This window comes from Electrona antarctica, assembly GCF_951216825.1.
Source record: "Electrona antarctica genome assembly, chromosome: 24".
NCBI lineage: Eukaryota > Metazoa > Chordata > Actinopteri > Myctophiformes > Myctophidae > Electrona > Electrona antarctica.
Genome location: NC_136803.1, coordinates 31,384,597 through 31,456,685, shown reverse-complemented (window position 1 = coordinate 31,456,685; position 72,089 = coordinate 31,384,597). Strand labels below are relative to the sequence as shown.

The window sequence follows — 72,089 nt, the reverse complement described above, 5'->3', positions numbered from 1 at the left end:
AAAGGATGAGTGTGACTGTGAAGGAGAGAGAGAGAGAGAGATGAGGGGTAATATCTCAGCAGTGACGTGCCTGTACTGCGTTGAGAGGGTCAAGTGCTCGAACACAAAGCGGCTTGCGGTTTTTATCTCCCGTCGCTTGCGAGCCAGGGACGGAGATAATAAATGAGTTAATTTAACTCTGAGTTTATAGAGACTATACAGAGAAGGTCTTGCGGTAGGTCAGGTGTTTTTGCACAGCATTGAGGGTGCATTTGGTTCCCTACGGCTCAAGCACGTCACCTGAGTTTGCTGGCAGGTGAGCTGTGGTTTTTTTCCACTATTACCTCTCTCTGTGGTGTGTACAGAGAGGGGACGGAATGGATACTAGAGTTACAGACTCTAAGGGTCAACTTGGTTCCTATCAAATCATCTACTCTAGGGAGCCCTAACTGGAACGTCAAAGTGTGGAACCGCACTTTGAAAACCACTGCTTTAAAAAGGACAACGTGATCTCTCGATGCAAGACAAAGGCAGGAAATGCTCCAGTGGATGTGATTTAGCCTATGCATCTTCCTTCAGACCAACATGTAGGCTTAAAAGCCTGATTCATCTTTTAATGCTGCCACGTGCAGAAAGTTAGTCCTTTCCAGGTTGTTCCCTGCAAAAGTATCAAAATCAGACCCGTCTGAAGTGAGTGGTGCTGTGCTGTGCTGTGCTGTGCTGTGCTGTGCTGTGCTGTGCTGTGTTGTAAGACTAAAACTTCACTGGAGAAAACTAAATGGAAACTAAATGAAAAACTAAGCTATGATGACTAAAACTAAGACTAAATATATTGACAATTTCGTCAACAAATAAAAACTAGATTAAAATGTTAGAAAGTGGACTAGTGGACAAGACATCCAAGTCATTTTACACTTGGTTGCATGCTGAAAATAGCAGATCTACAAGCTCACAACGTGTCGCGCTGCGAGCTTGTCGATCGGCAAGTGTAAAATCAGCCATTACGACAGCATCAAGGCTCCCCCAAAATACATTTTAGTCGACTAAATCAACTGTAGATTTAGTCGACTAAAATCTTATGATATTTATTCGACTAAAAGTAGACTAACACTAAAACTTTCCATGTGACTAAAATGTGACTAGAAACTAAATGAACTATTCAAAGAGACTACGACTAAAAACTAAAAACTAAATTTGCTGCCAAAAACAACACTGCTGCATGGACACTGACAGCCACCCGGAGCGTTGCATCCGGCCGGCACCATACGGTTATGTAACGGCTTTACATAGCAGCAGCGTCGTTTAAAAGCCACCCCCCGGCCTTTGTTGTTGTTGTTGTTGCATGTCATTATGTCAATCAGCGCACGGGGGCCATTGCATAATGGCTCTTCAGCGGGGAGAGGAGGAGGATGATGATGATGATGGCTATGGAGCGATTCAACTCAAGAAGCTCTTTATGGGTTATACAGTAAATCATTCTTCCACTGCCAGGGGGATGAGCGCACGGTGCCAAGACATTGAAACTGGGAGTTGAATTGAAAGACACAAGTAAGTGGAGCAAGCTCACACGTGTAGAGGGTAGTAAATGTGGCTGGTGTTTGACATAGCCTACAACAACAACAGTGGTGGTGCAGCTGCAGAGTAAAACCTCGTAGTTGCGGTGCCGGTGCCGGTGTCGATTTCGGGGACTAAAAACTACGATGGAAAATGTTCGTTGACTACCATTTTTCACAGACGAAAACGATATAAAAACTAAATCAAAACTAGCTATGATTGATGACTAAAACTATAAGAACAGCGAGACGTGTTTCTTGTGAGCTTGTATATTATTTTCAGCATGCAACCAAGTGTAAAAACAGGCATTGTTTGCTGTCAAAATCAACACTGGTGCTCGGTCAATAGCAGATCTACAAGCTCGCAACGCGTCACAGACGTAACGCGTTGTGAGCTTGTATATCTGCGATTTACGGCAGGCAACACCAGTGGGCAACTTAATCGTTTACCCGCCAGGAACATAGGAATTTTAAAACGTAGAATCTTGTAGCCTGCCACAAACGGAAAAGCCGTTTTAACAGCGATGTATTCATTAATGCATGTTTTAATACGATCGTATCGAAATCTACCGTCAGTTAGCTTTGTTATGCTTCTGACACAATGGGCGCGGCCATTTTGAAAATGCGCGCGCATCCACTAACATTGTCGGCTCTGTTTTCAGACGGCTTTATCTCACAGAAGCGACATTGCAGAGGACGCTTTGTCCCAGACAAGCGTTTTCAACGGCCTGTAGCAGGCGCTGTGATACTCGCGGTCCACTTTTTCCACCACCGACCGAGAGAACGAGCACCAGCTTCGTCAACACACACGGAATGGTTTCATAGTAAAATGCGATTACGGATATTTGGCTCTTCAAAGTAAGTGTCACGCGTGATTAAACCATGGCAATACGCAATCGAGGGATTAATTAATGGCGGCAGGCTAAGAGTTAAGTATAAAGCAGGCTTGATGCTAACCGGAGTCTGTGAACATTATAGCATCTAAACACTAAACACTAAACGTCTACGTAGTCAGTCAGTCAGTCAGTAGGCCTGAATCATTGCTAATTTGTATTTTTTAAATGGTCTCCTATGCAGTGTTGATTTCGTCTAAAACTATGACGAAAAATGTCCGTCGACTACCTTTTTTCACTGACGAAAAACTAAATGGAAACTATATGAAAACTAAGCTACGATGACTAAAACTGATAGTAAATTTCGTCAACAAATAAAAACTAGACTAAAACGTTAGGGACTGATTTAACGTACAGTACAAATACCAAAACAATACGTAGGAGGTCTGTGTGAGACAGTGTGCACCGAAAGTGGCAATCCATTGAAAAGCATCCGATTACATCATGTACAGTGTAGGTTCTCTCTCTCTCTCTGTCTCTCTCAGCATATCAGTCATTCCATCAGGTCTCCTACAGTTGTGGGTTGGTCAGAGATGGGGGGGGGGGGGGGGGGGGGGGGGGGGTTGGTGGTGCGGTGTGCGGCGGATCGCATTTCACAGCAGATTTACCATCTGTCACACACACAGACACACACACACACGCACGCACGCCATTCAAGGTGGTGCGTGCGTGACTGCGTGGGGCACTGCAGCGGTGAAGGAAAACACACTCACAAATCCCAACGTGAGTCTCTAATCTCTGCACACAAACACGCTGCTTATTCTATTAGGCCACCGTTTCCCAACGTGGGGTCGGGGGAGCCACACGGGGTCCAAGGGGACTCTTAACCCGTTTTGGACTGAGGCCGATTCTACAAAATGTCTTCTTAATCCTGATAGTTTTCAGAAATACCTATGTTTCTATGTCAGTGGTTCTCAAACTATTTCATGTCAAGGACCCGAGAAATTCTATGTATTTAGATGTGCTCTGTAACTATTTTCTTCTTTTTTTCCAAGATAATTTTTGGGCTTTTTTGCCTTAATTGATAGATGTACAGTAGGTGGACACTAGACAGGAAACGGGGAGAGAGATGGGGGAGAAGACACACACAACAAAGTTCGTCGGGATCGGGACTCGAACCCGCGACCGCTGGATTTTGTGTGGAATTTTAAACAAATGTTATATTTGAGAGTGAGACATAATAAAATGTCTATTTGGACTTGAGCAAAAAAAGAAATGCTTGGGAACCACTGTGGTCTGACTCCAATCAGTGTCGTTTCCGTCGACTAATATAGTAATACTATGACAAAAATGTCCGTTTACTACTTTTTTTCACTGATGAAAACTACATAAAAACGAAATAAAAACTAAGCCATGGTGACTACAACTATGACTAAATAAACTAGACTAGTTAGGAAGGGACTAGTGGACAACAGATCCAGTAGAAGTAATTTTACAATTGGTTGCATGCTGAAAATAGCAGTTCTACAAGCTCGCAACGCGTTGTGAGCTTGTAGATCTATTTCAGCAAGTGTAAAAACAGCCATTACGACGCCGTGCATCAAGGCCCGCCAAAATACATTAGACTAAAATCTTATGATATTTAGTCGACGAAAACTAGACTAACACTAAAGCATTCCAGGTGACTAAAATGTGACTGAAACTAAATGAAAACTATTTAAGAGACTATGACTAAAACTAAAATTTGCTGCCAAAAACAACATATCAAACCACAGAACCAAACTATACCGTGAGCACTGAATCTACACTGTAAAATCTTAAACATTCAACTAAAAGTTGCAGCCAGGAACATTTGGCCTCCTCACACAAGTTTAGTAACACAAGTAGCCTACAACACACACACACACACACACACACACACACACACACACACACACACACACACACACACACACACACACACACACACACACACACACACACACACACACACACACACACACACACACACACACACACACACACACACACACACACACACACACACACACACACACACACACACACACACACGGCTTTGGTGTAAATAGGCCACATGGTGAGTTAATGACAGAAGACTGGCCAGCTGATAATAACATAAACACAAAAGGAAAAGTGGAGACAAAGACCATCCACTGAGCAGCTGTGTTGAACAAACCACTTATAGAAGCTGTTGGACCGCGGTGGTGGAAAAATGTACTCACACAACGTTGTACTACAGTAAAAGTATCAATACGCCAGCAATGTACAAGTAAAAGGTCTGCAATTCAAACTTTACTCGAGTAAAAGTACAAAAGTATTGGTGACAAAATGTTCTTAAAAAGTACCAAAAGTAAGAAAGTACTCATTATGCAGAATGTCCCGCTTCACAAGTAAGTTTTCACAGGGATAGAAATGATAGTAAGAATCTTCAGAAAATAGCAAAGCACATATTGTGTCGAACCGCGACGTATTGTGAGCTTGTAGGTCGGCTACTTTCTAATTGCCGAGAAATAGTAACTAAAAGTTTTCAAATAATTATAGGGATAAAAGGGGTAATTATTTAATTATATAACTTTAATTAATTATAGGGGTAAAAGTACGATATTTGCCTCTGAGATGTAGTGACCAATACCAAGTATGGTCACATTGGATTGAATTTTGAATACATTGAATATTGTAAATACTCCAGTTGTTCCAGTAGAGAAAACATTGTAACCCAAGTACAGTACTTGAGTTAATGCCATCTCTCACCAGGGCTTCTGGACGTTAATGTGAGCCGAGAGATGTCCTGAGTCCTGACAGCACCGCGGACGGACACACAAAGGACAATGTTAATAGAAGGAATGTGATATTTGTAATAATACAGTCTCTGTTACAGTCCGAGCAGCGTGAGAATACAGTGAGTTAGATTGGGTGTTTGGTTTACTGTTGTTTACTGCAGTGCTTCTCAACCTGTGGGTCGGGACCCTCATGGGGATCCCCACATGATTTTTTTTTGGGGGGGGGTCGCAAGTAAAGTGACAATTTAAAATGTAAAAATAAAATGAGACCATCTGCATCATTAAATTAATCAACAAACTACACTATAAAGACTGGTCAGAAAGAGGCAGTAATTGTGAAAATTCTACAAGCTCACAACGTGAAGCGTTGTTAACCTTGTAGATCGGCTATTGTAGATCGGCTATTTTCACAATATTTATCTGTGGAACCGTGTAAAGCCAACTCAAACTAAATGCAATGCCTCAGGGTCCCCGAATCTGCCATTTGTAGGGGTCACAGCCTAAAAGAGAACCACTGGTTTAACTCCTCTGAGAATGTAAAAAATTTACCAAATCGACTCATAAGGGTCCATTTGGTTCCATTTGTACAGTCTCTGAGTTACAGACCAGTTACAGCAGTGTCCATTTGGTTCCCAACTTAAACTATCAATCATTTAGCTGGCGAAGCATGAGGTCAGTCCACTGCCCCCCCAGGTTGGCAGAGGAAGTGTAGCGCCCAGGATTACATTAGATAATTGACACTGAGAAATGGGTTGCAAAATCATGGGAAAAAATTATAGTAAAAAAAAAAATCATTTAGCTGGCGACCGCCCCGCCAAGGACCCCTAGGGGTCCCCAGACACCCCGTTGAGAACCAGTGTTGACCTACAGCTTACTAGAACAACAGCAATGTCGCTAGAGGGTGCAGTAAAGCCTGGCTAGCTGCCAAGGTGGCTGGCATGGTACCAGCACTCAGCTGGTTGGCCAGGGATAATCTCCCACTAATGACAGTCCAGGCCAGTCCAGTCCAGTCCGGGGTCCAGCACTGCTAACACTCCAGTACCGGGTCTTACGCTTTCCCTTGACAGGACAAGTCCAGGTGCAAAAGCAAGCGGCAACAGGTTCACTTTTCACTGTTGGTGGTCTCGGCAAAGGGCTTGTGTGTGTGTGTGTGTGTGTGTGTGTGTAAGAGCACAGCATTGAAATGTACAGAGACAAAAGTAACAAGAGTCACATCGTCATTAGTCATTAAGAGTTTAGTCCACGGGGACACGACGAGTCATAAGAGAACCAGTCGTGTTGGTCATTCGACCGCTGACCGGGCGGGCAACCAGAACGATGGAGCTGTAGCACAAAAACAAACTGATTTACACCTGTAAGCCCAGACTGTGACAATTGTGATGTGACAATAAAGATTCTGATTCTGTTTAGTGGATGTTAGTGTCACTGTCTCACATGAAGGACTGACCCAGCCTGTCAGTCTTCCGTACAGGGAAGGATGAATCTGCGTTCACCGCTGGTACCGACTTGCCCTAGTGCAAGGGTAAACAGTACTAAACACCCACTTAAAATGCAGAGAGACCGTGTAGTGCCTCAATAAACCAGGAACCGAGCATCAGGCAATCACTCTCGAAATAGAAATCTGTACATTTGAAACTGTAGCATACCAGGTAAACGGTGAACCTACTGTATAGCATCTGTCTAAATAACCAAGCATTAGTCAACTCAATTACTGTCAAAATAATAATCAGCCATTTCAATTTTAACATTCATGTGGTCAAGAAATATCAAGCCTAATTAAGAAACAAAAGCATGAGAGCAAGGCTGTGTGGACGACGTTTTCAGTAGTCTTGCTTAGCCAGACAACTATTCCACACTCTCCGAATGCTATATAGTCTGGAACTACACCTCCCGAAATCCGAAAATCCGAAAGTATATTTAAAAATATCATTAGAGCTTATTATTTTATTTCCCTTTCTGCTAAGCAACAAGCTATATATGCTTAGATGATTTACATTTATATTAGGATAGATTTACACGACTGTAAAGACGAAACGGAAGTGGGGAGGAGTCTCCACTTCCGCTTTATATTTTACTCATGACAGCTCTTCTGTTGCAAATGGTAAATGGTAAATGGTGCATTTATATAGCGCCCTTATCCAAGGCGCTTTACATAGATTGTGCATTACATTCAACCATTCATACACCGATTGCAGCGGAAGCCATGCAAGGTACCAACCAGCACATCGGGAGCAATTTAGGGTTCAGTGTCTTGCCCAAGGACACTTCGACATGTAGACAGGAGGAGCCGGGATTCGAAACGCCGACCCATGGATCATTGGGCGACCTGCTCTACCTCCTGACACATCCGCCACAGCCGCCCCAGTTGCTCCAGACTGTATGATGAAAGCATTTGGAAATTGCGAGAGGCAACAGTCTGGTAACGCGAGACTAGGTTTTCAGCCACCACCTCCTACACACACACACACACACACACACACACACACACACACACACACACACACACAGAGAGTCCACACCATCCTGTTTTAGGTCCAATGACAGAGCCGGCCTTTTTTTTCGCTAGCTTGCTCAGCCTGTTACTGTCCCTCTTGTTGACGTAGCCCCGCAGCATGGAACTGCAGAGAGAGAGAAGAGGACACCGGCCACAGACCGGTAGAACATCTGTTCTGCACTGAGCATCCTGTTACGCACGCCAACGGACGGACCCCGAGCCTCCTCAGACAGGAAGAGAAATGTATATGTTGACTGAATCTTCCGCCGTAGTCTGAAAACCCACCTCTTCAGACTCCATCATGGCCCGTAGCACTTGCCCTAGCCCCGACGACCTTACAGGCATATGCAAAGGCTCAATTTATGTAACTTAGATAGCACTTTATGTAGACTTGGATAGCATTTTATGCAGACTTATAGTATTTTATGTAGACAGCACTAGAACAGCATTTTATGTAGACATAGCACTTTAAAGTATATATGTGTAGTTTCATTATATAGATATTCCACTGTTACGTTCTTAGCTTACGCATGTTTCATGATAACTACTTTTTATGTATGTGATGTATCACCATGCTTTTTGTTCTTGCTTAATGTAAATCGCTCTGGAGTAAGAGCGTCTGCTAAATGCCTAAATTGTAAATTGTATAAAACAAGATATTGATCATAATGGGTATTGACAAAATATCGATCAAAACATTGGTAATATGGTGGTCCTGGTTAGTGATGAGATAAAGTAGACCTTTAAAGCATGTACCATTACTTATAAGGGTGTGCCCACTAGCTGGGCTTATCAAGGTCACAGTGAGACAGAAAGATTTCGATAGTGAAAAAGTAAAGACGCGTCAGAGCTCTCCAGGACAGACGACACCTCTGGCCTGCACTTCTTCAAGGCCAGAGCCAGACCAACGGACTGATATGGAGCGAATAATAGATTTGCAATATAACAGGTCGTATCTGCTTTTATCCATATTGATTTGTTGTTCACATTCATATCACGTGGTCCCATTTTGTAATCATTAAATATGCCATTTCTTAAGGTCCTATTGAGTTTATGTCTACAGCCTTTAGATCATTTGCACCCCAGTACCGACGCATCATTAGGACTCCCCAAAGTCAGGATCAGACTCAAAAATCGCCATGGTTCGATCAAGACCTGTACTTGAATACAATTCAAATTGATATTGTACAACCAGTGCAGGTACTGTATGTGAACAAATGCATGACTGTGGAGGTCTCTTACTGCATGGCTACCAACCAACACCACAGAATGTCTGCATCTAACGCTGCACCTGGCCAGTAAAATGATAGCCTACTGATTTTTCTGATTTCCATGTGACACAAAAGCCAACGATGTGGCCCAATTATCTGTTGTAAAAGGGACTAAAAGGTGAGCCGGTTTCACTTGTCACTGCCAGCATTCCCAGGCCAGACATTGAGAAAGTGGGTCAGTGTCACATGGTTAGTAGGAAGCCATTCACTTCACAGTGACATTCATTATGTGTGCGCACACGCACGCACGCACACACACACACACACACACACACACACACACACACACACACACACACACACACACACACACACACACACACACACACACACACACACACACACACACACACACACACACACACACACACACACACACACACACACACACACACACACACACACACACACACACACACACACACACACACACACACACGTATTACTACGATACTTGTGGGGGCATTTACGACTGTGATTTTATTGAGTGAATAAAAAAATAAATTGCCATTTAACAGACAATAGCAGAGCTTGTAGATATGCTATTTTTGGTGCATGACACCAGTGCGGTAAGGTTCTTCTAGTCCAACCCGAACCCCTAAACCAAATTTCTAAAATGTCTAATCCTCCTAACCCCAACCTGAGGCTGAATAATTTCCTAATTGTAAGCTTAACTCCCCATTATCTTCTGGAACCATAAAACAAACAACCAGTTATCTTACGAGGACCAGGACCCACTGTCCTCACAATGTCTATGTTTAGACTTGTGGGGACATTTGGCTCTCACAAGTATAGTAATACAAGTACACACCACACACACACGTGTGTATGTTTATGTACACATGTACATAAACACACACACCCTGAATGAATGCAAATGAAACCTTCGCAAGCCGGGGGGGAATCAGTGACACTGTGTGATTCATGTTAGCCAGGCTTCATCTCACCTACATAACTAGAATCAAATCCACTTTATTTGCCAAAGCAAACGTTCCCTAACATCCCTCCAAGGACATGTTTTTTTTGGTGCGGAGTTGCAGAGGGCTCGGGCAAAATAACGCAACACACTGAAACGCAGGACCTCACACACACACACACACACACACACACACACACACACACACACACACACAGGGGCTGTGTCACAACCGTGAGATTTTAGTTGACGATTAATCAGCATGAAAATAATTGTGATTAATGATTAACAATTGTATTTTTGGCAGTGGAACAATGGAATTCTGTTTGCCTTTTAGACTTTGTGAAGAAGATTTGCACAGGGCAATATCAAATATACATAAACACATGGTGAGCTGGTTGATCAGATTTGCTATTTTTGAAAATGTTTTTTTTCCCAAAATGACCCAAAATAGCCTCCAGGTTGAAAGTGGTTAAAAGATGAAACATGACATTTCTGTAAATTTCATTAAACTGTTTTTTTAACAGATGAATGAAAAGGACTATGCAAAATAACTGGTGACAGGCCTGTCTACACGCCAATATACAACACAAATCAAAACATATACGAGTACAAGAACACATATTTGTCTATTTTGTCTCGATGATGACATTGAAGCAAGCGCACACAGTCAGACACAGCCCGTCCAGTCCTCCACCTGCAATGCATAATAATAAGCCCAGTACCTGCTGCCTCACGCGATACAGGCACTGCAGGACCTCACACTCACAGGCAACTCAAGGGCACGCAGGCCACAGTGCTGCTTGCATAACACACACAGTCTGAGGAGGGCTACAGTGCATCACAATCTGTGTACTGTGTGTGTGCCCGTGAAGCGCGAAGCCGCATTTTTCATGCCCGCCACTGCTGCTGCCGTTTTGGGCTATTTCCAGCCCTTAAAGTAGGTTATGAGTCACAGCATGACACTCAAACTCTGGGAAAATGGAAGGCGAGGGAGGGCAAAAACAGAGGAACAAGCGTGTCGACTGACTATTGTGTTACGTAGCTCCAACATCTGTGCCGCTGCGTGTGTGTTGTGTGCGTGCTCCTTTCTGAACCGCGGCACTATACTCTCTCTGCTGCTACTCCAAGAGTCCATGCTATACTACTGTGTGTAAGAGGCAAGCTTAAACTCGACAAAGATATGATCGTTTCTTTCTGTCTGTCTGTCTGTCTGTACAATGTACATACCGTGTTCTATTTTTAACTGGCCCTAGTCATATTTTGCAGCACCCATTTCCTTTTACGCGTTTTCTGTAAAGCAAGTAAAGCATCTTTGACTTTGAGTATGCAGAATAAACACTATATACAGTAAGTCTATAAGCTTAATGTATTGTTAGTCTTATTCATTATTATTATTATGCAACATAGAAATAATGGGTTTCACAGATTTGACTTTAGAACCTCTAACCAATGTTAATGTAAACAAACAGTAAAACAGCTAGGAATTCATAGATAAGGAAGGTGAGATACAATTGTATTATTCCACAAGGTAAATTTGTCAAGGAAATGTGAACATGTTGGGTAATAATGTAACACAATAACCTGGTTTATCCAGCTCAGGAAAAGCTGTGTGAAAGTGAACGTAAGCCTTCACCCGTTTGGACTAATATTTTCCCAAACTACCACTATGTCCAAGTGTGTTCACTAATTCATGCTGGCTTGTGGTGGATATTTTTGTAAAAATAATAATAGAAATAGCCACATACACACATACAAAATGGGCAGACAATAACATTACCAGATACTGTACACATGAAGAGCTAGCCCTGAATGACCATAACAGCTCTGTAACTCTGAGAATGTTCAAAATAAATGAAACCAAATGAACCCTACGGGTCCATTTGGTTCCATTTGTACACGCTCAGAGTTATGGGGGTCCTTGAAAATAAATCATTTGAGATCCACTGTACCAGTGGTAAATGGTAAATGGTGCATTTATATAGCGCCTTTATCCAAGGCGCTTTACATAGATTGTGCATTACATTCACCCATTCACACACACATTCATACACCAATGGCGGCAGAAACCATGCAAGGTACCAACCAGCACATCAGGAGCAATTTGGGGTTCAGTGTCTTGCTCAAGGACACTTCGACACTAACTCTGGGGGAGCCCGGGTTCGAACTGGCGACCTTGCGGTTACCATCCGGAAACTCTACCCCTGAGCCACTCTACCCCTGAGCCACCGCCGCCGCAGTGGTACATACGATGTGCCATATAGTGATAGTGTCATACATGTTCTGTAGCCGCAATTTGCAACTCTAGATTTTATTTATAATGGGATGAATCTAGAGTTGCAATACCCTCCATTGACTCCCCACTCATCCAAATTGCATTTGCGATCTGCTTGTATTAAAATACGTTAAACTCACCAACATTGCAGCTGTAGGGAAAGCTTGATTTGTCCTCTTTCAATCTGCAAAGCGTCTGTTTCATGAAAATCCACCGTAGACATGTTATGAGCTACTTTGTCAAGAAATTCTGTGCAGGCGATTCTTTTTCTAAGTGTTGGAGTTTGTAAGCACTCGTTTTTATTAACGGGTCGCGCTGCTGCCTCCTGCATTATGTGTACATTTCAAAAACAGGTGGTACACAGGGCCGTTCAGTGACTTCGACGAGTGCTTCCAAACTCCAACACAAAGAATCACCTGCACAGAATTTCTTGACAGAAGGTAGCTCATAACATGTCTACGGTGGATTTGTATGAAACTGAGGGTATTCAACTCTAGATTCATCCAATTATTTCAAAAACAAAATTAGTTGCAAAATCTCTCTGGTCTGCCGGCTACATGTTCTGAAGAAAACCTGGAGACTGATATTCAGTAATTGGGTCTTATGATCAAAAGAAGAAAATCAAACATTTCAAGGCCAAGTTAGACACATTTGTCCGTGTACGGACATATTGATGAAGCCTGCTTACACTGTACAGAAAGAGATATTAGCTAACTGAATACAATCCCCATTCCCCACACAGAGACAGACTTCTGTGTGTTATTGTTCTAAGGTCAAAGGAGTCAGGTGTGGTGGCTTGGAGCCAAGTGTGCATCACCATCGTGACATCGTATCATCGTAGCTCATTTTCATTATCCTTCCGTGTGCCTGTCATGAGGTTAAGATATTAACCGCACAATGGATTACATCACCCATTTTCAAATAAAAACATGCCACGCAATAAACTCTGAGAGTGTGCAAATGGTTGCATTTGGAACACTCTCGAGCAGAGTTATTATAACCAAAATGGTTAGAGGCTACACTTTTATGAGGATTGTGTTTATGCCGTGCCACGCCTACTACTAATACTAATAATAACAAGCAACCAAACACTAGATCAATGAAATTGTGAGATGCTCTCACCACAAAGACAGAATATAACGAGAATACAAAAGAACTATGAATCAACCTTAACAAAAAACGTTGTAGTAGCATTGTTATACGATGTCCTCCACCAAAAGATGCTCTAATTGAGAAGACCACCAGATGAATTCAATTAACCATCAGCTTTTTATGGACAACCAACAATGTGTGTGGATTCACTGGACCACCGAAGCAGACACACACACACACACACACACACACACACAGAGCAGCAGCAGCCAGCAGTCTAGCCTTGCCTTACCTTCAATGGCAATGACATGCTCCCTGATCTGGTTCTGCAGCAGGGGCTCCTCCACCCTCTCCAGCAGCTCGTAGATGGAGTAGATGTTCGGGTGGACCGACTCGAACCTCTGGATCTCGGCCCGGATGGCGGCCGAGTTGGCCAGATGCTGCTGGTAGTTCATGACTGAAGAAGAACCTTCTTTTTAGAACCGGGTCCGGAACCTCTGGTGTTGTTGATTGTAACGACCCCCAGCAATGGGAGGGGGGATGAATGGAAGACAAGACTGGATCAGCAGTAATTCAGCTTGGGGTCTGCACTGGGGGGTCCCACTGTCCCACATGAGGGGGTGGTGGTGGTGGGGTTTATTTAGATATTATATCGTTAAACCCCTTTGCGTCTGGATCTATTTAGCATTTGGTGTTATGTAGGTTTATTTATATTATATAATGTTGTGAAGGTTGTTCTCTTACTCCGACCTCTCCGGACCTCTCTCTGGCTCTCAGAGCGTCTGCTGGCGCAAACCTGGCGCATAAGAAGTGACAGATGTGCGGTCACACACCGTCTCCATGTCCCCCTCTCCCACCAATCCGTCCGGGGGAAAAACGGGAAAGAATCCAGTAATTTCACAGCCGATCCAGGACCTACACGCGCATGATATCACTGACACGGAATCCGGGGTGGGGGTTCTAGTTTAGATCCATTAAATTAAAAGAAAAAAGGCCCTTCTCGTCTCTCTCTCCCACCTTTTTAGGGTTAGTTAGCATTAGCCGCACGATGCTAACCAGTAGCTTCTTTGGCTGCCTTGACTGTGCTGCTTCCCTCCAGTCCAACCAGAGCGAGGCAAGCACCGCTTCTGGAAAAGAGACGTACCGTACCCCGGTGCAGTGAGTCCCGAGTCCCGCACAGAAGAAGAAACCCAGTCCCGGTTCGGTTCTTGTTGTGATGAAGAAGCCACTGGATCCTCCAGATCATAAGAGAAAACCCCGGATAGATAGTTTTATATAAATCAATTCCCACACACCACACACACACACACACACACACACACACACACACACACACAGTATGTTGTTTTGTCTTCAGGAACCACTCAGGAAGGATCTAGTCTGTGTTGTTTGTTTGTTATGTCCAGTTTTTTATTGTGGGTCCTCTTCTTCTTTACTTGACAGAGTGGGATGGGGGTCTGTCTCTATCTGTCTGTCTGGTGGTCCGTAGCGGATCATCCCTCCATTGCCGTCCAGAGGAGAGGCGGTCCACCACAGGGCAGGAGGAGAGAGAGAGAGGAGTGTTGTGTTGCACCGTGGTGAATTTCCTCCTGGAAAAACCAACCACCTCCTCCAAGCGGCGTGGGGAGGGATTTTTTTTTACCTTGTAGAATTTATCTGTAAGGCACACACACGACAAAAGTATGAGGATAGTGAGTTTACACGAGGGCCGTTTGTGCCACGAATGAATGAATGAATGAATGAATGAATGAATGAATGAATGAATGAAACAGAAAATAAACACACAAATAGCCTAGGCTAGTAGTCAAGTCAATGGGCATTGGTTTTGAAAGCATTTAATCTCAACTTGGAGCCCCGAAATGAATGTGTATTTAGCCACCCGCCCCCATCTTAATACATTGTTAAACACACGCACACACACACGCACGCGCACACACACACGTGACACGCACACACAGCCGGGATACATTTACAGAAGGGCGGGGGTGGGGGTGTGCGCGCCTTCCCCCCCCCCCCCATTTTAAAATGTAACAACAAATCAATCACAATTCACACACGTGTGAAGTGAGAGGCGCAGCACGGTCAGTAGTATTTAAGATAGCCTAAATAATTTAGGCTATTTTACTTACGTTTTCATAAACCAACAAAAAACGTCTGGGTTTTGACTCGGCTGAAATTAAAGTGACAACTCTATATAGCCTTGCAGGCTGGCAGCCTATAGCTGGCACGAATTACATCATTCATAATTTACCCTAAACATTTACTTTCGCTGGGAAGATAATTTTATAATTAGGCTCTAGGCAAACATTAAAAGAAAGGCCGACCGTAAGAACATATAGTAGGCTATATATTTGCACTGCAGCAGCAGTACTAGGCATTAGGCAAATGTGCCCTACACACACAATAAAGTATAAATGCATTGCTACTGTAGGCTCGGGCCTCCACTATACCTCTACCTAAACGTAAACAAGTTTAAATGCTTTATGGTGTCGTCCACTCACAGTTAACAGTTATTGTATTGAGTTGTGCTTGAAATGTAGTCTACTGTAATTCTGCAAACGTTTAATAAATAGCCTTCTTCATTCAATACCTGCGTCGACTCGTCACTCGTCGTCCTCCTTCTTCCTCCTCCTCCACAACACCACTCCACTCAACTCGACAACCTCACCAACGCTATAGTAGCCTATAGTACTAGCTTACTACTTTAGTACTACTACTTAATTCTGTAATACCCACCAAAGAAGTCAGATATTCGTTTTCTGAGCCTCAGCCATGTTGTAAATAAAAAAAACTAACATGACACTGACAGCTGAGCTGACACTGTGACATCACAGGACAGGTGAGGAGAGATTCATGCGCCCCGCGTAAAAGGTAAACCGGACAGAACCAGTCCAGCGTCGGCAGGTGGTCTGCAGCAGAGTAATCTAGTAAGTAATGAGAGTGGTGACAGTACGCTTTGATCTCGCCGCAAAGCGGTGCGCTTCTATCCTATATACTCTATGCTTCTATCCCATTGAGATAGAATGAGCACTTCCGCATTCCATTGTTACAATGGCAGTGTGTGGGGGGGGGGGGGGGGGCTACATTTAAAAATATGTTCTTATTTAGGCTACTGTTGTAATTAGCCTACAGTTGTACTGTGTAAGTGATATGGTTTTGGTTTATTATTCTGATTAAAATATATATATATATATATATATATATATATATATATAGTAGGCCTAATCATTTTGCTCAATAACATCCATTCAGGATTCAATTAAATTCAAATTGTTCCAGTTCCAATTTTGTCTGCTCCTTTTTTGTGTCATCAGTTTCTAATTTCACTTGTTTGTCCTGTATCATGTAAGTTCTCTCTCCTGATTGGTTAACATCGGTATCCTGACCTGAAAGGGCATTTACCGTTTTCTATCAGCTGGAGAGACAGAGACATGTGTTACTAAACAAACACACTACGATAGAAATACGATCAGAATACAGCAATTTAACACAATTTAACAAGTCTAGGTGTGTCTTCCGTGAGGAAGAAGCCCAACAAACCCACGGTGAGGCCTTTAGGAGGGCCATTCAAGCCGCATGCAAGCGGAGCCTGCAGTACCACCATGGGCCAAACCATTGCGGCTCGAGAATCCACCACTCCTGAATGAAGTGCCTGCATGGTGCTGGGACTCTGGTGCAACGCACAGGTCCTGGACCTGGTGAGAGCAGGAGTGGACCTGGTGAGACGTAGGAGGGGCCCGGACAGGATTCAACCCACATCCTAGTCCTTCCACGCGCCAGATTGATGCGATCATCATCATACCCAGTCCCGGCAGAGTAGTTCAGGAGGAACGGATTGTGTGGCCCTGGTTTTTCCCTAATGGGACTGATCGAGGGTAGCTACTGGGACGTGAGGGCTATGATGTTGCGAGACCCGAAACCCAGATGTCCTTGGGATACATCACTGAGGATACGTCCCAGGTGCATCCATGCGATGTATTTTAGTTTTAGGTGAGACATGACCTTTGACATGACCTAAATGTCTCAATAGAACAGAGCAGGGAGACAAATCACAACCACCCCAATTGTATAAGCTATATTGTATTAACAACTAACATAGCCTACTCTACCATACAGATTGGACAAAATTACATTTTATTCATTAAAAGGTTACATAGTGCCGCTTTAAGTACTACTCTCAAATGGTTCTCTAGTATATCTATGCACTGTATAATAAGATTAATATACAAACACGTAGAGTTCATTTCTCCAGTATCAGAGCTTGTAATTTAAAACAATGTCACGTAATAAAAAGACAAACATTTTGTCTTTATTACATGACAATTACAACAATTTCTTTAATGTATGGGTAGGTTACCTGACAAACACTTACGCAAGGCAAAATTATACCCCATGCAAAGTCTGCTGGTTCCCAGTTCAAGAAGGTGATCATTGCGTGGAGCTTACGCAACCATGACCAATTCCACTGTCCTGTTTAGTTTGTTCTGGTTTGACAAAGAGCCATCTAATAGAAGAGTTACGATATTGAGGGGGCAGAAACCGAGCGCTCGAGCGCTGTTCATGCAGCCTGGAGAGGGACAAGCTGGAGTTTGAAATACATTGTTTTCAACCAGGGCGGCGCAAATAAGAGCTATTTTAGGCATTTTAAGTCTTGTACAGTAACAACTAAAGTCTCTGTAATGTTTATGTTGTACGATTTCTACCAAACAATCTAAAATAAAGGGATTGAAGATCATTAAAGCTGGGCTGTTGCCTGGGTCCAATGCATTTCTGCCGACTTCCGGTCCCCATTCTCAATAGAAGTCTATGTAGGAGAGCCGTCATTGGACTGGCCCCATGAAGTGAACAGAGTTCGTCTTACTCTATGGCTCTGGTTTGACAAAAGCACTAGTTAACATTTGACACATTAGCATTTTGAACAGCTAGCTGCAACAATAACATACACGAACATATATGTAACAAAACAAACAAAAAATAATCCCAGCAAGAATTCCCAATGTATAAACACAAGAGAAATACAATGCTATACATTTTATTTTCTACATTAACACAGACATAAACGTATTATTTGATGCACGTGTGTATAATTAAACATATATTGTATCTACATATAAAAAAGAAAGAAAGAAAAACATTGCCATATTTACAACATCACTATATTTTATTTTGCAGTTATTGTTTTAGATCATGGGTTCAGAAAAGTTGGGTCCCAGGGACCCTCAGGATTCCAAATTGACCCTTATACAGATCTGTAACTCTGAGTGTGTACAAATGGAACCTAATGGACCCGACTTGTGAACAGCGTGTGAAATAAATACAAAAAGTTTGAGGAACCTCTGATGTAGATCATGCTGGTACATAATTATTGTATAGGTGCTGGTAGAGTCAGTGTTATTGTTGTTGGTATAGACTACATGGGCAACTGGTGGCACTTAATGCGGCTCGCAGTCGCAGGTTAATATCAGAATACTGATATATTATTGATTTCAGCTGTTACAATTCCAAACATGTAAACAAGACCCGCTTTAATTACTTCAGTCTATATATGTATACTGTAGCTTAACTCTTTGAGAGTTTCAAGGATTTCTATATAGTTTGTAGACTTCTCTATGGCAGAATGGCGTTTTTGAATGATTTATTGAAAATTCTCTGTTGTGAATGTGTGACAACGAAAGACCTTCAGAGAAAGCTTGACTTGTCTGCTTCCAGGAAAAAAATGAACTGAGTTGATACAATGTTTAGTTCTTGTGTTGGAAGCCATTTAAAAGAGCCTGCATTTACACTGTTTCTGTTTCTAGGACAACCAAAAAAAGTTATGCCCGGTTGAAGTTTTATTTTCTAAATAACTTGTTTTCTGCTGGGCGTACATAGCCATGCAATATCTCATTTTAAAGGGTGAGTTGTCTAGTTCAATTAAAATAAAATAAAAAGTTTCTCACATGTACCACTGTAGATATTTTGCCATCTATAAATAGCATGGTCAGTCATGATCAATCTGACCTATCCAGCTAAAAGTCCCCATAGCTCTGAAATTGGAACATCATATAAACTCAATTCTTTTTTGGGGTAAAATTAGACATTCTAACGCACATTTTGATATATACCATGTTTACATAGTCTTACCAGTACCTTGTCTATTCATGCATGTATCTCAAAAACCTGTTATGAAGAAACACAGTTTTGATAAAAAACACATCCAAGGACATTGTTTTGATATGACTTGGTGCCCATGATATGTATCAAAATATAGACTTGAATGTATACTGTATTATAAAAAAGAAATTGAGTTATTACCATCTACCGTTACAGAGTAAATCACAGTTGAAACTTGCTTAGTCATATACAATAAACCTCACAATAGTGAACAAAATAGTCATGACAGGTCTAACTCATTGTAAAAGAGTCTTTTATTTTTTACGACTACTAACATAATAAAATGATAAATATTACAGAAAATAAGTAGGCCTACATACAAAACAGTTACTCCTCCCCTAGCTCTGATCCATAGCTCTAAATGCGCATTTAGAGCTATGGATCAGAGCTACTCCTCCCAAATGTCCCCAAACCCAGTCCTTGACGGTGTGTGTGTGTGAGTTAACCTGACTCCGCCATATGGGGCAGCAGAGTGTACAGTGTGTTCCCCCCTCCTGCTCCCATCTGGGAACTCTCAGGCAGACTTGATGCCCGGCCACAAAACGGCCTGGCCAATCAGCAGCAGCTTCTAGCAACTTCTAGCAGCAGCTTCTAGCTTCTACTAGTTGCTGCTGATTGGCCAGGCCGTTTTGTGAGCAACTTCGCTTCTAGCTGCTGCTGATTGGCCAGGCCGTTTTGTGGCCGGGCATCAAGTCTGCCTGAGAGTTCCCAGATGGGAGCAGGAGGGGGGAACCCAGTGTACTCTCTGCTGCCCCATCTGGCGGAGTCAGGTTATGTGTGAGTAGGCTAAATAAAAAAAAACACCCAAAAACTGCCCCCCCTGAAATGAATGAATGAATGAATCCGGTTCAGTGTCGGAGAACGCCATCGCAGTCTTGACTCTTCATCCTCCTCCTCCTCCTCATCTGATGCCAGTTCTAAATATATAAAAAGAAATAAACATTTTAGCTGTAGTCAGTGCACGCTACTATTACATGGCGTTTTACCCGGCTGCTGGCGATCAATGATTTTATTGTGCAGTGTCTTTGTGGGCCGAGTCGTGGCATGACAAATACAAATAGATGCTTGTATAAGTAGTATCACGATAAAATAATATGGCAACGTTAGAATGAAACACCAATGAGTGATCGCTGCCGCTGGTAATGTAGCTAGCTGCCCAGGGTATATCCAGCACCATTGCGTCGCAATCATCCAGCAACATTGGTACTGGCTATTGCCCGGGCTTGTGGCCCGGCCAATAGCCAGTACCATTTGTGCAGTGTTTGTTAGCAACTACTACTAGCCAACAGCCAGTGGAATGTGGTGACGTGATGGTGCTGGATATACGCTGGGCAGCTACATTACACGCGATCACTCATTGGTGGTGTCATTCTAACGTCGCCATATTATTTTATCGTGATACTAATTATACAAACATCTATTTGTATGCCACGATGCCACGATTCGGCCCACAAAGACACAGTACAATACATTCATTTGATCAGATGTTTTTGTTAGCTACGTCGATCACCTATAGTACCGACCCTTGTTATATATTCTCCGACTATGCCTGTCACGATGACTAAACCAGTTAGATCTATCCATATATGGTTCTACCACATCTATCTGATATCAGCACTAGGTCGGCTCGGGCCAAATATAGGGATCGTCTTACTAGACATGTCATATTAGGGCATTTTCGAATACAATAAAATTACCTTTTAGCGAAGGCATCAGCCTTGGTGGTAACTCCGGTGGGGAGAAGAAAAAACATTGCACACGTGTAATCCGCGAGGGTGGATGTTGCAGCCCGGCCAACGGTCTGGGACTGGAGAATGCCACTGGACACGGATGGATCATTTTTCAGATTGTTTTTTTTGCGGCGACTGCAAACCTGGCTGAAAAACTCTTCCTCCAGTGCCCACCTCGGAGGAGTCAACCAACCCCCCTGTTCACTGGGGGCTGGGCGTCAGTTTCCAATAGGAAAGCATACACGTGTGTCACGTGACACGGGAATTCTGGGAAATGTAGTTGATATTTATGCTCAATACTCAATACAGAGGTGCGGACCGAATTAATGTATTGGTATTAGTAAAAAAAGAGAACTACGGAAAATCACGTACAGGGCAGAAAAGACTAATGCAAAACTCCACGTGTTTTCCAGTAGTAATCTGTCTAAGGGTTAATGACTAGTATTAAAATGTTATTGTCCAATGTATTTGTATTTAGTTCATAAAGTTAACACAACTATAACTAAATGCATTTGAAATTAAATAAAAAAGGTTACTTTTCAGGATTCCAATAAAAAAATAGCAAAAAATAAATAAACCAAGTTTTAAATTCAAATATTTATGATGAATTGAACAAGGTGGACCCTCTTGTAAACAAGTCTAGTGCTTTATTGGTCGTCCACTCACAGTTAACAATTTTTTGTATTGAGTTGTGCTTGAAATGTACTGTAATTCTGCAAACTGAAATGCTTCAATCAATATAGCAAAAATAGTTGATCTACAAGCCACGTTTTGAGCTTGTAGATCGGCTATTGTTTTCTATGCTATGTATTGTGGCCCTCTGGAGTGTGTGTGGAAATATAGTGGCCCTCTCCATCGTCCAAAGTTGCCCACCACTGGTATAGAGTCAGTGTTATTGTATGGTCGCGGGTATGGCCTCCCCGTCCACCAGCAGATAGTGAACAATGCCAGTCTTCTTCTTGCCTCCACTGACAGCCTTGATGCAACACTCATGGTCCTCCAACAAGAAGTGTGTCTCTGTTCCGTCGTCCACAAACTCCCCCTGTGAACAGTCAGGTCAGTTCGTTATTAGGTTAGGCTTTCAGGCGTTTTGGACTTTACTCGATTTTCCAGGCCGCCTTCAAATCCAGTCCTACGATGGTATGCGGTTGCACTGATCGTAGCAACGGTCACAGAAAAGACACTGCTGTGTAACACTGCTGTGGTGCCCCACGTGTGTGCAATTTAGTTTTTTTTGGCGTGACTCTATTCTCATGCCAAGTTTGGTGCAGATCAGAGCAACAGTGCACCCTGACAACATGTAAGCAGAGTTTTAAAACATGGTTCCTGGGCAGAAGTAAACGGTTTTGTACAATGTGGGGAACTCAGGACCACAATGGAAACAAGCAAAGGCTTTTTTTGTGTCTAAAGTCCATTTGGCGTTTTTTAAAATGATTTCATTTTCTGTAATTTTCTTAAACTGCAAATAAAGTATTCTATCTATCTATCTGTACAATGTGGCTCCTGGTGAGACTCAAAGAGGACAAAAAAACATCTGCACACTAGTTTCTAGAGCTCCGAGACTTACTTTTTAAAGATGCAACAATTGCAACGTTTCGACCTACAAGGTCGTCATCAGGCATATATTACAATGACAGAAAAAAAGAGCAATCATTGATTAATGATCATGCATAACACCTCGGGAGTGGGAATTAGCACAGCAACCTAGACCTGGTGAGACTATCATGACAGAACCCTGAACAGTGTTTATGCCAAGTTTGATGCGGATCGGGGCAATGGTGTGCTTGTGTTTCCCAGGCCCCTGTGCCCACCTGGGGCATTCCCCATAACAGCTGAGGGGCGCTGTCCCCCCTCTATAATATAGGAAGGCCTATATTCAGCAATTAGTGTAGATTTTCGTCTTACACAAACATTAAATTCTCATTGACAATGAATGGAGAATTTACGTCATTGTGTCTGAGCAAATCTGTATTTTTGTCCTGCACAAAGATTCAATTCCCATTGACAATGAATGGAGAATGTACGTCATGTGTGTCTAAGCAAATATACATGTTACGTCATGATGATGTACGATGATAAGAGCGCCGCTCACTTCACACGGGTGGGATTTTTCCAGGCGGCAGTGGCTCAGGGGTAGAGTGGCTGGATGGTAACCGCAAGGTTGCCAGTTCGAACCCGGGCTCCCCCAGAGTTGGTGTCGAAGTGTCCTTGAGCAAGACACTGAACCCCTAATTGCTCCTGATGTGCTGGTTGATGCCTTGCATGGTTTCCACCGCCATCAGTGTATGAATGAATGTGTGTGTGAATGGGTGAATGTAATGCACAATCTATGTAAAGTGCCTTGGATAAAGGTGCTATATAAATGCACCATTTTCCAGGTAAATGTACTTAGTTACTTTCCACCAATGCTTATTACTGTGTCCATCACTTACTTAAGTCTTAATCTTAAACCTTTTACTATTTTCACCAAAATGTTAGCCCCAGAATAGGGATGATATAGAGTTCAAGTCAGGTACAAAATGTTCACACAGGGTCTCTGGTCTGGTGGTTCACCTGGTGTACCGCTTTTCAATCTGGTTCAGTGTTTTTGTTGGATCCGTTGTCTGCCCTCTCCTCACCCCCTCTCGTCTCAGCCCAGTGTGCTATCAAATCCTACTGTATATTAAAATTGCCTAGAGGGTGGGTTTACAGTATCTTGAACTGTGGATGTCACAGGCAGGGGCCCGGTCAGCCAGGAGAAATTTTATCTGATCAACATTAATAACCCATTAAGACCTGAAGCCGATTGTACAAATGCCTTCTAAAGTCTATAACAGTTTTTGTGGAAAAAACGTATGTTGCTACTGTATGTTAGCGGTTCTCAAAACCTTTTCATGTCAATGACCCCCAAAATGATATGTATTTGGCTGCGGACCACCATCTCAAAATATTTTGTTCCAGGGACCCCCAGAAGCAAAGACTATATATATATATATATATATATATATATATGTATCAAATATGGCTAAAATCTAAATAGAAGTTCCTAATTTGATTCTCACGAAGATCGGGGACTTTAGTTCATTAGCAAGGACACAGTAGTATTTGGGAAAAACATCAAAGCATTACCTGATTTGCCAAAGCTATAGTTCTATTGTTGCATTTCAATAGCATGAAGGGCTTTGTTCCAAAATGCAAAACAATATCCGTATTCACTCATCTAATGTGTTTTTCTCACATAGGCTAAATATAATCACGCTCCTCCTAGTCTTCATAGCTCAACAGCATTATCTTAATCCCTCCACAAAGAGCATTTATACCACAGAACCAGAAGTCAATAGCTGGTCTTCACAAGTTCACATGAGTCTAATCCCGGGCGATTTATTTCTATAGCTCAGTACATAATGATGTGTGTGTGAACTTTGATTCACTGTTTAGTGTGCCAACAAAACGATCAGAGGAATAATAAACTATTGTGGAAGATCAAAGCAAGTAATATGCTCAAATTTGCATATCAGCTGACGGAAAACAATGAATGCGGCAGATAGGACATCAGTGTTTTGTTTGCCCAGGGGGGGGGGGGGGGGGGGGGGCATTAGACAGAATTATGTTTACATGTGTTGTGTTACTGTTAGGGTCACTGGCATAATTTAATAAGACTAAGGCTGCTGTTTTTCTGTTGACAATGAGCTCACTTCCATTTGCAATGCATTAGAGGTTCTCAACCTGTAGATTGGGATCGGGACCCCTCCCCCCATGAAATACATATTTTCACAATATGTATCTGTGGAACCGAGTCAAACAAAATGTAATGCCTCATTCCTTGAGTGTCAGGGTGGGGGGGGGGGTCCCCAGTTCAAATATGATTATTTTGGGGGTCACTGCCTAAAAAGGTTGACAACCAGTGCATTAGAGCAATGTTTCCCAAACATAGGCTGGTGACCCGTTTTTTTTCTTTTTTTACCTTTCCAATGGAAAAAAGCTTGTATATTCACCGTTTTTGAAACAGGGCTTAAACTGTTAATTCATAATGTATTTTTGGTACATTGTGGGTGAAGCCAGCGTTAGACTCAATATCTTACCGTAGTCTCCATCTGCTGTCCATTACACCACACGTCCATTGTGTCCTTTTCTGTTGGAGAGAAGAGCCGCTCTGCTGTTAATCCAATCCACAGTTTGTTATAGAGCTGAAATTTGTATTTATCTACTTGAAAACATATCCATTAATGGACAAGAGGTACACAATGGGTCGTCATGCAACTCCTTGATACCAAACGGTTGCGAGGAGTTGCATCATGGCGACCCATTGGGTGTGGTTTGGGCCATTGAATTGAACCAGTTGAACCAGTTGAATCACTTGGGTCAACTTGGGTTGACGTGCAACAGGACATATAACTCTAGAATTGATTTTAAGATACTTTAATTTGTTTATACATCTTTACATGGGCTGGCCCCCTCATACTTATCTGACCTCTTGGATGATTATACTCCAGCTAGACCTTTGAGGTCTGCCGGCCAGCTGCTTCTGACTGTTCCCCCGTCCAATTTAAGATCCAGAGGTGATCGTGCCTTCGCTGTTGCAGCACCCATTCTCTGGAATAGTCTCCCTTTTTATATTAAAAGTGCTCAGTCCATTGAACTATTTAAGTCTCTTCTTAAGACACATCTCTTTTCTATGGCCTTTCTATGATTTTTTATTTTTGTCATTTGAACTGTTTCACTTCTTGTTGTTATGTGGGTGCGCATCCATACTTGATGTTTCTGTATTTTGTATGCATAACTGTTTCTAGATTTTATTGTGTAAAGCACTTTGGTCAATCTCGATTGTTTTAAATGTGCTATATAAATAAAGCTTGATTTGATTTGATTTGATTTAGATTCATCTAGAGTTGCAAATTGCAGCTAGATCCGAGCAGTGCACGTGTCGTGCTGTGCTCTCCTGTGATTCATATATGTCTGCCTTCATTGATAGTACCCGTGGAGATCGACAGGAAACGCAGAGAAGGGAGACAGGGAGTGACACGCAGCAACGGTTCTCAGGATCGGGATTCAAACTCGCAACATATGCTGTCAAGCTGCATTAGAGCAGATGATGGATGGAGCCCGCACACCACAGGTACAATAAGACTTTCTTCATTGAGAAATCTGACAACGTGAAATCTGACAACGTGAGATCTTCATCAGGTCATGACCTGATGAAGATCAAATAGATCGAAACGTTGTCAGATTTCTCAATAAAGAAAGTCTTCTTGTACCTGTGGTGTGCAGGCTCCATATCCATCATCTGCTGAGGTTTATTTAGGCCAGCACCCAGCCTGTCGATGTGCGTATTCTACGTCAGCTCAAGCTGCATTAGAGCCTAATGCCTATAGGTGATATGCGCCTGGACTGCTAGGCCCCCTCCTGTGAGTCATGCCTACAGCAGTAAAGGTCAATCGGTCTGATTGTCTGTCTCTAAAGGCTATTTATTTCCCCCTACATTACTTAGCAGTGACATTTTCCTCCATGACTAAAATAGAGTCTTTGTTCTCCACGGTAATGTATTTTATAAGCCACTGCAGCTTCTCATCTTCTCACTTGCATGAATCAATCGTTGCTACTCTGTGACCTTATTAATTTGTACTGAACAAACTTCCAGAAAACCCGAACTTAGTTATTTTCATTCTGCTCTGAATTTTAATCTCCTTTTTATATATTCAGTTCTTCTATGTCTTTTTTTTTTTAACTCTGGTGTCTTGAAGTCTTTTAACACTTTAATGCTTTGTGTAAATGCTTTGTGAAATGTGCCAATGTTGCCTCTACATCAAAAAAAAAGTCCAGCAGCGTCTTTTTTTTCCTGAGGAAAATGCGTTCTTTTAATGTCTCGTCTGTAATGATGACTCTTTTCTATAGAAGTTTTATTGAATGTGTTCTCATGTTTTGTATGGTTGCCTGGTACGGTAATATGACCCTGGCGACAGGCTCAGCAACCTCGTCAAAGTGGCCAGTAAGATTTCTGGGAGAACCCAAGCCCAACTCATACACCTGTAGGCCTACAAGAGGCAGATGTTTAAGAGGTCTCCGATCACCCACTTCGGTCTGAGTTTGAACTGTTGCCCTCAGGTCGTCGGCTGAGGGTGCTCCACTACAAAGACTAATCGGTTCAAACTATCCTTTATCCCGGCTGCTATTCAACTGCTGAACAGCGGATAGCACTTTATTCTTGCCTCTTTGAACATATTGCCCACTAATGCACTTTTGCTGACTTTGCTACTATTGAATGTCATGAATTCTCTGTCTCTAGTGCCCTGTTCTTAGCTCTTAGTCTTAGTGTTTTGAATGTTGTTTGTTGCGTGTATTCTTTACTATTATCTGGCTGCAAACCAATTTCCCGCAAGGGACAATAAAGCTAACCTTGAACCTTGAACCTTAAACAAATAAACTTAGCCTTGCAATGTTGTATATGTACAAATAAACAGAATCAAACTATAGACCACTACAGCACACTACAGCATAATCTAATTTCCAAATAAACAGAATCAAACTATAGACCACTACAGCATAATCTAATTTCCATGTGTTATATGATAAGCATTTGATTTTTTTTTGTAATTCTTTTGTCTGTCTCTGATGTTGACAACACAGGACATGCAGGCGTTCCCGTGTCCGATCAGCTCGCTTGGCAGCCGCAAGCGTGTCCAAAAATAGAGCCCCTCGCTGAACGTGTCACCTGAAAAGATGATGTCACAGAGGGTGACACCACATGGGTGCCACAGTGCAGTGCGCTCACCTACAGACAGTACACGCCTCACTGCAAATGGTGGCATGATGGCATGCTGGCTACTGCTGCAGTGTTGTTTTTGGCAGCACATTTTGATTTTAGTTTTAGTCGTAGTCTCTTGAATAGTTTTCATTTAGTTTCAGTCACATTTTAGTCACCCGGAATGTTTTAGTGTTAGTCTAGTTTTAGTCGACTAAATATCATAAGATTTTAGTCTAAATTTGACTAATTTTACACTTAGCCTACAAAAAAAAATAGCCTACAAGCTCACAACGCGTTGTGTACTGTCACACCTGAAATCATCATATATACAGTTAATAGGTGTGTGTGTGTGTGTGTGTGTGTGTGTGTGTGTGTGTGTGTGTGTGTGTGTGTGTGTGTGTGTGTGTGTGTGTGTGTGTGTTAGGATACGGTTGTGAAACTTGGTTGTGAAAACCAACCAAACGCTATTTTCGTGCTCGGACAGACCCAGCCAGCCAGCCACGCACACACACACACACACACACACAGACACACAAAGCTCCGTAATGAAGTGGTTACACCACTTAAAAAGTAAATGTACTGTAACTATTTAGTACAAAATGTTTTATTATATTCAAATTATATTACATTTTCAATTAATTGAATAACCGAGAAGAGCATTTTATCTAATTTGACATATCTCAACTCGATTAACCACTAACTTTGTCGCACAACTGTGACGTGGGAAAATAGTTAGAATAGCTGATGTACAAGCTCACAACCTTAGTCTAAGCTCACAATGCGCCGTCATGTGAGGTTGTAGAAAGTATTTCTGAAACTTTTGCCTGTACCTGTAATCCTGTATGCTGACATGCCCAAAATAGGAGTGGATTACTAATAGATTAATTAATACAAATTATCAATTATATCATATGGTTGACCGGAGTGCCCACTGCCTACACTATACTAGTGTATTTCTGTTTTCGCTCTACATTAAATATTTTCTGCAAAGGTTTTCTCCAAATACGGATGTTAATACACCATTGTGTAAAACCTCTCCTTACCCAATACTATCCTGTAGTCCACTCCGTCCACTTTGAGCAGCCACGTCTTGGACGTCTTGGATCGGTTGCTGAGGAACTTCTCCAGGCTCTTGCCGTCGATCTCCAGCGTGTACTCGTAGTTGAAGCCGTTGACGGCGTCGATGTGGACCGTGGCTCTGGTCTCCAGGGCTCCCACCGTGAACGTCTCCCTCCCGACCAGCTTGAACATCCAGTCTTTCCTGATGACTTCCTGGCGGGGAGAAGGTCAGGGAGAATATATATATACCGTGGTTTCTGGCAGCGGCGGTGTGTAAAGTAACTAAGTACGCCTACTCAAGAACTGTCTCAAGCAGAATCAAAGGGAACTTTGAGGTACTACTTATACTTTACTTGAGTATTTTTTTTTATATATATATATATATCTCTGCTGTCGGGAGGAAACCTCATATTTCCAAAATCTTTCAGGAAATGAAAAATATAAATTTTTCAGGAAATTAAGAAAACCTTATATTTTTATTAAAGGGTATTCAATAGCACTGATTTATGCCAAAAAAAATCATGAGAGCTACTTTAAAAATGACCAGTGCAACAAGATCTACCCACCAAAAATATTGCTGAAAATACTTTAAAGAACATGACAAACACACTTAGATTGAGAAATATAGGGGGGGAAATGGAAATAGTTTTTGTTTTTGTATGTAACTTTAAACTTTCTAATGCTACTGATCTTGTGTGTGCTCAACACTCTTGAAAACAAAGTAATCTGTTGTGGGTTAACAGGCCATTTTTTATGTCAATCAAGTCACCTTAATTCAAGTGTCAGATGCCAAATTATATATTTTTACATTTAAATTATATATGTTTTAGGGCCATGTCATGTGATCTACCTGCACAGCCCTACCTTTTGGGCACCCGGTTTAAGCCATTCTGAACGGGAACCCCTTTTGGTGTTTTAAACATTATGTTATAATTTAGCTATTGAAAAATAGCAGATCTACAAGCTCATAGCGCGGCAAAAATAGCAGTAGATCTGCTATTTTTGAAAAATCGTTCAAATGTGGCGCAAATCTTTGAATATATACCCTTTCAGAGCGAACATTTTTAACTACAATATTTGCTTCTGGGGGGGGGGTCCCTGGAACTACATATTTTGAGATGGGGGTCCGTGTGGCCAAATAGAGATAATTCTGGGGGTCCTTGACGTGAAAAAAGGTTGAGCATGCACCACGGACATAGAAACATGTGTTTTTCAGAAAAATGTTTTTTAATCAACCTCAGTCCAAAATGGGTTAAGTATAACGTTGAACACAGGACCTTTACAGTTGTAACAGAGTATTTTCTACATTGGGGTATTGCTACTTTTCTTGATGTAAAACATCGGGGGACTTGTCTTCTTCCACCACTGCATAGCACACATTCTGTCATTACAGTAGATTTAATACCACAGGGTTCTTTGGCCACTTCTCCCTTATATGGCCACATTACTGCACAATCATAGGCTTATATTATCTGGCACCGTGTCTGCGATACAACAACAACTACTACTACTACTGCTGATACTAATAATACTGCAATCACATTACATCTATTACATGTAAATATTAGATATTGTCTTAGCTATGATGACTGGTCAGTTTGTCCAGTGGAAAGGCAGTCAAGTACTGTATATCTTGGAGGCAAAATATATATATATATTTTACTCTACATTTAGAGTATTAATACAACACATAAACTGCAATATTAAAGTGATGAACACATTCAAATGTTACTAATTGCAATCCTATAGTATGATTGTGAAATGTCAGCCGAATGAGTATATTTATGTTTGGTACTGCACGTATAATGTTGATGCCAACAATAGCTTAACCCATTTTGGGAAAGGGAACCCCTTTTGGTGTTTTAAACATGATGTTATAATTTAGCTATTGAAAAATAGCAGATCTACAAGCTCATAGCGCGCCACCGAGTGGCGCGCTATGAACTTGTAGGTCTGCTATTTTTTAAAAATCGTTAAAATGTGCCTCAAATCTTTCCGAAAATTGTCATGATTTAGATTTTTTCTTTTTTTAATTTCGACGTCAGGCCTGAATGGGTTAATATCTTTTCCTCGAGTCATATTGTGAAGTATTTCTACGTAGCAGTATTGCTATACTTCGTCATGCGCTCATAATTATTTATAGCATTCTATTACTGTAGAATGCCAACCATAATTATATGGCATACAGCTACTCTCCATGCAGGGCCCCTCAGGGTTCCTTGCGGGGGTCCAAAAGGACCCTTAAAGGTCTGTAACTCTGAGAGTTATGGAGGTCCTCGCCATGTAAAAGTTTGAGGACCAATGGTCTTGGCTATACATTTGTCTTAGAGGCAATCTTTTCCTGTTCCAAAGAGCAATCCGTCAGGTGGAATAGTTAAAGTGACACTTGTACTCCTGGGAACCGTAAAACAGTGCTTCTCAAACATCTTCATTTCAAGTACCCTTAGTGTGGGCCACTATGTATTAAGGCCACGGATGTCCTGTAAACTCTGACAGTGTACAAATGGTCCATTTGTACACTGTCAAGAGTTACAGACCTGTAAGGTTCTATACTTGGTTTCTTAACTTTCAATAATGTCGCTGCACGCGACCCCCTCTGGAACCCCCTCAAGGACCCCTGGGGGTCCCAGCACCCCACTTTGAGAACCGCTGCCCTATACCTAAAAAAGAAAAAAAGTTCAATTTCCTGCCTGGACGAGGTTGTAAACACAGTCGGACACATGCAGGAGGAAGCAGGAGTCACAACGTGTCACATCCATGTGAGCCACAATGTAAACGTGTATTAAAGTGGGCTGCGGGGGAAACGCAACAACCACAGCTTATTTAACCACATCATAAACCAGTGTTGACCAAATAATGGGTCAGGACCCAACTTTGGGTCATGGGTCCATTTTGTATGGGTTGTGAGTACGTCTCCTTTTTTTAAGTGTCCTACACAAAATGATGAAAATATTTTTAAATTTGTTTTAATCCATTTAGACCGGAGGATGATGTCTTCTAAATCTTGACCGTTTTAAAAAAAAAACCATGTTTCTATGTCAGTTGTCCTTTTTCCTGTTATGGACCGAAATAAAATATATCTATCTATCTTATATAGGCCTATATATTTTTCAGAGCAAACGTTTACCTGAGATTTTTCAAAAATATTAGACCTACAAGATCGTAGCGCGCCAATCTGTGGCGCGCTATGAGCTTGTAGATCTGCTATTTTTCAATAGCTAAAGCATAACATAATGCTAGCACCAAAAGGGGTTCCCACCCAAAATGGGTTAACTCAAAGCTTTGCATCTGAGGAACAACATATTTTCAGATGGGGGTCGGTGGCCAATTACATATATTTTTGGGGGTCCTTGACATGAAAATGTTTGAGAACCACTAACATATAGAAACATGGGTTTTTCAGAAAACTGTCAGGATTTAGAAGACATTTGTAGAATCGTCCATCTAAATGGGTCAAGTGTCAGAGTGTAGCCCCCCCCCCCCCCCGCCCCTTCCTTACCTTTCCATTGACGTAGACGACACGCTTCCCAGAGGTGGTGCCGTGAGCGAAATTGATCCTGTGCACGCCGTCGCTCAGTGATACGTCCCAAACGGCCACCAGGTCATTGAACATCCTGTGTGCACTTTAAACACAATATTATAGTCTATATATATGATTTCTCTGACAAATGATATTCTCCTTCTGGGAGCTGTGTGTGTGTGTGTGTGTGATGCTTCGTCTTCTACTTGCTCTGTCCTGACTGAACTTTTAGACGAGTGAACTTAAGGCTCAGCAGACAGTGTATTACAGTAAGAGGCTTAGTGGGTAGTGAGGTCACTCTCTGTGCTGCCACAGTCAATTAGGAGACGGTGTCAAAGCCTCGGTGTCCATTTAAACTCTGGAGAAGTGCATGACTGCATGTCCACTTGGTTCCATTTGTAGTACACTTGTCTTTGAGTCACACATGGATTAAATGAACTAAGAATTTGACTGGGTGTGTGTTGTATTTACTATACTCTGCCCCAGTGGTTCTGAGACCTTTTCATGTCAAGGACCCCCAGATTCACATGTAGAATATGTGAAATGCCAGGGACCTTCATAATAGATTTGTGTTTAAAAAAATGATCTCTAAAATATTCAATTTGTTTTCAGATTATTTCAGAAATACCCAATCTATAAATTCACAACACGTCACAAGCTTGAGATTAACTATTTTCAAATAGTAACATCTCATCTCAAAAACGTAACATCTCCCTTAGAATAGCTGGATGTGAATGTTTTCCCCTTGAGTTGTTCCCTAGGGTATAGGTACCCTCACAAAAACATGCAGTAATCCTGGTCTCTAAACTGCATCTAAGGAATGGAAACAAAACATTTAAAACATGAGGGAATACATAGAGCCTAGAGGTAAAAGCAGTGAAGTTAGAAAACTGGCATGTTAAAAAGGTAGGTCTTTAGTCCTCTCTTTTAAAAGAGTCAATCGACTAGTGGTGCTCTCAGGTGGACAGGGAGGGCATTCCACTGTTCAGGGGAGACCCAGTCAGCCATGGTGCATATAGGTTGGTCTTTGCAGGGGTTGAAGCAGTTTGTGTTTGAGGAACGGCGGCTGCGAGTCGAGGGTTTCAGCCAGGGACACTAATTCCTTTAGGTAGGAAGGGGCGTTGCCGTAGATGCATTGATGATGAGTGAGCAGGGAATATATCTTGTATTCTGTCCGGAATGAGACGGGGAGCCAGTGGAGCGAGTCACAGTGGAGGATGGGTGTGATATGTTCTCGTTTGCGCACTCTCATCAGCAGCGCTGTCCTGGATGTACTTAACTGGAGCTTTTGAAGGCTCTTGTTAGGGATCCCGATGAGAAGTGCATTGCAGTAGTACAACCTGGAGGAGACAAAGGCGTGACGTTTTACAAGTAACAAGTTATTAAAGTATAAAATATATATATACATTAGAAGAATTGTACTTAAAAGGATCCCTGGCTAATAAGACAAATACAGTATGCCTTAAAACATTATACTTGCCAGTTGCCCTCTATGACTATAACTAAAATTAAAACACTTATTTTATTTCTTTCATAAATAGAGAATCTTTCACTCAATAGGAACTGCTCCTGTTGCAAGTTGATGATGTCATATGTCCATGTGTGGTCCAGCCCTATGGAATATATGGAATGCACAAGCTTATTAGTACAGTAGCCTACTTGAGTAAATGTACTGGTTTTATCTTGTTCTTCTGTGGTCTCTCGAGACAGACTGTCAAATTCAAGGAAAGGAGGGCACTGTTTTTCCTTTATTTTTTGATGGATGGGTTCTCAGATTGGTTCTTCTGTAATGATAAGATGCCTTTGTGCAAGTTTTTCATCTCTTTGATGAGAAAGTAGGCAGCTAGTGCCATCTAGTGGTCATTGATCAACACTGCAAATCACTCTGAAAAAGTTCTTAGATGGGTTTTGAGAACTGTTTTGAAGGCCTTCTCTGCATTCCACAGGGTTGTGGCAGCAAAAGCCCTATCCCCAGGTACAGTACTTGGTCCTGGGTTCTGTGTTTGTGTGTGTGTGTGTGTGTGTGTGTGTGTGTGTGTGTGTGTGTGTGTGTGTGTGTGTGTGTGTGTGTGTACTTCCACGACAGGCATTAAAGTACGCAGCACTTCTGCTGCTTCTCCCTGCCGCTGTTTTTGTCTTCGTCTTTGCTCTCTTCACTCTTTGCCATCTCCAACAGTTTATTTTTTCTAATTTCACGCATGATGTCAAAGAACACCTGAGAGAGAGAGAGAGAGAGAGAGAGAGAGAGAGAGAGAGAGAGAGAGATAATTTTAATAATGCTGATGCGAGTGTGCTTAACAAGTGCTTAAGAAAGCCACGTCCATTTGTACGGACAACTCTCATCCCCTCAGCTCTGAGTTCTGGCTGCTTCCTTCTGGCCTTCGCCTAAAGGTTCCAGGGGCCACTAGTAATAGGTATAAGTTCTCCTTCGTGCCTGTGTCTATCCAGGCTTTAAATTCCGATAGGAGGAGGAGGTAACTTGAGGTAGCTTGTTGTATGAATTAGTTTATAACTAATAGTGTATAACTGTTTTTGAAAATGTCATGAATTTCAATGCTACACTGATACCTTGAACTGCCATCCTGTGCCCCCACACATGTAAAGCGTCTTTGGGTATTAGAAAAGCGCTATAGAAGTCCCAGATATTATTATTATTAGTATTGTTTCTATGTGTACCATGTTCTTTTTACTGTGTTTTATGTGATTCATGTTGTCTGCCTGTTATGCTTTGCTGTACACCAAATCGCCCTTCGGGGACAAACAAATAAATGAACCTGAACCTTCGTTGAGCTCAGCTCAACCGTCCAGGCCATATTGACACTAATTTGATTGTGTATATTACCAGTGTATGTATATTACAATGTCTGCCTCAATATGAAGGCCCGCCCTGAAGAATTTGCATTGGTTCTGTAATGCAGTTTTTTAAATGAATTCACTCAGTTTTAGGGAATACCTGTGAGTCTAGTGCACTATAGGAACCGTGTCTAGTTTAGTTTGAAGTGACCTTGTCCACTGTGGCTCGTGTCTTGGCGGAGGTCTCCACGTACCGGACGCCCCACTCGGCAGCGTGGGCCGTCGCCTCGTCAGATGACACCTGCCTCTCGTTCTCCAGGTCAGACTTGTTCCCCACCAGCAGCAGAGGAGTGCCCTCTTTCTGAACACGCATGATGTTCTCCCTGAGACACGCACGCCCACGCACGCACACCCACACATGCATGCACACACACACACAGTCTCACATGCACTGTCAGAGGAACAAAATGAGTCCCACACCATCACCGCATTTGCACAAACATTACACAAGACCTTCAAAACAGTATAGGTGGGCACTAACTCTGGTCCATAACGAGCGTTAAGGAGAAGATGATGCTTAGCCGCAATTTGAAACTCTAGATTGTTTTTATAATGGGATGAATCTAGAGTTGCAATACCCTCCATTGACTCCCTACTGCGATCTGCTTGTATTAAACAACGTTAAACTCACCATCATTGCAGCTCTAGGCCAAGCTTGAATTATCCTCTTTCAATCTGCCGAGCTTTTTTTTCATAAAAATCCACCGTAGACATGTTATGAGCTACTTTCTGTCAAGAAATTCTGTGTAAGTGATTCTTTTTCTAAGTGCTGGAGTTTGGAAGCACTCGTCGTAAGTCACTGAACGGCCCTGTGTACCACCTGTTTCGAATTTGCACATAATGCAGGAGGCAGCAGCGCGACCCGTTAAAAAAAACATGTGCCTCTAGAGTAAACTGGATCCATTGAAAACACTGCTGGCTGTGATCAGAGGCCTTGCAAAACACTCACTTTTTTTGTGTTGCCCGACACTTTAAAAAAAAAAATTATCCCACGATTTTGTAACCCATTTTTTCACCCAGTGTCAATTATCTAATGTAATCCTGGGCGCTACACTTCCTCTGCCAACCTGGGGGGGCAGCGGACTGACCTCATGCTTCCTTCTATGCATGAGGAGTCCAAGCTGCTTCTTTTCACCTGACAGGGGAGAGTTTCCCCGGCTCCCGACAGTATTGAACTGATAAACCCTGGATTCGTACTTCGTCGTACGACGGTGCCGCGCACCAAAAAACAGCCGATCTACAAGCTCTCAACGCGTTGCGCGCGACACGTTGAGAACTTGTAGATCGGCTGTTATCGGAGTTGAGGTGTTGCGTTCTGTCGACTCTAAAGCCCTAACCACACCAAAGGGTCAAGGCGGTTTTAGCGTTGTCCCTGCGGTGTGATATGTCCTGTTGCACGGTGACGCACGTCGTCCCTAGTGATTCAACGCATGGAATTCAATGGCCCCAAACCACACCAAAGGGTCGAGACGGTTTTACCGTTAACTCCTTGCAACCATTTGGACCCAAGGAGTTGCATGGCGACCCATGATTAGGTGATGTAATGGTGATGTAAAACATTAAATTCTCTTTGTAATGTTTGTGTTAGGGACAAGACGATGTACATTTTCCCTTCATTGTCAATGGCGTTTTTAAAACAAACATTGAACTAAAAACAAACCTGTATATAGGAGGGGCTAGCGCCCCTCAAAAAATAAAGAAATTGAGGACGCTAATTATGATTGGCTGGAATGTGATGATGTATAATCATAAGAGTGCCCCTCACTTCACACGGGTGGGATTTTATTTATTTATTTATTTTTAAATACATTTTTATTTCATTTTTAGATGAAAGGCACAGGCATACAACGTGACCCCCCAAAATAATCATTTTTGAACTGGATGATCTCTGTCTATTAGAGTAATGTTAACTCCATAGACATATGCAAAACAGAAAAAGTACAAACCTGTTCTTTTGTATGTGATTGGAACACCCAGGAATCAAACCCTGGTCTCCCACGTGGAAAGCCAACATCTTAACCACTAAGCCAAAGCAATTGCCTATGGCCCAAGGGAGATATGAGACTTTTGAGGTCATCAGGCTGAGGCTGTGTGAGCCACTGCTACAATAGCCTTCAGTTAATACAGCTATACATGTTCAAATCCTTGTTCACCGTCCTATAGTTTAATGCTGGAGTGTTTCAACTTTACTAACTGAAGGCTAACACACAAAATGACCAGGAGACTTTGTCTGTGCGTGTCTGACTGATGCAGTGGTCTAATGGTTCACTTCAAGGGAAAAGGCCCGCTCTACTCAGACAGTTTCATATAGTTTCAGGCGTGTGCTGGGTGCAGATTCAAAATTAACATATAGAAAATGAATAAAATCCGCACATCCAGTCGAGTAAGAGTCTTTGTTTAATGATCAAAGTGCTCCGCAGCAGCAGTCATACCAGACAGACAAACGCGTTTCGGCGCGCAGGCCTTCGTCAGTGTCAAAATTGGCAAGCAACGGAAATGACGTTGATGATCCCCAGAGATCGGTTAGGGGACAGAGATCGGTTATTATTGCAACGTGAAGCATTTTGGATCCATTTCTTAAAGGGGAAAACCACCCATTTTCAACATTTTACTATGTCATTAATATACCTTAGAGCTGTTGTGTGGAAATAATAAAAAGTCCCCCCGATTCTGTGTTTCCTAGAACTAGAGATCTGAAAAAAATCATTAACATGGTGAAACACATCTTGATGATGTCATCAAGATGCGTTTCACCATGTTAATGACTTTTTTCATACTTACAGTTCTAGGAAACACAGAATCGGGGGGACTTTTTTATTATTTCCACACAACAGCTCTAAGGTATATTAATGACATAGTAAAATGTTGAAAATGGGTGGTTTTCCCCTTTAAACACTGTATTTCCTAAAGGTCTAAATGAAGAATTGGTGTTAAACTGTTTTCTATGAATAACCTTTTTTGTAATGTGGATTCTGAAATGAGACATTGATTTCTTATAAATTATAATAATCTTGTCTATGAGACATACATAGTACTATGTACATCACATACTATGTATGTAATGAGACACGGCTGTACAGTCCCTTTTAATTGAACAAAACATTCTATATAGCTATGTCATTTCCGTTGCTACTGCCAATTTTGACACTGACGAAGGCCTGCGCGCCGAAACGCGCTTGTCTGTCTGGTATGACCTGCTGCTGCGGAGGACTATGATCATTAAACAAAGACTCTTACTCGACTGGATGTGCGGATTTTATTCATTTTCTGCAGTGGTCTAATGATCAGACTCTCTGTACGGACATTCCATGTTCACGTCCCATTGCTCCTATATATAGCTCCAGGCTGGAGTACTTTGAACTTTTCAAGGCCTGAATAAAAACTCAAAACTCAAAAGCAACGCTGTAAGTGCTTGATGTGTTAAGACGGACATATTGTACATTGTTACAGACGGTAGTGTTGTTTTTCTTGTTTCCTGTTCTCGTCTGACTCTCTTCCCCCCCAGATACCGCGTGTGTGTGTGTGTGTGTGTGTGTGTGTGTGTGTGTGTGTGTGTGTGCGCGCGCGCGTGCGTGCGTGTGTGTGTGTGGTTTGTGCTTCTACCAAGAAACAAGTCTTCAGAGTTCAGACAGCTAGTATGATGCAACACTTAACAAAGCACAGCAGCAGATTGTCAGTATTTCAGTCTTGTGTGGGTGTAAGTCAGAGCTTTAAAGTCATGGATTTAGCATAAATATACACACACATGATGTAATGCTAGCTCTGTATGGCATTTGAGGTGACATACAGTATGCCCACTACAACGCAGTGTTGTTTTTGACAGTACATTTTGATTTTAGTCAGTCTTTTTGAATAATTTTCATTTAGTTTTAGTCACATTTTAGTCACCTGAAATGTTCTAGTTTTAGTCGACTAAATATCATAAGATTGTAGTCCACACAATCTACCATTGATTTAGTCGACTAAAATGTATTTTGGTGGGCCTTGATGCCATCGTAATGACTGTTTTTATACTTGCTGAAAATAGCCGATCTACAAGCTCACAACGCGTCGCACTGACTTGTAGATCTGCTATTTTCAGCATAGAACCAAGTGTACAATGACTTATACTGGATCTCTTCCTAACAATAACTAACTAACTAACACTAACATTTTAGTCGTGTTTTTATTTGTTGACAAAATTGTCTATATATTTAGTCATAGTTTTAGTCACCATAGCTTAGTTTTCATTTACTTTCCATTTAGTTTGTCAGTGAAAAAAAGGTAGTCGACGAACATTTTTTTGTCATAGTATTAGTCGACAAAATCAACACTGCTACAACGCACTGTTTTTGCTGCAGGAAATAGCAGACAGGAAGAGGTAAGCTGTGTTTTTTCACTCACAGCTGACCACACTCACATTTCACTCACATTGACCACAAACTACCCATGATGTTCACTCTTATTTCTAACATCAACTAACATCATACATTGCTAGTCATCACTACAACACTACAACAGTGTCACCAGTGCCATTATCATGAACACAACTAAACATGAACATTTTATTTTCTCCCTTTGAGAATGACTTTATTGGTCCTTTGAGGGTTCATCCACAGCAGTGGGTTTCAACCTTTTTCATATCAAGGTCCATTATTTATTCTGCATTTGAGCCACGTACGGACCACCATTTGATGAGATTTAGCCTCTCAGACCCAAAAGCAAAGAATATTTTGTTGCACAATTCCATGCAGTATTGATGTTGGTTCCATAGGAGAGATAACAGGCAAACATTGTTCAAAATAACAATTCTTCTACATGCCCTAATTGTGTAGACTTCTTGTAAATTAAGTAATGCAGATGTTTAACAATGATGAAACTCTTGAGAGTGTGTAACATGAAATTACGGGTCCATTTGGTTTCATGTTACAATCTCAAGAGCTAAAGATCTATAAGGGTCCATTTGGCTACCAACTCTCCCCTCAAGGACCACTGGTTGAAAACCACAGAATACAGTAGGGGTGGGCTATATATTTTACACACTCACTTCAGGCAGTGTTGTTTTCGTCGACTAAAACTAAGACGAAAAATGTTCGTCGACTACCTTTTTCCACTGACGAAAACTAAATGGAAACTAAATAAAAACTAAGCTATGATGACTAAAACTAAGATATACTGACAATTTCGTCAACAAATGAAAACAAATAAAAACTAGACTAAAATGTTAGGAAGGGACTAGTGGACAAGAGATCCAGTATAAGTCATTTTACAATTAGTTGCATGCTGAAAATAGACGATCTACAAGCTCACAATATATCAGTATTCCAATATGAACCTGCGGGTAGCATTAACTGAAGGTGGCCCTCGGGCCATCAGTTGCCCATGCATGGTCTACAGCAGTGGCGTGCACAGATAGACACTAGGTGGTGCTAGAGCACCTGCCCTTTGCCCTCTGCACAGCAATTTCTTTCTTTTTTTTGTACAGTGTACACTGTACAGTATGTGGACCACCGTGACATTGATCAATTCTTGATAAAAAGCTTCTAATATATTATTTATTCCCCAAAATCTATAAATCTCACACTAGTATTAAGGCAACCGGCCGGTTCCACGCACTGCACAAGGTGCCCTTTTTTTCACTTGAGCACCTGCCCCTCTAAATGTCTCTGCACGCCACTGGTCTACAGCAGTTGAGTTTCCCCACCATGCATTTCACATCTGAAAGCCACAACTCTGTTTCCCCGTACCTTCTGTGGTTAAGGGTCTATTGTTTGTTCTGCACTGTTTGAGTGTGGTCTGTGTGCATGTGCACATGCATGCAAAGTACCGGTACGTCAACTTTGTCTAAGTGTCAGAGACTATTCTAGCAGTGAAGCCCAATGTAGGACCACACAGATATTAGGACAAAGTGAGTAATATAACTTTTAACACCTTTTAAACACCATTGCATTATTTTGTAATGACTTAATGGAGAGTTCCATGCTAGAAGGCTTTCTTACCTTTCTTTGTAATTGTTACGTCCCCACCAAAGAGGTCCAGGTGTTATTTTGTGCTAAAGCACATTATTGGCTATTTCCCCTATGATAAGCCCTCAATGAATTGAATTGAATTGCATTGAATTGAATGGGGCATTGGGGCGTTTTTGCTAATTTGCTTATTTCCATCGCTCAAAAAAGAAAAATATATATATCCTCTCTTCATAATGTAAATAGTATCCCAGGCGGCACACTTTACTACTTATTTCGATGGAAATAAGAGAATTAGCACAAAAACCCAACCCCCATTGAGGGCTTATATTAGGGCAAATAGCCAATAATGCACTTTTGCACAAAATAACACCTGGACCTCTTTGGTGGGGACGTAACAACTACAAATAAGGTAAGAAAGCCTTCTAGCATGGAATTCTCCTTTAATGAGAATACTATTGATATGTACATTATTAACATACTTTTACTAACCACTTAAATGCTTCATTGCAGGTCAAATAGCGTACACAGCCAATCTACAAGCTCACAATATTTCACACTGCAATTCACAATGTTTCACATTGCAATTCGTTGTGATCTTGTAGATCTGCTACTATTTTTCCCATTATGTCATGCCCAGAACATTGACACCAGGGTTCATGTGCATGGTTAATTGTCCATGTTATGTTTTTAGTTTTTTAGCTATCTTTCTTAAATAGGTTCTACGTTTTATGTTGCACTGGCAATAACTGAGGGGAAACGGTATTTCATGTACATGGGGAAATGACAAATAAAGTGATTCTGATTCTGGTTAATTAACTTGAGTTACTTTGTTGGTGTCTTTACATAAGATGTCTACAGATATTGCTGACAAGCCAGGCAAGTCAACACGTGTGAGGTCTACTGGGGGAGTCAGGACCCGGAGGAGGGAGGAGGACGTGGTGAAGTACATTACTGAAGGAGCAGACGGTCACTGCCCTGGCTCACAGGGGGTTACTGGAGATGAAGGTACACATTAACCCATTTAGACATCAGGACGATTCTACAAATGTCTTCTAAATCCTGACATTCTTCTGAAAAACCCATGTTTCTATGCCACTCGTTCTCAAACATTTTCATGTCAAGGACCCCCAAAAATATATGTAATTGGCTCGCTGACACCATCTGAAAATATGTTGTTCCAGGGGCCTCCCGGAAGCAAAGATTTGAGTTAAAAACATTCGCTGTGAAAGAATATATATTCAAAGATTTGCGCCACAAATAGCAGATCTACAAGCTCTCAGCACGACACTCGGTGCCGCGCTATGAGCTTGTAGATCTGCTATGTTTCAATAGCTAAAAGTACAACATAATGCCACCATACTGAATGAATGCATGGAAATAAAAAAATACAGTACAATCGTAGAGCCTGCTCCTCCTCCTGTTTTATTTTGCCTCTCATTTCACCATGTGTTACTTTGGATAAAAGTCACAGAGCAGCGTATAAAGGGTACCGTGTACTGTACGCATTGAGATGATCTGACATGTTAACCTTTCAGCAGAAAAGCATTGCACCAGATCAGTTAACTATTATTATACCAGTGGTTGTCACACATTGTACACTCTTTGAAATGAAACACTGAAAGTGATCATAATATTAAAGTTTGACTATATTGTACTGTTATCTTCCAGCTGCCCAGGGAGAACGCGTCCTCCAGAGAGAACGCGACGCCGAGAGAGAACTCAAGCTCCACAGAGAGCTCACCATCCAGAGAGACATCGTCAGAGCGTGTGCAGTGTGCCTCACGCTGATGTTTGCTATATTTGCAGTGAGAACCGTAGACAGGCTCATGGACTGTGACTGTGAGTATGCAATCTAGAGTATGAGTGGTAACACAAATCATCCTGGGATATTACATGACATCGGCCCTCACATTAGTTCAAATTACATAACTAATTGCGAACGAAGTGAGCACCAACTATAGAAGCTGGCCAAAACTGTCTGTCTGTCTGTGTGTCTGTGTGTCTGTGTGGGTCATGCTGTAACACCACCCGCCCACCACCAGAGGGCAAAAGATTGGGAGCAAACCAATATGAACTGAAATTGGAATGATACAGAGGTCTGTGTGTGTGTGTGTGTGTGTGTACATGTGTGTCAGACTGCCACAACACTTCGTTCGCTTCCCGCGTTTACGCGTCTTACTTGTGTAAAGTAGTTAGCCTGCAGGTGTAGCACCTGAGGCTCACATGCCACCACCATTGGCACGGGGTGAGGATAATCACACTAATCATCAGGTCTCTTGCTTGGCGGTGGGGGCGTCGCCATGCGTAGGGCCAATCAGTTTCACCAATCTTCTCCATTAGGGTCGGTCCAGTGCTATAGAGCGTCGCAGTCCCGCCCCCTACCAGGGCCCAGGAAAGGATTCTCCGTTCATTTTCCTCATAGACATTTCAAAAAGTATTTATTTAAAGACGTTTACGCCGCGGACAAAGCCAACTCTTGTCGTGACAAATCATGACAACAAACACAATTTTTTGGGCCGAACAAATAATTAGAAAGAAGAAAAAAACGGCAGGTTACAACACTTTTTTTGTTGTTTTTCTTCTTTGTAATTATTTGTTTGGTCCAAAATATTGTGTTCGTTGTCATGAGTTGTCACGACTCGAGTTGGCTTTGTCCGCGGCGTAACCGTCTTTAAATAAATACTTTTTGAAATGTCTATGGGAAAAATGCATTGGGAATAATTTCCTGGGCCTGGCGTCGTCATGAAACGGGGCGGGACTGCGACGCTCTATAGGGGCTCGGCTTCATTCAGCGAGGGGCACTGGCACACTGACATAGGTGTGAGAGAGGGATTTATTTTTGCAAATTAAAATTAATTCAAATCCTCTTGCATCTGCACATTACTCTTTCTACTTCTAATTATTCCTACTATTCATGCAGCCCATCTTATAGTTTGGTGTACACGTCGCAGACTGTATGTCACATCACACATGATTGCACAATCACATTGTTGCAGTTCTAAATTGATAACATGTCACCCCGGTGGCTGCAGTTTTAATCGTAAAGCCAGTGCTGATCGATTGCCCGTGAAATGAATACCAGTCTGTTCATCCTAGACACATGTAACAATATCGATGGGATTTCATGCAGCATATGCTCCTGATGGAATTGCAAAATAGTGACCATGCACTCACTGGAGTCACAGACTTTGGTAGGTCAGAGATTTCTGCGTAGCCCACGGATCGATCAAACCACTGGGAAAATGTTAACTTCCCAAAGGTCAAAGCACTTACAACTTGAATGAGATTTGCGTTTCACACAAGAACCCTATCATGCTTATAACATTTGATAGTGTGTGGGTCTAGTAGGCTATGTTAATATGGTGAGACCTATTCACATAAAAACACACCTGATCTGAAAATATTGAGGATTTTTGAGTGGTGCAACCACTCCTATAGACAGCTGTATGTGTGTGGCTGTGTCCCTGCCTGGGTCTGTCCCTGGCTGTGTCCGAGCACGAAAATAGCATGTGTTCACCACCAAGTGTCACTGTTGCACAGCCTAACACACAGACACACACAGGCCAGGGAGGAGGGCTTGTACAGTACAGTACAGTACAGTACAGTACAGTACAGTACAGTACAGTACAGTACAGTACAGTACAGTACAGTACAGTACAGTACCACTCACTTCAGACGGGTCTGTTTTTTCTTCTCAAAGCTCCTTTGACCTCATTATGAACAATAGCAATAACTGTGTTAATGATCATCTTTTGGTCCTTTGCAGCCAACGACAACGCAACTAAGGTACAGACTCATTGTGACAACCTGACCCTGGAGCGAGACCAGTTAAAAAGTGAACTATACCAGCTCAAGACAGACAGAAACGGTGAGGGAGAGGGAGGTAATTAATTGTCAAATAACAAAATACATGAAAATCTAAATTAAACTGAACTTTTTTTTAACTTATTGTTTAACTGTCTGTCAATAGGACAAATAAATGTAGTGGCTGTGTTATGTACAATGGGTAATTATTAGGAATGTCCCGATCAGGTTTTTTTGCTCCCGATGCGATCATTTGATTTTTTGTATCTGCCGATACCGATTTTTCCCGAATCCCGATCCGATATTTTTATAGAACACTTGTGCCATATTGTGCCAATAATACAATATCCAAAATCACAGACAATATCCAGTCTAATATCATGATATGGATATAATGTTGATATAGTAGGGATATCCCGATGCTATTTTCGATCATTAGAAAAGGACGTGATCGGCCCCCGATTTCCGATCACGTGATCAGGACAACCCTAGTAATTATCTATGACATAAATGTAATTGTATTCATTTCGGTGTGGTGCCAGCAGTGATTACAGTTACTCTGCACCGCACCAACCCAGGGACGTGCAGAGAATGTTAGACAGGCAGGGGCTGAAATTCCCTAAAAGGGCACTTTTTAACAAAAATATCGAAAACACACACTCATTAGCTACTGAAGATGCGGCGTACGACTTCTACATGTACGCTGTATGACAAATTCTTTCACCGCAAAATGTCGTGTTGAAGTTCAGGAGAGTTTGAAAAGAGACAATTCTCTCCTGCTGCTGGCATAGAAAAGGGGACATATGCATTCTTTTCACCATTCTGCATTTGTGGTCTGGAGAGGGCAGTTTTTTCTTTTCTTTATATGTATATTCCTTATATGTTTTCAAGTAGAAACACTATTTACACAAAAACGCAGTTTTTCTTTTATCATATACTAATTTTACAGTATGATAAATACTATATCCCTGACACTACCGTACAAATAAATGATCACTGCATTACAGATCCATCAGTTTGATGTCCCCTTTTATGTTTTATTTAACCTTTATTTAAGTTTGTTCCATTGAGATCAAATCTCTTTTAGAAGGGAGACCTGGACAAGATCAGCAATGACATAACAATGTTTGCACACAAGAATTGCATTGGACCTGGATTGAGTAGATATAATTTCACCGTAGTTTTTAAATTGTTCAGGATTAGAATATTTTTGAAGAGCTGTACTGTATTGTGCAGCAGGTACAGACAACCTCAAATCTTTCTTTCCTCCCAGCTGTGTTGTGTGCAGTCGCGTGCCCCACTGGATGGCAGAAGTTTGGATGCAGCTGTTATTACAGATCTACAGGACTAATGGGAGAGAAAACCTGGGACGAAAGCAGAGAACAATGTCAGAAGGAAGAGGCTCATCTGGTGATAATCAACGGTGAAGAAGAACAGGTTAGTGCATACATGGGCAACTGGCGGCCCATCTTTTTTATGTCCTATTTAGTTCATTAAGTTAACATAACTATAACTAAATACATTTGAAATTAAATAAAAAGGTTACTTTTCAGGATTCAAAAAGAGCAACAAAATAATTAAGGATTTCAATTCAAATATTAGCAAAAAATAGCTGATCTACAACGCGTCGCAGTGCGATGCGTTTTGAGCTTGTAGATACAATTATCAATCAATCAATCAATATGACGGTCTTTGTTGTGAATGTTATTATTATCACAGTGATTTTAGTTAAAACATGTTTTATGGGCGAGATGCCATACCTATGCTGCAATTATTTATTTGAATCACAATGGAATTAAAGGGATTGTGACATTTAAAAAAAAGTTTTTTGAACTGAACTTTTAACATTCAGTAGATTTTCTATCGTCTGGGATTTTCTGCAAAACAAGTGCTCTGATTTTACTGCTGTACAGCCTGCAAATACTGTTTTAATTGCAGCTCAAAAGGCTTCCAAACCCCAGAGAAAACTCCAGGGCACAGAAAATCCACTGAATGTTCAAAGTTTTAATTAGTATTAATTAGAGAAAATGAATTATCGTTCTATATCATTAACACATGTTCAGGTATTCGTCAGACATTTGAACTCGGCCTCTGATGGATCATGGATTGGTCTGAAAAAGACAGAGAGAGGCTGGATGTGGCTGGATGGAACACCAACAACAGGGTGAGAGAGAATGAATAGAGATTTTTATAGTCTTTTTCTTTTTTACTCCACTGACTTGATTTGTTTTTACATTTAATTCTATCAAAGTCACTCTATGTGAGTCAGTGTTGATTTTGTCGACTAAAACTAAGACGAAAAATGTTTGTTGACTACCTTTTTCCACTGACGAAAACTAAATGTAAACTAAATAAAAACTAAGCTATGATGACTAAAACTAAGACTAAATATACTGACAATTTTGTCAACAAATACAAACTAGACTAGGAAGGGACTAGTGGACAAGAGATATAGTATAAGTCCTTTTTCAATTGGTTACATGCTGAAAATAGCTGATCTATAAGCTCACAACGTGTCGCAGCGCGACACGTTGTGAGCTTGTAGATCGGCTATTTTCAGCAAGTATAAAATCAGCCATTACGACGGCATCAAGGCCCGCCAAAATACATTTTAGTCGACTAAATGAACTGCAGATTTAGTCGACTAAAACTAGACTAACACTAAAACATTCCAGGTGACTAAAATATGACTAAAACTAAATGAAGTTTCATTCCATAGAAGACTATGACTAAACTAAAATAGAAATGTGCTGCCAAAAACAACTGAGAGGTTGTGGTTAAAAACATTGTTTTGTGTATACTTTACTCTGCAGGTACTGGGTCGACGTGGCTTTTAACCAACGGACTGATAGCGAAGACATGAACTGTGCCGCATACTTGCACTCAAAAGGAGCATTGAGTCATTCGTTGTGTTCATATAAAAGAGCTTGGATCTGTGAGAAGAATTTGATTACAGTGTAGCTTCTTAGTAACCTGACTCCGCCAGATGGGGCAGCAGAGAGTACACTGGGTTCCCCCCTCCTGCTCCCATCTGCGGCAGCTAGAGGCGGGATCAAGGCAGCACTGTGTATGCCTTGATCCCGCCTCTAGCTGCTGCTGATTGGCCAGGCCGTTTTGTGGCCGGGCATCAAGTCTGCCTGAGAGTTCCCAGATGGGAGCAGGAGGGGGGAACCCAGTGTACTCTCTGCTGCCCCATCTGGTGGAGTCAGGTTAGCTTCTTAGTGCTCTGCTTCGTGATGTTTTTTAAACAGTAGTAATTGGTACTGAAAATGAGGAACATCTGAAACATTTTATTGTACATATTTACAAACTGTTGTAGCCATCATCACATTAATACAAACCACCAAATATTATGGCTTATAGTGTGTGGTTGCTGGTTATAATGGCCTTGTGATCCAAGCTCGGAGACTATATGAATTCAACACTGCCCTGCATGTGCAACTGAATCCTGGACTTTCTGACAGACAAAGGTCGCAATATATAGCAATTTAATGATATTTTACTATTTTATTCAACATGTGCGATTTGTACATTTTCTTATTGTGACGTTTAAAATATTATTTGTATTATTGTCACACTGTTCAGAAGGCTTTAATACAATAAAATTAAAAAGTGTAAAAATAAAATAAAAAGTGATTCTCTAATATCTTATTCTATTTATTCTAGTTTTTATGAACTTGTAAACTGCGCAGTGGAAGCATTTAATACATTTTGACTAGTACATAGCTTAAAACTAAAAGTTGTTTATGTTCAAATGTTGACGCTCTATTTCCCGTAACATAGCTCTCCACATTTGTCCAGGTCTTTAGTAATGAGAAAACATTTTCAGGTAGGTTACACGTTTCATCCATGCAGAGAGAACCAAAGGTCACTTATCAGCCTTTGTTCTAGTTCTTATTTTGTCTGCTCATGTATTTGTTTCATCACTTCCAATTGCAATAGCTTGTTTATCATGTACAGTATGTGTGAGTTCTCTTCTCTGTCCTGATTGGATTCAATTGGTATCCCGACCTGAAAATATAGGGCCATTTGTTTACTACAAATACAGAGACATCCCTGTTACTGAACTAACAACCATATAGCAATTATTCTTATGCAAATGCAGAAATTAACTCCCAATGAAAGATACTAGAGCAGTGCCAGTTGGGCACTGGCTACTTGGACCTACAGTAGTCTCCTCACTGAATTAAGTTGCATAGTGAAAACTCTGAAAGACATTGTTTTAGCAGGGTTAAACCAAATGCAAACAAAAGGAGATTCTGCCCAAATACATCTATTTGGGTTCCACCTCTGAATATTTAGCTAAAAAGCTCCACCAACATTTTGCTTTTCAAAGATGACTACAATTGTGTGTCATTTGCACTCACTGAAGCAAGTCAGTGGAGCAAAATATCTATCACATTGGCGCCATCTCTTGGTCACAGCCAGTCAGTCACCCTGTGTTAGTGTGTTTTGTCACATTCTCATTTATATTGGAAGCCAATGTCTTTTATTGACACAATCATATTAATACATTTTCTTTTGAAGAAAGCGGTCATGGAGTCTTATGTAGCCAGACAATCTGATCTCTGCCTAAGACAAGTGCCTATACCAATTTGTGTGGTGAGCTGATCGTCATCTAAATTCAATGAGCTGTAGTGGGAGGGGAACACTGGATTGGGTGGATTGTAAATAGTAGTTTTTTCTTCTCCTCATTATTAAATATGGATAAAGAATAAAAGGAAAGGGTGAGCAGCACATACACAATACAGTCAGTTATTCATTAGAGAAAAAAAAAATACAAATATACATGTGTTTTTTGTTTTCTTGTATTTATTGCTTTTAATGTATACCTTTCTAGTTTGTCTCACTTGATCTGTACACATTTATCTATGTAACAGATAAAGTTTATTTATCTTTATGTGAAAATGTAAAAATTCAATAATCCCCAGACCTGGATTCTGTTTAGCTTTTTCTTTTTTTTACGCTTGCGTTGTCGCGCCCCTCTTGAGCAGACCTGTAGCAGACCTGTGTTGATCCAGGCGACAACACCTGCATTCCTCGCTTCCCGTTTGAAAGGCCCTTAAGACTGAGTAAATGATCTCGTGGACCATAAGCCATGTTTTCTCATGTCCTCCTGGCTAGAGTCTCCTCGTGCTGAACTAGTCACTTCTCAAGATCCCTAAATCTAAGCTGAAATCCTGGGGGGATAGGTCATTTTCCGTTGTAGCACCCACACTGTGGAATGAACTTCCACCTCTTTGGGGCAGCGGTGGCCTAAGGGTTAGAGGAGCGCCCTTGTTGCCGAAAGGTTGCTGGTTCGATTACCCGGACGGGCAGGAAAAATCTGGGTGGGGAAGTGATTGTCACTCACCCAACACCACTGAAGTGCCCTTGAGCAAGGCACTGAACCCCCAACTGCTCCCCCTGGAGCTGCTTAGGCCGGTTTTAGACTGCAGTCACATAAAGTCAGATCCGATTCAAATCCGATCTTTTGGCCCGGTCATTCACACTACCGTTTGCAAGTGACCAGATCCGATCTGTGCATTCAGACTGATTTTAACAACTCAACGTAAAGCCGCCCTGCATCGACATATCTGCTTTGGTTACCGACGTGGTAACCAACAACAATCTGACAAAAAAGTTAGGAGCGCACACAGTAGGGAGGTGCTGACCACGGGAGACAAACTTTAAAATAGAAAGAAGAAGTCGCACAGCTCGTAGTCCCGATGCCAAAAAATATTTTGTATTATACAATACATTGAGAAACAAGTACTGCCGTAGCAGACAACACGCAGCACTCCAGGTTAAAACAAAATCCTTCTGGCTCGAGATATAAGTTGAGGTGAAGAAAATGCCAGCACTCATTGTATGTCCTTTGCATGATTTTATTTACCTCTGACGAGAGTCATTATACAATACATTAAAAAGTATTTTTGGCATCGGGACTACGAGCGCTCCTTTCTATTTTAACCAACAACTATCTGACATTGCAGATAGGACCGCATGTAGCCGTTCTCCTCATATATCCTCATAAACGGCCTTGTTTCTGTACATTTAGAGAAGTTTAGAATAGTGTACGGAATAACGGAGGCATCCGCAGTGTGTCTCCTCCCCAAGTGACATGACAGCCAGGATCGAGGAGCGCATTGTCATTTCACATCCTACCCGGTTTGCATTTAACCGCACCCCCCCTTCGGAATTCCAATAACTTCTTCATATCGCGTCAAATAAGAACCGTGTTCCTAAAATAAACAAATGATCACAGCGGTTTGACTCAAATGGATATAAAGAATCAACTGACTGAGAGAAAACTCTAATGTTACTGCCGCCGAATTATTAACATTTTCGCTAGAAAGAGACTGTATCAAATATGAGTTTATTTATTTTTGGACCACAATGCTTATATGAGAAGATTTAACCCTTAGCCTGCCGCCATTAATTAATCCCTCGATTGCGTATTGCCATGGTTTAATCACGCGTGACACTTACTTTGAAGAGCCAAATATCCGTATCGCATTTTACTATGAAACCATTCCGTGTGTGTTGACGAAGCTGGTGCTCGTTCTCTCGGTCGGTGGTGGAAAAAGTGGACCGCGAGTATCACAGCGCCTGCTACAGGCCGTTGAAAACGCTTGTCTGGGACAAAGCGTCCTCTGCAATGTCGCTTCTGTGAGATAAAGCCGTCTGAAAACAGAGCCGGCAATGTTAGTGGATGCGCGCGCATTTTCAAAATGGCCGCGCCCATTGTGTCAGAAGCATAACAAAGCTAACGGACGGTAGATTTCGATACGATCGTATTAAAACATGCATTAATGAATACATCGCTGTTAAAACGGCTTTTCCGTTTGTGGCAGGCTACAAGATTCTACGTGTTAATATTCCTATGTTCCTGGCGGGTAAACGATTAAAATTAAACTTTTTCGACCCTGGACCAAGGGATGAGCGAGTGACGTCAGGACTTTGGTACAGATTTCACCGTCTGTCGTCCGCTCCGCTGTAGTGCTTACATAATGAAGTGACATTATTCCTATAAAACAAACGTGTGTTGCAATATTGTTTTCCTCTCTTTTCTGTCCTCTCGCTTGTTTTCTTTTGCTCTCGTTTGGTTGTTTTTCTCTCTCTCTTGTTTGTTTACTTAAATAAAAATACTCGCGCTCTGTAATGACGTCATGTTAGTAGCGCTCGGGTCGCGCTGCGGGTGACGTTTGGACAGCTTGATATGTGACTCAGGTCACTTCATGTGGTCATTGCATTCTGCAGACTGAGACAGATCTCCTCAGATCGGATTTAAATCGGATTTGAAACCACCTCTGGATGTGACTCAAGTCACATTTGAAAAAATCGGATTCCATGTGACCTGTCTGCATTTAGACTTATTTAAGCAAATCGGATTTCTATCTTGAAGTGACACAGATCTGATTCAGGCTAGATTTGGCTGCCAGTGTAAAGCAGGCCTTAGTGGCCAACAGTATAAGACTGTGGTTGTACTGGTCAGCTCCCAGGTTTTCATGTGTGTGTTTCTATGTGCAGGGTGTTGCTGAAAATGAGCACTTGTGCTCAGCTACTACCCTGGGTAAATAAAGAAGAAAAAAAAACTCATGTTAGAGCTTCTCAAACCTTGCCTGTGTTTAAATCACATCTGAAAACTCACTTGTACTCCTTGGCATTTGAACATACTGATTAAGAGTTGCTGCTTCCACTGCATTATGTCCTTATGTTGCCCTGTTTATGTATTGTTATTTTGTCTTTGATATTTTAGTATTTATTTGTGTACAGCACTTTGTTTCAACTCTGTTGTATAAAAATGTGCTTTATAAATAAAGTGGATTGGATTGGAACTAACCACTCCCAGACCAGCTCCTACACTCTAAGGCAGGGGTTCCCAAACCGTTTCATGTCAAGGACCCCCAAATTGACACCAATTAGCCTGTGGACCCCCAGTTTGACATGCATATTGGTCAACCGACCCCCATTTAATGGCATTTCTATCTGGGACCCCTATTTATATTGTAAAATCAATGTTAAGCCATTCTGGACGGGAACGCCTTTTGGTGTTTTAAGCATTATGTTATGTTAGCTGTTGTCTGTTGAAGAATAGCAGATCAGGGGGGGTCCCTGGAACAACATATTTTCAGATGGGGGTTGGCGGCTAATTACATATATTTTTGGCGGTCCTTGACATGAAAATGTTTGAGAACGACTGGCATAGAAAGATATGGTTTTTCAGAAAACTTGTCAAGATTTAGAAGACATTTGTAGAATTGTCCTAAATGGGTTAATGAAACTCTGAGAGTGTACAAATGGTTCCATTTGTACACTCTCAGAGTTACAGACCCATAAGGGTACATTTGGTTCCAAACTATCATTTAGCTGGGGACCCCCTGGAACTCCCTCAAGGACCCTTGAGGGGTCCCCGGACCCCACTTTGGGAACCACTGCTATAAAGGTGTACACTACAGTGAAAAGGAGGTAGCTACCTTGTCCACTTTGACTGGTGTCTTGGCGGAGGTCTCCACGTACCGGACGCCCCACTCGGCAGCGCGGGCCGTCGCCTCGTCAGATGACACCTCCCTCTCGTTCTCCAGGTGCGAGTTGATTCCCACCAGCCGCAGAGGAGTGCCCTCTTCCTTCACATGCAGGATGTGCACGCACGTGCGCACACGCTAGGGCATTACGCAACTAGTCGACTAGTAAATCCACTAGTCGACCTTGTTGGTACTAGTTGACTAGTTGATAAAAAATAAAAAATAAAAAATAAAGTTTATTGTTTTTATTTTTTTCCTGATTTTGTAGGCCTCAAGATCAGGTAGATTCTAGTTAAAGTCACCAATGTACACAGTTTTTATATAAATTACATAATAGGTAGTTAAACAACTAGTCGACTAGTAAACCAGGCAACTAGTCAACTAGTAAAAATGACTAGAAGTGAATGCCCTAGCACACGCACACACAGTCAGAGAAACAAAAAGAGTCCCACACCATCACCGCATGTGCCTTTGGTTCCACTCAAGGGTTATGGGGGTCGGTCCGTGGCCTAAAGCATAGTAAAGTAGGGGTCATTGAAAATAAAAGGTTTGATAAGAAGTTGTACATATACATAGTTCCCCTCACCTGAACTCTACGGTGGCTCTCTGAAGGACTCCTTCTCAGTGATGGAGAAGACCAGCAGGAAGCCCTCTCCGCTGAGGTAGTACTTGTAGTCCCTGGTTGCGGCGTGGGCCTGCGCTGCGGCGTAGGCACGCTCAGGATGTCGATCTGGACATCCTCGCCATCCAGGACCACCATCTTCCTGTAGCGGTCTGCTTTCACTTGCTCGTAGTCCTCCACGAACTGGACAGAGACACACATACGTACACTTAACACACCAAACGCCCAGGGGTAATTTAATCAGAGCGCCCAGCGATTTATAGCATCAGACGCTGTGGGCGACTGTGGCTCAAGAGGTAGAGCAGGTCGTCCAATGATCCATGGGTCGGCGGTTCGAATCCCGGCTCCTCCTGTCTACATGTCGAAGTGTCCTTGGGCAAGACACTGAACCCCAAATTGCTCCCGATGTGCTGGTTGGTACCTTGCATGGCTTCCGCCGCAATCGGTGTATGAATGTGTGTGTGAATGGGTGAATGTAATGCACAATCTATGTAAAGCGCCTTGGATAAAGGCGTTATATAAATGCACCATTTATCCCAGGTGTAGCTGAAGTAGCTTGATGTAGCCAAAACACTGTGCCATAATGTCATTTCAAAAGTCAGACTTGGAGGGGCTATATAGCACCCCTAAAAAAAAAGAACCTCCATGAATTGGCAGTGTAGGGACCTATACTGGCCGTGATAAGGACCCCATTCAATGGGATGAGAACATTGGCATCGGGTGGCAGTTCATTGCTATTATGAAAAAGGAATGTTCTATCAAAGCCACACAGATGCTCTTGGAACCCAGAAGGCACTGCGTGAATAATATTTGTTCAATTAATCAAACTTATTATAGCAGGCAGACTCCTATAAATCATCACTGTAATACTTGGACCGACATCAAAAACCTTAACGGGCCTTAATGAGTGAGGGAAATGGGCGAGAGAGAGAGAGAGAGAGAGAGAGAGAGAGAGAGAGAGAGAGAGAGACACACACACACAGAACCAGATGTTCAAAGTGAGGATGCACCCATCAACGTGTATATGTAAAGCCGGACAGGGCCACTGGGGGGCACTGTTCAACCACGTATGTGTGTATCTGTCAGTGCTTTTTGTGTATAGGCTACAATAAGTGAGAGAGCTATAGGATTGATTTTATAGAGAGATGAGGGAAAAGGCAGGATGAGAGGATGGGAGGGAGAAATGGGAGTTAACCCATTTTGGGCGGGAACCCCTTTTGGTGTTAGCATTAATGTTATGCTTTAGCTATTGAAAAATAGCAGATCTACAAGCTCATAGCGCGCCACCGAGTGGCGCGCTACGAGCTTGTAGGTCTGCTATTTTTGAAAAATCGAAGAACGACTGACATAGAAACATGGCTTTTTCAGAAAACTGTCAGGATGTAGAAGACATTTTTAGAATCTGATCTCAGGTCAAAATGGGTTAAGAGTGAGGGGAGGGAACTGTGGGGAGTGATCAGAGATGGGCGGAGGGCAGGTCCAGGCAGACAATGGAGACAGACGCACGGGGCAGGGGGGTGAGCAAAGGGGTTAAAGACGGGAAACGTGTTTGGAGGTCGAACACAAACCCATCATTTCACACGAGCCATCGTGATAATTGCAAGCACATCCGTCATCGCCCCTCCGCAGCGTCTGGCCGGAACACGACACGGCCTCCCTCGTTTTTTTTATCTTGTTTTCTTCATATTCTGCATCCGCTCGCCGCCGCCACGGCAGCAGCAGCATCCGTGGAGGAGGAGAGATTACTGAAAATTACATCTGAGACGCCTCTGATCTAAATCGAGCAGGGAGGGTGGGCGGAAAGGGGAGGGGCAGGCCCATGTTGGTGCACGAGGCCATTGTTGGAGAAGCAATAATACCGCAGCCACGGAGACCCAGGAGACGCGCGGCGAGGGGGCATTATCCTGTCGCTTCACCTAGCCACGGTTTGCCGTTAGCCTCTCGAGACAGACTGTTGACTCACACGGGCTACAGCGGAATCTCACTGACATGATTCGAGGTTGCCTGCACTTCCATTCAAAGAAGAGGGTTATTTTCGCTCAAATCTTTTCAGAAACATTACAGAGAGGAATGTTTAGCTGTAAATGACATTGTGTGTGTGTTTACATGGATCTCATGCTGGAAACAGCAGTAAAAAGCAGGTGCTTCGAGGGTTTGATTAGGCATCGGTCTGGTATAGAGCGGAGCGGTCATTATCCAGAAATAACAGACCGCTGAATTTGGCCAGAATCAACCGTTCAACCAAGCCGTGTAATAAATACCGGTATGTTTCTATTTACTGCTGCCTTTGTGTTGAGATCCAGTGTGATCCAGTGAGGACCAGTGTGATCCAGTGAGGACCAGTGTGATCCAGTGTGATCCAGTGTGCTTGTTATACTGTATCCAGTAATTGCATGCATGCACGGCCACCGACAGTTGCCTTACCCGCTCTAGACTGGATGAAAAAGAAAAGGCATTCCAACTCCATTCCGCTCCACTGTTTTTCCTTCATACTGTTGTAATTGCTGCGCTGACGTCCTGCTCTTGTGACGCACCAGACCTGCCTATAAATATACCTGCAGGCTTCTGTAATGGTGGAACTGCCTTTCTTCTCCACATGGATAATACATCATAACAAACAATGCAAACATGATACAACTTGCGCTTTCTTTCTCTCTCTCTCTCTCTAGGTCTCTCTCTCTCTCTCTAGCCAACACCAACTCGGGATTCCTGGATCACCATGAGTTGCATTTAATTACACCATACTTGATTATCATCTAACATTGTGTAAGCACACACGCGTGAATGTTTGTGTGCGTTTGGCTCAGACTTTTATGGGAAGTTGGGAACATAATTATGCGTGTATTTGTGTTTGTTGCACATACATTTTGCATTTCTTTCACCATTAGTAAATGCTGCATTCGTGGTCTGGAGAGGGCATGTGTGCAGGTCCCTGTAGGCTATAGAGCGTCGCAGTCCTAGCCTGGCTAATAAGCCAGACCGAATCAGCCGTTGGCAAAAAAAAAATTGCCTGCCGGCGGATTACGGTCTGGAGAGGCTCAATTGTACGCCCATTTCCTACACCAGAGAACTGGTGTGGCCAATCGGGACACGGTATGCAATATGAGCGGGCTTTGGTACAGTGACGTTCAATGCTTGAGACCTTTGACTGACAGTAGCTCTGATCAATTGCGTCAAAGAGAAAATGTTTGAACCCGCCCCCCGGGAAACAAGATCCATTCCATACACAGCATCTCCAGACTCAAATACCACACGACAGTGTGATTTGAGTCTGGCTACTAGCCAGGCTATCGCAGTCCCGCCCCCTCGAGAGACCCGGAAAAGAAATCCCCGTTCATTTTCCTCATAGACTTTTCAGAAAGTATTTATTTAAAGACGTTTACGCCACGGACAAAGCCAACTCTTGTCGTGACAAATCATGACAACAAACACAATTTTTAGGGCTGGACAAATTATTAGAAAGAAGAAGAAAACGGCAGGTTACAACACTTTTTTTGTTGTTTTTCTTCTTTGTAATTATTTGTTTGGTCCAAAATATTGTGTTTGTCGTCATGATTTGTCACGACAAGAGTTGGCTTTGTACGACGCTTATAAGGTCTTTAAATAAATACGTTTTGAAATGTCTATGGGAAAAATGCATTGGGAACTATTTCCTGGGCCTGGCGTCGTCATGAAAGGGGGCGGGACTGCAACGCTCTATAGTGTGTCCGATGTCAAGAAAGGATGAAATACTGCAACCTGTCTAGCGTGGATGATGAAGCCAAAAAACACATAGTGACTTATTATCGACAGCTAAATATAAATATTGGACAGGGAGGCCACACCTTTATTGTCTCCACCAGGCCGAAGGCATGGGGAGAGAGTATGTTTTGCACTCCGTCCGTCCATGTGTCCGTCCGTCCGTCCGTCCGCCGTCCGTCCGTCTGTGCTAATCTCTAACAGCTAATCTCCGGCACTGTTAACCCGGTCGATGCCACATTTTGCACACACACACCCTGGATGCCAACGATGAACCTCTGCCCCAAAAATTCCAGAACGGCCTGTTATAGCGCCACCAGGAGGCCGCTTTGTGCAAAACAAGTTTTTGGACAGTACACATACAGATTTTGTCCAAACATCACGCAAATTGGTACACAGTCTCTCTAGAGCCATTCAACGAAATGGGTCTTTCAGATTTCTCAGACTCCATCCTGATTGGCTTCCAAAGTTCGCAGGAGTGCTCAGTTTCAAACAAAATGCTGCAAATCATGAACACATCGTGTGATTTCCGTGAAATTGCGCACGCACATTCCCACTAGGCCGAGGAAGAAATGCCACGTGAACATTTTCAACTCAGCCTCATGGTGGCGCTATAACTGGCCGAAAAGTGTTTTTACCTCCAACTGCACGGATTTGTGGATAACTTTGTATACCAACTCCCTATAGGCTAAGGCTGAACGATTAATCGTTTTCAAACCGAAATTGCGATTTGAAACCACGCGATTAGCAAATCGCAAAGGCTGCGATTTAAAAAAAAATCATAATCAACCCGGAGCGCGTCTGATCCAGTATTTACAACACGGCTATACTGTGCTCTCTATTCTAACCAATCAGAAGTGTCCCTGCAGTGCATGTGACTGCAGTGCATGTGTACACGCTCGCGCAGTGCCCAAAACAAAGTCATCATTTACGTCTACTCTGCTCTGTGTTCAGTGCGTTGATGCTAATGCTACCATGCTAGAAGTCAGCAGCAGCTGAGGAGCAGATAGCGTCTGCGGAGCCCGAATAAACTTTCTTAAATCCGCACAATTTAATCCCAAAGAGATCAGGCACTTCGGGGATATGGCATTATTTTGGTTTTGACGTTACAGACGTCCAACAAGAGAGTTTTGTGCAAGACCTGTCATGGTACAGCGACAGTCAAAACATCCCGCAGCAACACCACAAACCTTCGCATGGCACGGGCGCTGTCCTGCTGTCCTGTCCCCTGTTTATTTTATTAATGCTACATTGTCGTCGTCGTCCCCGATTCTAGTGAACCGGTCCCCATTGTGGTGCATGTACATTTGTAATGATTTGTCTGAGCGAGGTCCGCGAAATTGTACCGAGATCCGAGAGCCATCATTAAAAAAAAGCTTACACCAGGACCCGTGGTGGGAAAATAGCCGGCCAACAAGCTCATAAACATTAAAGTTAAAGTTATGAGCTTGTCTTAAACCTCAGACAAAATTATCTCTAATAATTGATAGCCTAATTCTGTCATCACATCTGTCAAAATGTAGCCTACACTTATGCAATGCATGTGCTTTTATTTGGTTACAAAAATCCCACCCGTGTGAAGTGAGGGGCGCTCTTATCATCGTACATCATCATGACGTAAAATAGACACTAGGCCTATTTCTTTGCTCAGACAATGACATAAAATTGTCAATGGGAATTTAATGTTTGTGTAGGACGTTTGTGAACATACGTGCACTGGATTTAGGAGGGGCTACTGCCCCTCAAAAACAAATAAATCAATTGAACATAATATCTAAATGTGAATATTAAATGAGAATCACAATATTGTGCTCTGATGATTATATAACTGTAGCCTAATAGCAATTGAAATAGAAAGTCTGGAAATTACATTGCATTTATGGTCTGTATCCAGAGAGCTATTTACAATTATTTCTAACATTACAATTTTAACACACATTCTTATTGTAGTTAATTAAACACAGGTCAATTTGGTTAGTTAGCCTACATTATTTTGAGCTGTCTCACATCCTGTGAATCCTGACATCACTGCCTGGTAAAGTAAATGAATGGTATGCCATTTGGTAATGTTTCATTACTTTTTAAATGGACACAGTGAATACTAAATTGAAGCTTTACTTTTTAAGTGGTGCAACCACTTCATTATGGAGCTTTGTGTGTCTGTGGGTGGGTGGGTGGCTGGCTGGCTGGGTCTGTCCGAGCACGAAAATAGCATTTGGTTGGTTTTCACAACCAAGTGTCATTGTTGCGCAGCCTAACTGTATAGGCCCTATATGATGATTTTAGGTGTGACATTACAGTACAGTGACTGTACAGTACAGTACAGTACAGTACAGTACAGTACAGTACAGTACAGTACAGTACAGTACAGTACAGTACAGTACAGTACAGTACAGTACAGGGACCGCCTGGGGACCCACACACGGTAACTCTTTCTCGACCGTTTCGGACGCGGGGCGGCTCGCCTAAACCGGGCCGGCACCCTGGGCACGTTCCTGTGGGTCTGGAAGTTTCGGGGACCCCCCCGGGGGCGCACACACGGAGTTGCACCACTTACTTCACACGGGTGTGATTTAAAAAATATATATCGCGAGTCAAATCGCAATCGCAATATTGGTCAAAATCGTTCAGCCTTACTATAGGCCAAGGAAAAACCTTTGCCTGGAATTTTTCACATCTGCTCTTTATAGCGCCACCAGGAGGCCGACATATGTAAAACACATTTTCTAATATTACTCCTTCAGATGTTATCCAAATTTCACGCAAATCGGTACACGTGCTCTCCATAGTCATGTGATCAAGACGGGTTTGTTTGATTTCTCATAATCCACCTTCATTGCCTACGATAGGCTTCTAAACTTTTCAGGAGTAGCCCGCTTTGTACCCGTTTTGTACAAATCGCCACAACTACTCAACGCAGCGTCCGATTTCGGTGAAACTGTGCATGCATATTCCCACTAGGCTGAGGAAGAAATGCCACTTGACAGTTTTCAAATCAGCCTCATGGTGGCGCTACAACAGGCCAAGCTGTGTCACACACACACACACACACACACACACACACACACACACACACACACACACACACACACACACACACACACACACACACACACACACACACACACACACACACACACACACAAACATGATTATATTACTCCTAAACATTTTGCCAAACATCACACACACTCCTATCCTCCTGGTGGAGACCTGTGCCCAGAAGGGCACTTTTTCTAATTAGAATCTGTGTTTTGTTTATTCTTGCATATATAAGCAAGTCACCTTATGTTACACAGGAAATAGTTAGTCAGACACTGTATCTTGGGAAAGAAATTGTACTGCTTTTGTTTTCTTGCCAAAAAACAATTCCTCTGGCTTGTGTCTGTGCATTCAATTCCTCACAATTCAGTGTCCATCTCTCGATCTTTTATCTCCGTCATACAAGCCTATTCAACTCTGCGTTGCCTCGCCAAACACATGCTGTTCCACTTAATGCCTGCCACGGCCAGCCCACTCTGCTTGAGAGACGACCATCTATATACCTGTCACCTCCACAGTCCATTTCGCCTTATGGGGACGACAATGATGGCAGATGATGCTAGAGAGAGAGAGAGAGAGAGAGAGAGAGAGAGAATACTGTTGTTCAGTTTTGTCACACACTAAAGTGTGTGTGTGTGTGTGTGTGTGTGTGCGTGCGTGCGTGCGTGCGTGCATGCATATTCCCACTAGGCTGAGGAAGAAATGCCACTTGACAGTTTTCAAATCAGCCTCATGGTGGCGCTACAACAGGCCAAGCTGTGTCTCACACACACACACACACACACACACACACACACACACACACACACACACACACACACACACACACACACACACACACACACACACACACACACACACACACACACACACACACACACACCATGATTATATTACTCCTAAACATTTTGCCAAACATCACACACACTCCTATCCTCCTGGTGGAGACCTGTGCCCAGAAGGGCACTTTTTCTAGTTAGAATCTGTGTTTTGTTTATTCTTGCATATATAAGCAAGTCACCTTATGTTACACAGGAAATAGTTACGTCAGACACTGTATCTTAGGAAATAAATTGTACTGCTTTTGTTTTCTTGCCAAAAAAACAATTCCTCTGGCTTGTGTCTGTGCATTCAATTCCTCACAATTCAGTGTCCATCTCTCGATCTTTTATCTCTGTCATACAAGCCTATTCAACTCTGCATTGCCTCGCCAAACACATGCTGTTCCACTTAATGCCTGCCACGGCCAGCCCACTCTGCTTGAGAGACGACCATCTATATACCTGTCACCTCCACAGTCCATTTCGCCTAATTCATGGGGACGACAATGATGGCAGATGATGCTAGAGAGAGAGAGAGAGAGAGAGAGAGAGAGAGAGAGAGAGAGAGAGAGAGAGAGAGAGAGAGAGAGAGAGAGAGAGAGAGAGAATACTGTTGTTCAGTTTTGTCACACACCAAAGTGTGTGTGTATGTATGTGTGTATGTGTGTGTGTGTGCGTGTGTGCGTGCGTGCGTGCGTGCGTGCGTGCGTGCGTGCGTGCGTGCGTGCGTGCGTGCGTGTGTGCGTGCGTGCGCGCATTAGAGAAAGAAAAACTATATATAATTCATACCTGCAAGGAATAAAACATTATTAGGACGATAGGACATTGTTTCCCTCATTTGGTTCTCTCCCAGAATAATGGACAAACAAATTGCATTTTGCAGATGTTATGGAGAGGAGAGCAGCGCGAGCGCCCAGCGAGACAACAGTCGATGTGTTAACCCATGTTGACCTGAGAACAGATTCTAAAAATGTCTTCTACATCCTGACAGTTTTCTGAAAAAGCTGTTTATATGTCAGTCGTTCTTCGATTTTTCAAAAATAGCAGACCTACAAGCTCGTAGCGCGCCACTCGGTGGCGCGCTATGAGCTTGTAGATCTGCTATTTTTCAATAGCTAATGCATAACATAATGCTAACACCAAAAGGGGTTCCCGCCCAAAATGGGTTAATCGTGACAAGATAAAGTGCAATCAAAGGATGAGCACATAATAATAATAATAGGCCACCAAGGCACTGAGGGGAAGGTCTTCTGACATGTCAAAGAAAAAAAAAATGTGCGTAGCCACAATGGGATTTGATAGGAAGGAGCTTTCACGTGAGCTTTCATGTCGATGGAAATCCTAACATGAAATCCTATAACACGACATGATTGTAAACGTTTGGGAATATTGTGGTAATGATGACAGTATACTGGCGGCCATATCATATATACCTTTTGGGGGACCACTTCACCACTTTTCAACATCTCTTCATATAATTGGTCCTCACTAACACCACCATTTTTTCCTACTCAGTCTGTGTCTCATAGGAGGGCTTTGGGCAGTTCGGACACCCGTCCACCAGTGACATCATCATTAGGCAGATTTATTTTTAAACAAGATTTGTTTTAAAATGTGTAGATTTGTATTATCGTGAGAACGATGGCTTCAACTTTTGTATTGCAACTTTTCAGGAGAAGAAAGCCTGCCGTTTCTATTAGCTTGGATTCACCATCGATGATGTCACTGGTGGACGGGTTTCTGAACTGCCCACAGCCTTCCTATGAGACACAGACTTAGTAGGAAAAAATGATGGTATTTTATCATGAACATTAGTTATGACCAATTATAGGAAGAGAAGTTGAAAAGTGGTGAATTGGTCCTTTAAGCGTTATGTTATACTTTAGCTATTGAAAAATAGCAGATCTACAAGCTCATAGCGCGGCACTGAGTGCCGCGTTGCGAGCTTGTAGGTCTGCTATTTTTTGAAAAAACGTGAAAATGTGGCGCAAATCTTTGAATATATATTCTTTCAGAGCGAATGTTTTTAACTCAAATCTTTGCTTCTTGGAGCGGGGCGAGTCCCTGGAACAACATATTTTCAGATTGGGGTTAGCGGGCAATTACATAATAATCTTGGGGGTCCTTGACATGAAAATATTTGAGAACGACTATTGTAGAAACATGGGTTTTTCAGAAAACTGTCAAAATTTAGAAGACATTTGTAGAATCGTCCTCATGTGACGTCTAAATGGGTTAAGCACCGATGCGACGTCAACACAACTCCTATACAACTTTCCACTTGGTGGAAAGTGGCATTGACAAGCGCAGTGCCTCTCTGAAAATTAATGTTGAGCTGACTGTCATTAATAATGACCAGATTTGACTGAGGGGCTGCCATAGTGCAGCCTCCAGAGGAGGAAAAACGGTTTTATTTTTTATTTTTATCCAAAATGAGTTAATAGCTGCAGGCAGACGCTTTACTAGAGCATGTCTGAAATAAATGTCAGAGCTGGAATTGACATGTAAATATGAAATAAATGCTTAAACATGGAGCTTAGGTGTAATGTTAGAGTCCACAGAAATGAACCTTTCAAGCCCGTTTTCTCAACTCGCTGTTTTCCGCAAGACATTATTCTATAAGCCATATCTCTAAAACTGGTGGGTCAAACTGAACAAACCAGTATGTCAATTTGAAGCCATGATTCCCTGCTTTCATATGACGTGAAAAAATTCAAATGGAAAAAAAAAATCCAATGACTTAGCCTCGGTCACAATTGATCACCACACCCAGCGTCATGAGCTGCTCAGTATCCTGCAGCCATAAGCCACTTGCACTGGACTGAGCGTCAGCGTTGCAAGCCAAAACTCGTACGTTGTGCTGTCTGCTCTGCAGCATGCTATGCCAATCACCATATCATATCATCATACTATAATTAACCAAATGTCTGAATGTCTGAATGTGTGTCTGAGTGTCACTGTAACTGCCGTAGCTCCTCACTGCCTGCACCAATCGCTCCCACTTTTCACACAGGCATTGACCATAATAATATGGGGGGCAATATCTCACAACGGGTAAGGGCTAGTTTATATAAACGAATAAAGTGCCTTAAAGGACATGCATTTGGTATTCTCTTTTTAGAGATTTCTTGAAAAAGACTAAACTGTCCCACATTACATTGCGTGAATGGATGAAATTCCCATGCACGGCGAGCTCCAAAAGTGGTCTTTGGCATACCACTCTACAAAAAGTGGTATGTTATACCACTTTGAAAGTGGCATGCCACTTAAAGAAAGTGGTATACCACTGACTTTGAAAACCTTTGGAGCTTGCCCTCCCTCGAAATTCCTTCTTTTGTCTCCACCTGTATATGGCAGTGAATGCTGCAGAACAGAAGTCTCTAGACGGGTGCTACACCAGAATGGTGCGTGCAGTACTTAACATCAGCAAGAGTGTACAGTACAGTTATGTATCGATCAATATCATTTTGGAACATGTTACCACCTCACATTAATATAACACAAAGTCAATTATCTTTCAAATATGCTTTAAAGGAACACTTGTTACAGCTGACCACATGACCTTAATGTTATTCTTATTATGTTGCATTTAATTTTATAGAATAAATTGTAATAATGTATTTTCATGTATTTAATCTTGTTGAATGTATTTGTAATTATGTATTTATGTACTTTTTGTATGTATTTTATATGGACCCCAGGAAGATTAGCTGTCGCCCCGGCGTCAGCTAATGGGGATCCATTCAATAAACAATAAACAACAATACTACATGTTGAGATCCTGTATGAGGAATACCAAGGGTGAGCCAGAAAATAAATAGAAGCCAGCCCAGGAGAATGAGACTAGCAGGAAAGTGCCAAAGACACCAAGAACTGCCTGCCTGCAGCCCAGAAATTGGTGCTGTGGGAACCAGAACCAACACATGCGCCAGGAGCGCAAAGTACCAACGAACTGGCCAGATGTATGGATGACTGGAAGCGACGATGGGATGGCTCTGACCTATACAGAGAGTCTCCACCTGGGCTCTCCTTGTCCTCCTAGCCTCCTTGTAACAGTTTTTCTGTTACTGTTTTTGAGTGGTGCAACCACTCCAAGGAACAGCAATGTCTGTGTTAACCTATGTGTTAACCTATGTGACTATGTTTGTGTGTGACTCATGTGTGACTATGAGTACCAGTAGGGGCAAAAGTGGCGCTGAAGTGCCAGAAACAGAGAGAGAGAGAGATAGCTGCACTGTTGCCTGCTAATGAGCGAGAGAGGGGGGGTTGCACCATGCACTCAGTTCACACAGGTGTGATTTTTTCTTTCTTTTTTGAGTGGTGCAACCACTCCAAGGAACAGCAATGTCCGTGTTAACCTACCTATGTGACTATGAGTACCAGTAGGGGCAAAAGTGGCGCTGTTGTGCCAGAAACAGAGCGAGAGAGAGAGATAGTGCTTCACTGTTGCCTGCTAATGAGAGAGAGGGGGGGGTGGCAGGGGGAGAGGGGAGTTGCACCACTCAGTTCACACGGGTGTGATTTTTTTTCTTTGAGCTTGACATGTTACACGAACCAAGGGAATTACGCTAAACACTAAGGTATGGAACATGGATGACTTAGGATGTGTGCCGGTAAATATCCCCTGTGTAGTTGCTCGCTACAATTAGAAATCAATCAGTTAGATACGCTTCAGGTGGTCTATCTTTGATCTGGAATCACTTTATACCTTGAGTAAAAAGCCATTACGCATTTCAATAGATTTTTCCCTTGCGAGCATGATAGATTTTCCTCTTCTGCTTTTTGATGCACATGGATCATATGGATAGAGAGAGACAGAGCCTGTGTGTGTGTGTGTGTGTGTGTGTGTGTGTGTTGTGTGCTATGGCATTCAAATGGCTAATGAGATAATCTCATTTTGAAATGAGATTGACTTTTTGTTTAACCCATTCTGAACGGGGAACCCCTTTTGGTGTTTCAAGCATTATGTCATACTTTAGCTATTGAAAAATAGCAGATCTACAAGCTCATAGCGCGCCACCGAGTGGCGCGCTACGAGCTTGTAGGTCTGCTATTTTTTTAAATATATATTCTTTCTCAGCAAAGGTTTTAACTCTTTGCTTCTGGGGGGGTCCCTGGAACAACATATTTTCAAATGGGTGTCGGTGGTCAATTACAGATCGTTTCTGGGGTCCTTGACATGAAATATTGAGCACATATATGGTATTTCAGAAAACTGACAGGATTTAGAAGACATTTTTTAAAATGTCGACGTCAGGCCTAAATGGTTTAATTAGTGCACACCAACTGGCTTTGTTAAATGGGAACAATTGAATTCATCATCTGTCGATGCAGTCCGCCTGGCGTAGCTATCACGACTCTCTGTGACTCAACTACTGATTAGCGAGCGTTTGGAAGTGAGCCAATCATCCTTCACACACACGCCATAATACCAGGCATTCATAATATGGCATACTATATATGCAATTTAAGTTAGTTTATTTAATACTGCGTTTTAACAACCTGATTATAATAGTATTAAGTATTCATTGTGCATTACATTGATTTTTTTTCAACCTATATTTTTATCCCACGATTTTGCAACCTATTTTTTCACCCAGTGTCACTTATCTAATCTGTAATCCTGGGCACTACACTTCCTCTGCCAACCTGGGGAGGGCAGCGGACTGACCTCATGCTTCCTTCTATGCATGAGGAGTCCAAGCTGCTTCTTTACACCTGCCAGGGGGGAGTTTCCCTGGTTGGACGTAGTGCGTGGAAGGAACACGTTATTCCGACCAGTTCCTTTCCCCTCCATCAGGCACCTTGGCTGGCCAGGGGGAGGTAGTTTAGAGACCAGGATTACTGCATGTTTTTTGTGAGGGTACCTACCCTAGGGGACACGGGGAGAACATGCAAACTCCACACAGAAAGGCCCTTTCGCCAACCTCACCTCGGGTATGGTCACTGATGATGCACGCGGAGGAGAGAACACGCCCACCAGCGCCCACAGCGTCCCCAGCGGGAATCGAACCCAGGACATTTTAGCTGTGAGGTGACAGCACTACCGACTGTGCCACCGTGCCCCAGTGAATGACATTGATTAGTAGTACCCAGAACTGATCAGGCAGAATTAAAATGTCCAGTTAGCCATGTTCCAGTCAAAAAAAACATTTAAAATCTATTGCTGAAGTGAATAATATCATGAGGATTCTCAAGCAAATCTACGGAAGTCGGACGAAACTTAAATGTCATGTCAGAACCATCAACAAACCTATTATATCAACACACTATAGTCATTTTGTTTCAACTCTCAATCAAAATATGTGCCATTCTGACATCTGATGTGGCAGTTTTGTACACACTAAACGCGTGAGGAATCATGAGGCAAGCAAGATGGTTTATTTAACGTGCACAGCATTACATCGATGCTGCAGCACTGGCGGGTCTCAATGTAGCCATCCATTCACAATCCAGAGGTACAGTTTATATACACAATTAGTCCCACCCACAAGGTGGACCCCGAGAGAAGGGTTTCAGAGACAGGATGCAAAGGGTTTTAGGAGACAGGATGCAGACAGGAATACAAGCTCACAAAGATGAAAGAACCATTTGCTTATAGACAAAGGGAAGAGAGGGGGGTGGGGGGGAACAGGTGAGAAGGGGGTTCCAGGTCACCAGACACAGTGTCAGACACACTGTGTTCTCACAGCATGGTTCAGAGCTTCAAAGTCAGGGTGTATAGACTAACTTCAATGTATTTAAATGACCTTTTGGTCAGATGGAAGCAGTAGAGATGGTCACAGGTGACAAGAAGGCATTGTGTTTGGACAGGCCTTGGCGTTATCACACCATGGGTGGGAACTGTGTGAAGACCGTATTTGAGTGAATGCATGATGGGAAATTCCTCGTCAAATCCCTCCTTTTGTTAATTAAACAATAATTGTGAATTTTCCATCAATATCAAAATAATACATCATAATATCACATTTGAAGAAAATACATAAAAAATAGAAGCACTAGTAGCTAATAATTGAGCATACTGCAATAACAATCGTGGTTAGATAACCAAATAAACCAAAAAATGATACTAATACAATACCCTGTTGAATTCATTTGACCTGTATTAGCACAGCAAAATATAACAACAGATAAAACAGAAAACAAAATCATATATTTCAAACAATATTTTCTTTCCAGATGAGAAACGATTTTCCCATGACGCAAACTGTCCAACACGCGTTAAGAGTGTGTGTGTGTGTGTAGGACAGTCCTCCAGGGGGGGTGGTGTGTGTGTGTGTGTGTGTGTGTGTGTGTGTGTGTAATGGGTGCATAACCTGGACCGGCGATTGTATTCTTGTCTGGAAGCGCTGTCCCTCATCGGCCCCAGTTCTCCTGTCCACCAGCCCCTGCCAGCCCATAATCTTCTTCATCCCTTTGGTCTCTGCTGGCTCCCTCTGATGAATGGTAGGCTTGGTCGTCATAATAGCCTCTACTGTCTTCTCTCTGCATATGGTGTCTCCTGCTGTCGTTCTTGTCGTCTTCTTTGTCTGTTGACAGCGTAGTGACAGCACTAATCATGGCAAGTTGGAGGGCTTCGGTCTTTTCTTGATCCTGTTTCTTCTCTTTTTTGTTCAAGTCGTGTTCGACTTCCTCTGCATGAGTTGCGTGCTTGATGATGTCGGCCGGATCAGCTGTTCTGTAGCCAATGAGAGATTGTTTCACACGCTTAGAGAGTTTGTCATGCATGTTGCTTATTAGCTGACTGACCAGGAAGGCTTTGGCAAATGGGTCGTTCGGATCTTTTCCCCCTCCGTGGGTGAGTATGGCTTCCTCCAGGCGGTGGTGGAACTGACTGACCGTTTCATCTCTGCCCTGCTTACAGTTGTGCACTTCAGTCAGATTTAATATCGTTGGGAAGAGTGTCATAATCATCTCACAAACTGTATCCACAGCAGTGATGTATCTGTAATTGTTCTCAAATTGTACATGGACGGGCCTCTCATCTTGATATGTTTGGGCAACATCTAGGACTGCTTGCATTTCGGAAGGTTCCATGTTCTTGGCACAGATGTCAAGTACCTCTTTCATTGTAGGTCTGTATGTACGACAAAAAGCCTGCAGTTCTTTAGTCCAGCGGCGTCCTCCCACTTCAGTAGGCGTTTTCAGTGTAGCTGCATATTGGGTTATGTCGTCTGGAGACCACAGACGTTGTACCATCATTACATCGCCATGCGGGTTGGCTACTTCTACCATGGGGCACTGTATGTTAGCCAGTAGTATGTTGTCTTTGTCCTCTTGGTCCATCCATGGGTCAGAATAAAGTTCATTTGAGGTGGGCGTGTTGCCTGGCAGATGATAAAACCGTGGCGCCCCCTGTGCACGTGTCACTGCCCCAGGCCTTCTTCTTCCCTGCCCATATGACAGTGTGTTGTCCTGGGTGATGGCGATATTCTTGTGACGAGCTGCTGTCTCCCCGTTGTGAATAGGGGTGGACCGATATACTGGTGGGGGCAAGGTCTTCTGTCTTGTCGACGCGGGAACTGGAGTTGTTGGCTGTGCTGTGTTTGTATTGTTACCGTTGCCCAGCTCTGGGTTAGAAATGTCAGTGTAGGATGGACGTTGGCTTGTATTAGTGTCATTGGCTTGAGTGGAGTTCATGTTGCCTTCTCTGCGTTGAACTTCTTCCAATAGGGTGAGAATAGCAGACACCAGGATTGCCGTTGGAGTGGAGGGCTGCAGACTTGTAGCGAGTATTACAGCTGCCTGCTGTGGGTTTTCCAGAGAGGGGGGTTGAATGTTCTGTGGGGGGTGCGAGCTTGTAGTCAGAGCAGAGGGTGTAAGGATGGCAAAGGGAACAGCTGCTTGCTGTTGTTGGATGGTAGACGCCGGGCATTGACTGGCTTGCATGGGGGGGTAGCCTGGGTCCAGGCCGAGGCCGATTTGGGATAGCGTCTGCAGAGAAGGATAAAAAATTTAATTCTGCGAATATTTGGGCCCTGAAGCGACATATTGAGGAGGAGCCTGTGGTTGGCTCTCCCTTAAAGGATCTATGTCTGGCAGTTCTTTCATATGACTCTCCCGTTGTCTGTACTGTGCTTCCTCCATCCACATTGAAAATACTTTTTTGTTCAGTTCACATTTGTCAAGTTTGGATGTTTTTACTGTCTTTTTCTGTCTCATTTTCTTCTCAGCTTTTTTTAGTAGTTTATCTAATTCAAGCAATTTTCCCACACTTAAAGAGCCTTGCTCCGGAAACCCCATTTGTTTCCACTCATCAAGACAGTCTAACGCTCCTAGGCCATATTTTGCAACCATATCGCGCATAACAGAAGACCACCTTTCTCTGTCCTCTGGGACTGTACTTTTTTTATTACCCATATTTAATTACTGCTATGTACTTTTTCAATAGTTTATCACAATCACTGAGACAGTAAAATGCTCCTAGACTATTTACTAGTATTTTCCCACCATGTTAATCTGTCACCTGTCCCTGTTCTCTGGGACCGGCACACTTTTCTCTCAGTACACAGCAATGTGGACTGTCTAGTCTTATGTAACACGGTATCTTTATGTTATCCTCTGAGGATAACAAGGTGTCTTTCTGTTACAACTTGACTGCAATGTAACACGGTATCTTTATGCTACTCTGTGAGGACAACAAAATGTCTTTATGTTGTTTTATACAACAAGGTATCTTATGTTTTCCCACAGAGTAACAAGGTGTCGTTGTGTTACAAACTTGACTTCATGCAACTATCTTTATGCTATTCTGTGAGGACAACAAAATGTATTTATGTTGCTTGTGCAACAAGGTATCTTCTGTTGTTTCCACAGTGTAACAAGGTGTCGTTGTGTTATTTAATGCAAGGTCATTTTCTGTCCACTAGGCTAGATTTACACAATAGATAGGCTGGCAAAATATGGTCTTAGAATTTAGCATACTTAATTAAACCCTTTAAAAATGTAGCACTTCAATTGTCAGGAACTTGTTTGGAATTTGGAAATTTCTCACCGTTTCAGTGTAGCCACAGGTTTTTTTAAATCCAGGCGCTGAACTCCGTAGATGCAGCCACGACTCCCCTGTTGATCTCTCCTTTTTGGAGCCGTTCGTTGACGTGATGGACAATCAGTCGTGATTGATCTTCCGGAGCTCAGACGACACTGGATCCCACTTCTAGACACCAAATTGATGTGGCAGTTTTGTACACACTAAACGCGTGAGGAATCATGAGGCAAGCAAGATGGTTTATTTAACGTGCACAGCATTACATCGATGCTGCAGCACCGGCGGGTCTCAATGTAGCCATCCATTCACAATCCAGAGGTACAGTTTATATACACAATTAGTCCCACCCACAAGGTGGACCCCGAGAGA

General features: G+C 42.4%; 1 protein-coding gene and 1 pseudogene across 2 annotated transcripts; both read right to left on the bottom strand.

Annotated features, from left to right (window-relative positions):
* Nucleotides 1-21,867: 21,867 nt before the first annotated feature.
* On the bottom strand, nucleotides 21,868-32,602 carry LOC306917245 (fas apoptotic inhibitory molecule 1-like). The gene is made up of 4 exons (XM_079495385.1): nucleotides 32,377-32,602; nucleotides 28,862-29,090; nucleotides 25,159-25,208; nucleotides 21,868-22,139 (listed from the first exon to the last, which is right to left on the bottom strand). Exons 1-4 carry the CDS (start codon nucleotides 32,488-32,490, stop codon nucleotides 21,990-21,992), a joined length of 543 nt encoding a protein of 180 aa, XP_079351511.1. The 5' UTR covers nucleotides 32,491-32,602; the 3' UTR covers nucleotides 21,868-21,989.
* Nucleotides 32,603-33,397: 795 nt separating this feature from the next.
* Nucleotides 33,398-56,894, bottom strand: LOC306917622 (ras-related protein O-RAL-like; annotated as a pseudogene). Its single transcript has 5 exons — nucleotides 56,877-56,894; nucleotides 54,096-54,314; nucleotides 35,402-35,573; nucleotides 34,966-34,979; nucleotides 33,398-33,737 (listed from the first exon to the last, which is right to left on the bottom strand). The product of its transcript is annotated as a ras-related protein O-RAL-like (transcript).
* Between the last annotated feature and the right edge of the window lie 15,195 nt (nucleotides 56,895-72,089).

What these genes read in the sequence shown, in the direction of transcription:
- LOC306917245 (XM_079495385.1), bottom strand. Translation starts at nt 32,490, where the DNA reads ATGTTCAATGACCTGGTGGCCGTTTGGGACGTATCACTGAGCGACGGC. An exon ending in GGACTACAGGATAGTATTGG is followed by an intron (nt 25,209 to 28,861) that starts GTAAGGAGAGGT and finishes TCTCTCCAACAG; the next exon opens with AAAAGGACACAATGGACGTG. An exon ending in GACAGCAGATGGAGACTACG is followed by an intron (nt 22,140 to 25,158) that starts GTAAGATATTGA and finishes GACTGTTCACAG; the next exon opens with GGGGAGTTTGTGGACGACGG.